General features: G+C 38.2%; 5 protein-coding genes and 1 long non-coding RNA gene across 8 annotated transcripts in view; 3 read left to right on the top strand and 3 right to left on the bottom strand.

Annotated features, from left to right (window-relative positions):
- col4a6 (collagen, type IV, alpha 6) overlaps positions 1-7,325 on the top strand; it is a 102,451-nt gene extending 95,126 nt beyond the window's left edge. For both annotated transcript variants that reach the window (XM_082162529.1, XM_082162530.1), the window contains exons 40-45: positions 842-940; positions 1,044-1,196; positions 1,317-1,433; positions 3,934-4,125; positions 4,349-4,635; positions 6,582-7,325. In XM_082162529.1, coding sequence (XP_082018655.1) covers positions 842-940; positions 1,044-1,196; positions 1,317-1,433; positions 3,934-4,125; positions 4,349-4,635; positions 6,582-6,842 — 1,109 coding nt within the window. In that variant the 3' untranslated portion in view covers positions 6,843-7,325. The remainder of the gene's footprint in view (positions 1-841; positions 941-1,043; positions 1,197-1,316; positions 1,434-3,933; positions 4,126-4,348; positions 4,636-6,581) is intronic.
- Positions 7,326-13,695: 6,370 nt separating this feature from the next.
- Positions 13,696-19,591, top strand: ankrd46b (ankyrin repeat domain 46b). 2 transcript variants are annotated; one of them, XR_014201659.1, is made up of 5 exons: positions 13,696-13,831; positions 16,365-16,707; positions 18,498-18,656; positions 18,748-19,040; positions 19,115-19,591. XR_014201659.1 is itself a non-coding variant. In XM_082154137.1 (4 exons), exons 2-4 carry the CDS (start codon positions 16,397-16,399, stop codon positions 18,962-18,964), a joined length of 687 nt encoding a protein of 228 aa, XP_082010263.1. In that variant the 5' UTR covers positions 13,696-13,831; positions 16,365-16,396; the 3' UTR covers positions 18,965-19,591. The 2 variants fall into 2 exon arrangements, 1 of the variants encoding a protein (XP_082010263.1); XM_082154137.1 differs by having other exon boundaries at positions 18,748-19,591.
- A 9,507-nt stretch (positions 19,592-29,098) lies between these two features.
- On the top strand, positions 29,099-34,434 carry paqr9 (progestin and adipoQ receptor family member 9). The gene has a single exon (XM_082154123.1). The coding sequence runs from the start codon at positions 30,424-30,426 to the stop codon at positions 31,546-31,548; it is 1,125 nt and encodes a 374-aa protein (XP_082010249.1). The 5' UTR covers positions 29,099-30,423; the 3' UTR covers positions 31,549-34,434.
- Positions 34,435-35,290: 856 nt separating this feature from the next.
- Positions 35,291-52,675, bottom strand: pcolceb (procollagen C-endopeptidase enhancer b). Its single transcript, XM_082152381.1, has 9 exons — positions 51,876-52,675; positions 44,556-44,664; positions 44,221-44,479; positions 43,534-43,658; positions 40,791-40,927; positions 37,103-37,632; positions 36,924-37,004; positions 36,340-36,510; positions 35,291-35,818 (listed from the first exon to the last, which is right to left on the bottom strand). Exons 1-9 carry the CDS (start codon positions 51,962-51,964, stop codon positions 35,688-35,690), a joined length of 1,632 nt encoding a protein of 543 aa, XP_082008507.1. The 5' UTR covers positions 51,965-52,675; the 3' UTR covers positions 35,291-35,687.
- Positions 50,562-51,868, bottom strand: LOC309486682. Its single transcript, XR_014201644.1, has 2 exons — positions 50,779-51,868; positions 50,562-50,743 (listed from the first exon to the last, which is right to left on the bottom strand). It is a non-coding gene; the product is annotated as an uncharacterized lncRNA (long non-coding RNA).
- A 145-nt stretch (positions 52,676-52,820) lies between the features above and the next one.
- Positions 52,821-71,430, bottom strand: per1b (period circadian clock 1b). The gene is made up of 19 exons (XM_082151518.1): positions 71,233-71,430; positions 65,175-66,008; positions 64,745-64,998; positions 64,311-64,432; positions 63,913-64,114; positions 63,420-63,614; positions 63,139-63,324; positions 62,895-63,048; positions 61,522-61,765; positions 61,240-61,348; positions 61,002-61,140; positions 60,688-60,806; positions 59,531-59,677; positions 57,098-57,397; positions 55,672-56,498; positions 55,353-55,551; positions 54,988-55,180; positions 54,526-54,676; positions 52,821-54,431 (listed from the first exon to the last, which is right to left on the bottom strand). Exons 2-19 carry the CDS (start codon positions 65,555-65,557, stop codon positions 54,126-54,128), a joined length of 4,230 nt encoding a protein of 1,409 aa, XP_082007644.1. The 5' UTR covers positions 65,558-66,008; positions 71,233-71,430; the 3' UTR covers positions 52,821-54,125.
- Positions 71,431-72,089: the final 659 nt, after the last annotated feature.

The following is a 72,089-nucleotide window of genomic DNA, read 5'->3' as shown; positions in this document are numbered from 1 at the left end:
TATATAAATAGGCCCACAGTTAGTGTTGCCAGTAAAGAAGTTCTAAAAAAGCTATTTCAGAATAGTACACAAACATCAATGTCATAAAGAGTTGGTAATTTGAGATTTCACTATTTTTTTCCAAAGCATAGATAAAGTGGAGAATGCTAATGGCAAAATGAAAACCTATGGTAGCTGTGCTAATTAACGCTTTATGATGATGTATTATAATCATGCCATGATGTAGGCAGTGTTTAAATTAATCCAACATAACATGTTGTCAACTATTCATTGATGTCAACTTTGTTATTGTAATCTAAATGCGTGCAGTGAGCGCTCCATTTAAAATCACTAAAAAGCTGTCACTCATCTCAGTTCATTTCAATCTCACAAAGTTTCGTTATAGTCAATGAAGCTGTCTACACTGCACAATGAAACTCTTACTTACATCATGTCTACACTTCGTTTGTTATAATGAGAGGATTCACAAGCGTGCAGAACTTGTGAGTCAGCACTGAAGAAAAACTCTGGTGTTTGAGCGGTAAGTGTATTCTGACTAAATTAAACAACTCTTGATTGGCCATTGCGCTCAAGAAATCAACAGGCATGTATGTGATTGGCTTCATTGCTCAACGCTGCAAAAACACGTAAATAGAAACCCTTTGAGCACAAACACAAATACATACATACTGGTTCAGTTTCGCCAATATGATATTATTACAGTATCAACTGATGGTGCTCTTGCTTTCGTTTAAGGGTACTTAGCACCCCCGTAGAACCAGGCCTGCCTCTTGTGCGGTGCCCTCCCTTGGCTTTGGGAATTCGTTTATTTTGTGCTCTCTTTTTCATCTGGATTTACAAGGGCAAAGAGGTGACCCTGGCTTTAGTGGTGTACGTGGACCACCAGGGTTCCCAGGAGAACCAGGAGATTATGGCAGGAATGGACCCAAAGGATTAAATGGTCAGTAGATTACAGTGCATTTTATATATCTTAAAAATCGTTTTTGCACACCAGTAATGTAAATCATAAGCATTCTTGAAACATTTGCTTATCGTCCTCTCAGGCGATCCTGGTCCTAAGGGAGCTCCAGGTTCTGTTTTTTTCCCACCTAATACAAACCAAATAATACCATTTGGGGATCCAGGCCCACCAGGTCGTGATGGGTTTTTTGGTCAGGCGGGAATACCAGGCCAGCCAGGCACTCCAGGGTTCCCAGGTGAGTGCTTTTTTCTTGTCTTCACATAAGATAAGAAAAAAGCAAAAAATATGAAACTGAAAGTCTGATAAATTATTTAACCTTTTAACTTCCATTTCAATTCCTCTGAAATTCATTTAGGTCCCAAGGGACTCAGAGGGCCAGTGGGTAGACCCGGTCCAGATGGTCCAGCTGGATCTCTGGGAACTATTGGTGACACTGGAACTCAAGGAACCCAAGGACCCACAGGAGTCCAAGGTACAAAGAATGTCCTTTTACCTTTTACAGTTTTTATATAAATTTTGGAACAGTGGTTCACAGGTATGTTTTATTTTTATCATGGACAAAAGGGAAAATAACAAAAACAGATCACAATTGAAATAATAAAAATATAACTAACCATATAGAAAAGGTTGTTTGTCCGTTCAAACTTTATTAAGATTATTCTTTTATGCTTTTTATTGCATTAAATTGATCAATATTGATCAATAAATTGACAATAAAGACATTAACAATGTTACAAAAGTTTTCCATTTAAAATAAAATTATAATTTTTTTAACATTATGTTCATCAAAAAATCCTGAAAATAATGCATGATGGTTTCCAGGAAAATATTAAGCAGCACAACTGTCTTCAACATTGATAATAATAGTAAATGTTTATTGAGCATCAAATCATCATATTAGAATGATTTCTGAAGAATCATGTGACACTGAAGACTGGAGAAATGATGCTGAAAATGCAGCTTTGCATCACAGGAATACATTACATTTTATAATATATAAAAAAATATAAAACATTTTAATTTGTAATAACATTTAATAATATTTCTTTTTACTGTATTTTTTATCAAATAAATGCAGCCTTGGTGAACATAAGAGACTTATTTCAAAAATATGAAAAAATCTTACAGACCCTAAACTTTTGAACGGTAGTGTACTGCATTTTTATTTCAATATTTCTTAGCAATAAACATTTTTGTGCAATAGACAATTTTGGCCTTGTGTTAGATGTTCACTTCATGCAAGTGTAAAATTTGGATTCTGGAGCAAAACCAGATGAGAACCACTGATCCAGTGTATTTAATATGACTCAATCATAGAACGAAAAAAATTAAGGGTGTACTCACACTAGCCAGTTTGAACCGTGCCCGAGTGCGTTTGACCACCAAAGCGCGGTTCGTTTGACTAGTGTGAGTGCTCCGAACCGTGCCCGGGCGCGGCTCGATTAGCCGGCCCTGGCCCGCTTGGAAGAGGTGGGCCAGAGCACGGTTCAGTTGGACTCGGGCGCGGTTCGCATGCAGTGTGAGCGCTAACCGTGCTGGACTCCATTGTGTTCAGTGAGAGCGCCGCTCTTCCTGTTTATCCCGAAACCGTCGCACCATAATGAAGTAAGCGTGCTCCGGCACGAATGCTGAAACCCTATGTGAGTGCAGGCCAGAGGGGGAGTGGGGAGGGGGGACAATCGTACTCGGGCCCGGTTCATGGCAACCGTGCCTAGTGTGAGTACACCCTAAAGCAGTTTTAGCGGTCAGATCAGGTAGACATTTCAGTAACTGCATATTTTTAAGGTATAAATTTCATTAACAACAGTATATTTTCAAGTGTGAAGGCAGGGGTTTACAAAGTCTAAGACAGTGGGCCTCCCTTTTGACACAACTTACCCAATGCCCTGCAGTGTAAACGAGGCCTTATTTTCAGAATAATAACAATTTAAAGGGGGGGTGAAACACTCAGTTTCAGTCAATCTCATGTTAATCTTGAGTACCTATAGAGTAGTATTGCATCCTTCATATCTCCAAAAAGTCTTTAGTTTTATTATATTTATAAAAGAAAGATAGGCTGTACCGAGTCTTTCCGGAAAAAAACGAGCGGCTGGAGGCGTGCCGTGTGGGCGGAGCTAAAGCTGTGCTTACGCGCCGATAGCTAACAACACAGACATTTGAAGCAGTTTTACTCACCGCCTGCGGTTCCAACGCACGACCGTGAACCCTTATCGTTGGGACTGCTCCATCCTTAAGCATTAGATGATCTGCAAATCCGGCGTCGAACTGGGCTTTGTTTATAAAACAATCATCGTTGAAATGCAGGGAACAAACAAGAACACTTGCACAACTCCGTTGATGCTCTGGAAAAACAAACTCCATCCACTGGTCCCTTAACGCTGGGTTCTTTGGGAATCTGTGCAGGGTTGTCTTGCCCTGGCAACCAAAAACCCACTTCTTTGGTGACATTTACTTCCCTAAAGCCGAGCAAAGCGCTTTGATGGGCTTTCGCTCTCTCGCTCTGGTCTACGGGTGCGCGCGCGCCCTTCCGGGAGAAGTGCCCTCACGACCCGTATAAGGAAATTCCGCCCCATCTGACGTCACACAGGCCCATACTCGAAAAAAACTTTACGAAACTTGTGACAAACCGGAAAGAGTATTTTTGGCACAGAACGTACAATTTAATTTTTGAAACTTTGTCCATGTTTAGCATGGGAATCCAACCCTTTAACAGTGTAAAAAACTCAGTATGCATGAAATAGCATTTCACCCCCCCTTTAACTTTTTAAATGTATTAAAAAACACACTAATTATTATGCTATAATTTTTACCACTCTCCTCGCCTCCCCTGGCATGCTCTGGCGCCCCCCTGGGGAGGCACGCCCCACACTTTGAAAACCCCTGGTGTAAGGCAACAGTATATTTCACTATAGCTTTCACCCATTTCTTCTCCTCCCTTCTGTAATTGTCTTTCAAATTCGCTCAATCCACAGGACCTCGTGGCAAGCCAGGGTTGCCAGGTCTTCCTGCTCCACCGGTGCGCAGTAGTGGTATTGGTTATACTTTGGTGAAACACAGTCAATCCAGCCAGATTCCCATGTGTCCTCAAGACATGACCAAGCTATGGGAGGGATACAGTTTGCTGTATGTGGAGGGGCAGGAGAAAGCACACAACCAGGACCTGGGTGAGACACTAGGGTTGCTTTTATAAGGGCTTTCAATTGTTTAAAAGGATTATACCATTTTTGAAAATTCTGTTTGGGAATAGATGGATTTGGAATTATATTGTTGTAGATAAGTTTATTGTGCACTGTGTAATATATAGACAATTTTAAATGTATGAACTGATGAGTTGATTTGCCTGACGCTCTGAAAGACAATTGAATTCAAATGTTCTCTTCCTCGCAGGATTGCCTGGCTCATGTCTGCCATATTTCAGCACCATCCCCTTCCTGTACTGCACAGTCGATGAAATCTGCCGCTATGCTAGCCGGAATGACAAATCCTATTGGCTGTCCACCTCTGCGCCCATTCCCATGATGCCTGTGGCAGGTCAGCAGATATCTCAGTACATTAGCCGCTGCACAGTGTGTGAGGCTCCATCTCAAGCAATCGCTGTCCACAGCCAAGATCTCAACATACCGACCTGCCCTCAGGGCTGGAGAAGTCTCTGGATTGGTTACTCCTTCCTTATGGTAAAATTCAGTTATACATCAGCCCACACGCACAATCACACATCACTGCAGATTCAAATAAACAGAACTTACAGTGTAGTACACATACACATATGTGTGTGTAAGATAGTGTTTAAACACTTTACAGTCAACAAAATAAGACATATTGACAGTTAATACATGTTACAGTTAATAATGTGTTCATATAAGGTGTTTACTGTAAATAAATTAATACTTTATTGTTTAAATGTTAATACATTTTAAATGATGAAATTTAGCTTAATGTTGTGATAAACAGTGATCGTCTTTCCAAAAATGTGACTTGTTGACTTTTGTACTTATATTATCCCAAATGTTTCCAACAATGTTGTTTAAGTCCAGAGAAATCAGCTATTTTAACCAGTGTAATGGCCCGTGTCATTGTGTGGCCTGCCAATGACGTCATATCCACATTACCCTCGATTTCCGGTTTACTTCCATTTGGATCCATTTATCGACAGAAAACGTATCAGTTACATACTAGCTCAACACAGTTTATCTTTTTGTTTGAATCTCTTGTTTTCTTGATTTACCGCAAGCAACATGTTTGTACTATCCCTCAGAAACAACACTATTTTGTCAAGTGGCTAACATTACATAACCAGAAAGAGCCCACAATTTTAATTCATCAAATAAAGTGACCTGTATGAGTAGTAATTCAGCACTTTTTCAGCTGTTTCATTACAATGAAATAAAATAATGTGAATTTAAGTGGTCAAACATAACGGTTACAAAGTTCAAGTTCAGAGAAGGAGGCGGACGTTAAGCGTAACTTTAATCGTTAATTTAATCATAAAATATGCATAAACAACCAAACGAAATGAGCGCCAGCGGCCGAGTGCGGCATGTAAGCATTATAAAAACAGCAACGCAAAATGTCCCTGGCTATTGGCCCTGCCCTGCTTCACACCAAAAAAACATTAATAAAACTTTAATACATTAGCTCATCCATGAACATGATTTCTGCCCCGTTGGATTGCTTTCCATCAGCTGTGGAGGTGAAAACGACAACTCCCATGATTCCACACTCATTCACGGCGTCATCAAGCTACGCCTTTATTATTGTTTTTAATAAGCAACCTCTAGCGGCGAAACTTACATACTGTGCCTTTAAATTGATCAGATTTGAGAGTAAAAACATTTAGGGCCCTATCTTGCACCCAGCGCAATTGACTTTGTACACCGACGCATGTATCATTCCTATTTTGCACCATTCCTTTTCCCTCCACAGACGCACGTCGGTAAACTAGGAAATGCATTTGCGCTCCCGGGGGAGGTTCAGCGCAAAGAGGAGGCGTGTTCTGGTGCAAACGTTCCCTGGTGCTATTTTGAGCATCAAATCAGCATTTTAGAATGATTTCTGAAGGATCACAGGAATAAATTACATTTTAAAATACATTCAAATATATTCATCAGTTATTTAAAATGTTATTAATATTTTATTATATTACTGTTTTTACTTTATATTTTATCAAATAAATGCAGCCTTGGTGAGCATAAAGGTCCTTGCACACTGAGTCCGAAATTTTCACACGTTAAAAAATAAATACGACCTCATGTTGTGCCAATCACGTTTACACACTGCCTCCGAAACTTTCGTTCATCATAAAAAAATTCAAATCAGGTTCAATTTTCTGCATTTTTCGCATCTGTAGCAAGCATTTTGAGAGGTGTTTTGACAATTCAGAGCCACCGAATGATGGATACGAAAAAACACATATGAAAATTTCGGACTCAGTGTGCAAGGACCTTAAGAGACAAAAAAAAAAAAAACTCCAAACTTTTGAACGGTAGTGAATATTTATCTCAATTATTTTTGATCAAGGTCTTACTCAAAGTCTCCTAAAAAATGCAATGAACAATGTTTTTTACAATGTTAAACTACCTACATATACTGTAACTTTATCATTTTTGTGTCTGTCCTTCAGCACACAGCTGCAGGTGCAGGAGGAGGCGGTCAGTCATTGGTGTCTCCCGGTTCTTGTCTTGAGGATTTTCGCGCCACTCCCTTCATCGAGTGCAATGGTGCCAGCGGAACCTGCCACTACTTTGTCAACAAGTACAGTTTCTGGTTGACCACGGTAGAGCAGGGCGAACAGTTCGTCCAGGGTCCTACCCAGGAGACACTGAAGGGAGATCTGTACCGGTCACGCATCAGTCGCTGTCAAGTCTGCATGAAGATCTTGTAGCTTGTGTAGATGCACAGCAGGAGACTTTAACTAAAAGAATGAAAGAAAAGATGAGTAGAAGAAGGAAACAAACGTCAACTGACTGATTTGATTTCATGCCCTTGACAGTGGTAGTATGAAGGGCTGAGGTGTGCCCTTGGTAAATTTGGAGAATATCAGGGTTGGAATGAAAAGAAGTGGAGAAAGAGATTTTTACTCTTTATCTGTTTATTATCAACAGTGGTGCTATGTTGAAAATATGATGTTGTATTTTTGTGTTAAAGCTTTTTCCTTGAGTTATTAGTCATATTCACGGCTACCTCAGAGAGTGCATCCCAGACTCCCAGTGGATGGCACGGAATAATACACCCTTTATTTTTCAGATGGAGCCATGCAACGATAAAAACGATGCAGTCTTTTCATTAACCGGTTCTACGGCATTGTATGGATAACATGTTTTGGCTTCAGAAGTCTATATTGGTGCTTTTATGACCTTCATGATCTTCTTGTTTACCATTCGGCAATAACAGACAAACCAGCACTTTGCAATCTACATGAACAAGTAAGATTGTGCCTCATGGTTGTCACTTGAAATGATTGGTCTAACCCCATAAATATCCTATGAATTGCACTGAAGTTAAAAAATATGTTCTTCTTTTACAAGATCGCATGCAGCTGATCTAAATTCATCTAGTTCACCTAGTGTGCTCAATGATTCTTCTATTATTTTATTGATGAGAACATTCAGACATTCCTCAAACATAAATGATGAGGATGATTGATGCCTTGCAGATCATCTCTTGGTCTTTTAAGGTATAGGTTTTCATCCTCAATAATTCACACCAAGAATGTGTATAATGTCATTTTTAATTTTAAAATGTCTAATTTACTGTGTGCATTGGAGGCGATAAATAGACTAATTTTGAGTTACCCAGTCTCTCAGAGAGATTGGTTGAAACATAACCACTATGACCACTTAGCCTTTCAGTCTCTCATTGGTAGCCCTGAGTATACATTTTCTTCTTATTCGTGTTACATTTCATTATGTGTCTGTAAGTGGTTAGATTATGGTTTATTCATTTCATCCTCTTGACATATTTAACATTATTTCCACTTTTATGTTGTGTTTTTTTCTGAAATAAAATTATGTACATTTGTGAAGATTGGCCATCACAAGTGGGCAATTTGCTTTATTATATTTTTACTGCTGTGAGACTAAAAAAGAGATGTATCATTTCAGAACCCGCAGTAAACATTTATTTTAATTAAGTCAGACGGTAGAGGATGACATTTTCCAGTATTTCATAGAGTGATGTAAATGTTTGATCTGAATGCTCACAGTGAGTAAAGTATACATATGAAACCTGTCAAATAAAAGTATTCAAACTTCTAAACGTTGTCTTATATGAAGTTCCTTTTATTGTGTACAAAACGTAATGTTTATTGTGACTTGACTGGTGAAATTTCCACAACTTTCTTGTGATGTTGCCTCAGAATGGTCCCATGGACATAATACAGGAAACTATGGGGTTCCATTTGTGCCAAAAATGTTCAGATAAATTAATATATGTTGATGTGTGTGTGTTCTCTGTTTATGTAATCTTGCTCTGTCGTCTGGTTCCGTCATCTATCTAACTGTCGTCTTGTTCTGTCATCTTAACTGTCGTCTCTTTCTGTCATTTGGTTCTGTCGTCTCTTTCTGTCATCTTAACGGTCGTCTCTTTCTATCATTTGGTTCTGTCATCTTAACTGTCGTCTTGTTCTGTCATCTTTACTGAACTGTCGTCTTGTTCTGTCGTCTTAACTGTCGTCTTGTTCTGTCGTCTTAACTGTCGTCTTGTTCTGTCGTCTTTACTTAACTGTCAAACTTTGTTAGATGAGTAAAGTTGGCCATAAATTCACAGATTCGAACTTCCCGGATTAATAACTCGTGAGCTTAACACCTCTTTTTAATCGTAGAAACAGACAAGCAGCTACAACCTAATTTTCGCAGTGGATAAAATACATTGATCTCTATGCGCAGGCTTGGAGACAGATCCGAAGGGACCGTCTGCAAAGTGCAAAACCCGAAAAGTGTTACTACAAAAACAGTCAATCACTTCACTGTCACACACTATAGTGTCACCAAATTCAGTTCACACACCACTGCTGTCCTGCTGCTTATTTTGGGAATGAAATATTTTTGTATAATTTTTATTTATGGAAAATATTCAATAACTTCACTGTAATACACTGCATTGTTGCCTAATTCAGTTCACATATCACTGCTGTCCTGATGGTTATACTACAACACTTATTTTGGAAAAAAAAATATTTTTATTTATGAAAATTATTCAATAACTTCACTGTAATACACTGTACTGTTGCCAAATTCAGTTCACACATCACTGCTGTCCTGATGGTTATACTACAACACTTATTTTGGAAAAAAAAATTTTTTTATTTGTATATACAATTTTAAATATATAATTTTTATGATTTTTATTATGAAAAATATTCAATAACTTCACTGTAATTCACTGTATTGTTGCCAAATTCAGTTCACACATCACTGCTCTCCTGTTGGTTAAATTACAACACTTATTTTGGATAAATATCTTTTTGCATAATTTTATGATTATTATTTATGAAAAATATTCAATAACTTCACTGTAATTCACTGTAGAGCTTAGATCGGGCCCAAAAAAAATCAAGTCGGCCAAAAAAGGCCCGGCCCGGCCCGACACATTAACTGTAATTATGAGCCCAAGCCTGATTTAAACCTGACTATTTTTTAATACGTGGGCCATTAGCAGGGGCGGCGCCAGATCATTTTTTAACGCAGGTGCTGAGGGGGTGCTAGATATATTATATATAAATACTATTAATAAATGAGCAACCTTGGCCACTTAATATTAAATTTTCAATTATTTTAATGATCACAATCAAAGTATTCATTTTATTAAATTGAACAAGCACAACATTCAGCATTCATTTAAATATTCTTAAAGATTTATTATTAATAATAATGTTATTTCAACATAATAACTCATTATTTCAACATAATATGTGTGCGTGCAACAAGCAAGATGTGCATTTGTAAATCCGATGACACGCGTGCATTGATTTTTATTAATAAACGAGTGTTTTCTGTGTCAGTGTCAGCTGCAAACATGAGGTTTACGATCGCCATCTTCGTAGTGAACGCGCCTATAGAGAGAAATGCACATCATGGATTACATAATCAGAGAGTAGCATATTTCTTTTCGTTTTGAATTGTTTCGTTTAAAGATATTTCAAGCTTTCTTTAGATAAAACACTGAGTTTCGGTTTATTTATGATGAGATGCGCTTCAGTTCACGTGCAATGCAAGTGACCGCGGAGCGCCGCCTCCATGTCATGATTACATTGTCTGCTATATTTGCTTCTTATTTATTAAATACAGGCAATTGGTTGATGAAAAATTGACAAAAATTGAGATAACATTTATACAAAACGAAATTCACTTTAAAGAAAGGTTTTCTACAAAACAAAACTTAATGAAGTGATCAAAATCATGTCTGACCCAATTCCATGTCTCCCGATATATTGTGCATCCTATCTTACTCGTGCTGTTCACTTTTCATAATCAACATAGATGGGAAAAAATAACATTATAATATTTTAACAAATATGAAACTAAATGCGCTTATTTAATGGCTATAGCACGTATGTAAGCCTACAGACTCTCTATTTGTACAAATTGCTGCACATTCAATTCTGAATTTTGCACACATAAGTTGAAAGGCATTTGTTTATGCATAGTAAAACATATCTGCAACATTTATCAAGTTATTAATATTAATTTAACATATATTAATTATGATCTTATTGAATAATGTAACAAGGACGAAATGTAAACACATGCGTTGTTTGTTTATTCAGAATGGAATGGATCGCAAATGGATCCGAATGAAGAAACGTGAATGACAATGATGTTCACAGAAAATGAACAAGACTGAACTTTGGATGGCCTTGGAGTAGGCCTACTAGGCTACTCTAATATAATTCAACAAGGTTTTAGAATATAGACAAAATAAATATTTTTAAAGCCTAGGCTACTATCCCGGGCCCCGGTGTATGCGTGCGAGTGGAGAGAGACGCTGCGCATGACACGTAATGTGTTGCATTTTGTAACACAAATGCTTGATCAAGGGCCCGGCCCGAGGATAGTGGAGGGAAATATCGGTCCGACCCGGCCCGCGGGGTTTAATAAAAATCATAAAAATTATGTAAAAATATATTTATCCAAAATAAGTGTTGTAGTATAACCATAAGGACAGCAGTGATGTATGAACTGAATTTGGCAACAATACAGTGAATTACAGTGAAGTTATTGAATATTTGTCATAAATAAAATGATTAAAAATAGTCAAAAATACATTTTCCCAAAAGAAGTGTTGTAGTATAACCAACAGGACAGCAGTGATGTGTGAACTGAATTTGGTAACAATACAGTGAATTACAGTGAAGTTATTGAATATTTTTCATAATAAAAATCATCAAAATTCTACATTTACAATTGTCTATACAATAAAATTAAATATATATATATATTATTATTATTTTTAAATAAGTGTTGTAGTATAACCAAAAGGACATCAGTGATGTGTGAACTGAATTTGGCGACAGTACAGTGTACAGTGTGTGGAGATAACTCACGAGTTAATAACTCACGAGTTATTAACTCACGAGTTATTAATCCGGGAAGTTCGAATCTGTGAATTTATGGCCAACTTTACTCAACTAACAAAGTTGAGACAGAACAAGACGACAGTTAAGACGACAGAACAAGACGACAGTTAAGATGACAGAACAAGACGACAGTTAAGACGACAGAACAAGACGACAGTTAAGATGACAGAACAAGACGACAGTTAAGATGACAGAACAAGACGACAGTTAAGACGACAGAACAAGACGACAGTTAAGATGACAGAACAAGACGACAGTTAAGACGACAGAACAAGACGACAGTTAAGATGACAGAACAAGACGACAGTTAAGATGACAGAACAAGACGACAGTTAAGACGACAGAACAAGACGAGTTAGATAGATGACCGAACCAGACGACAGAGCAAGATTACATTCACAGAGAACACACACATCAACATACTAATTTATCTGAACAACTAGGCAATGACTGTTGTCAAGGACAAATGTATAGTACAAAGCACAAAGCAGTCGACTCATTTTTGGCACAAATGGAACCCCATACATATTAGGAAAGCAGACTTGATTATTAAACTGTTAAAATAAAGAACAACTAAATAAAACCGTTCTGTCCAGTCCATTGGAACTCCGTTTTGAGTTTATATCAGTAGGCCTACATGTTTTTAGTAGGCCTAGTGATGATGAAATGGGAGGAACGAAGCTTTTTGAAATTTAACCAATTCCTGCGCAAAATGATTCACTATTTTTTGAAGGGCTCGAAACACCATAGGTAGCCTATATTGTAACCTACATATTTTTTAAATCAATATCGTATCCTTTGTAGGCTATTAACCATTAACTGATAATTGATAGAACCAAAACTAGCCAAAACACTGTAAATGCAGTGAAAATTCAGCCCAAACATATTCTTCAAGTATTAAATATCATTATACCATGGTCTGGGTGAATACTCGATTCTGATTGGCTGCAGGGTGTCCATTAAAAAGTGATAGAGGACACCTAGTAAAGGAGTTCTGGTGAACTGACTGTTTACCGTTCGAAATTAATAAATAAATGCGCTGGCTACATCAGCTGAGTAACCATAGCAACAGGCAGTAAACTGATTGAAGGGTTCTACGAGCTGAGCGGACTATAAATATCTCTGGTTGCTAAATAAACGTCAGACGTAACCAGGGAAACCAAGTTATTGTTTGTAAAAACTTTAGATTTCGATTGTAAAACTAATTAAAATATAAACTAATGTTTTAAAAATGTGTTATTTGGCAAGTGACCATGGTATAAGCGGGTTAATACCATGGTTAATACCCTTCGAGGTGTCCATTGTCAGGTATTAATGGACTTCGGCGGAGGCAACCGTCCGACGCGCCTCGCCGTCGTCCATTAATACCTGACAATGGACACCTCGTCGGGCATTAACCCTTACTTAAAATGGTTCTGTAAAATGTCTGTTTTATAAATAAAAAGGCTCTAGTACAGTGTCATGCAAGTGTCTTTTTTATGTATTTCTTTTGATGTTTATTTGTAGTAATACTGTGGCTGTACAAATGTTAACTTTATCAGTCCAACCAAAGAAAAATGGTTACTACACTTTTACTATAGTAAAAGCATGGTTCATTTTCATCGGTGTATTTTTAAGTATTATACATAAGTATAAGATTAAGTATAAAATACGTTAAACAATAGTTACACTATAAACTTTAAATATTTTAACTCAGAAAATAAGTAGCTTTCGTTACACACATTTGCACATGAACGTCAGAACCAGCAGCCTCACAAACGACCTGCGTTTGGTTGATCTACGACGACGCCCTGCTTCACTCCTACATTTGGTAAAACACATTGTAAATGTATTGTGAAAAAAAGATGGGAATAGTAAATAAAATTATATTGGATATATAAGAATGAATGAAATGTAAAATGTTTTGTTAACAGTCGCGGTGTTCGTAACTAGGCAACCACGTTCTCGTTTACGTTGCTTGCATGACGTCATCGAAGTATGTCCCAGAACGTGCATACTCTTTTGCTACACACTCAAAAGTATGTACTTTTTCATCACAAAAAAAGTACATACTTTTAGGTCGTAGTGTAAGTAGGCGAATTGGGACTCAGCCATAGATTCAAAAGAAAAGATTCATAAATGTTTCAAAGCGCGGGACTGGCCGCAGCGCCCCACAGCAGTAGAGGGCGCTGTGAGCGTCTCGACTCCCCACTGATTCAGCCGCTGTAGTAACTCATAAACAACACAGACCCTCTCATAAGGGACGGGACTTCAGCAAACGCAAGACATTTCTCCTTTGAGACTGCTGCACAAAACAGGTAACGTTAACATATAAACCCATAAGAGTGTGTATGGATAAGTTCGCTGCTGTCTCTTTGTTGAGGCTGTTCTTTAACTGTTACCGTCTCTCATGTGCTAGTAACGTTAGTGGTCTTATAAACGCTGGGAAACATAGTGTATTATACAACTGTTTACAGTGACTTGTTCACTAACAGTGACTTGTTCACTAACGTAAAACCACACTTGACACACTGAAGCTGGTTTGTACTAGCAGATTCCTCTCTGTTGTGACTTTAGAGGAATAAATCTCACTGTTGTGATTAGATGGATGTTTTTACATTAGTCAGCATCATCTAGCAGTGCGCTGTCTAATGCATCCTCCTCCTCCTCCTCCTCCAGCACTGCAGCTCATGATCAGGTGCTTTGTTAAAGAGTGTTGCAACAGTTAAAATGCCTTCATGTTGAATTATTACAGTGGAGTATAATCCTTTATGAGTGTGACCTAATTTTTTTTTTCCAGTCTATGGGTGTGACCTGCACCATCGTCACCCTCATCATTTAGGACTAGGTCATATTTCACCTCATAATCACCTCGTATTCAAACGGGAAAAGTAAGAAATTATATTTTGCTTTAAGAAACGTAAGCCTACTGTATGTTGAAGACCATTGATTCAATATGTGTCAGATGTTTTTAGACGTTAATTATTTTAGACTGGGTGGACTTAAAAGGGTCACTTTCCCTAATTACAAACACAGAACACTCCTAAATAAATACAGAAAAAATAAAACATACAAGGATGCATTTAATTTATTACTCAGCTATTTTCATCGCAGGTCTTTAGAAAAATGATATGGTACATGGTCTTATCAAGGTTACTTCCCCTATCAGACCTTAGTTTCAGTAGTCATGTCAAAGCAATAACTAAATCAGCATACTATCATCTGAAAAATATTGCAAGAATTAGATGCTTTGTTTCCAGACAAGACTTAGAGAAACTTGTTCATGCTTTCATCACCAGCAGGGTGGATTATTGTAATGGACTCCTCACTGGCCTTCCCAAAAAGACCATAAGACAGTTGCAGCTCATCCAGAACGCTGCCGCCAGGATTCTGAGCAGAACCAGATATGAACATATCACACCAGTCCTCAGGTCTTTACACTGGCTCCCAGTTAGATTTAGGATTGATTTTAAAGTATTATTACTGGTATATAAATCATTCAATGGCCTAGGACCTCAATACATTGCAGATATGCTCACTGAATATAAACCCAACAGATCACTCAGATCATTAGGATCATATCAGCTAGAAATACCAAGGGTTCACTCTAAACATGGCGAGTTGGCTTTTAGCTATTATGCCAGCCGCAACTGGAACCAGCTTCCAGAAGAGATCAGATGTGCTCCTACTGTAGTCACATTCAAATCCAGACTCAAAACACTTCTGTTTAGCTATGCATTTACTGAATGAGCACTGTGCCGCTGTTCGTCCGACTGTTTGTTTTGCTTTCAAAAGATCAAACTATAGGCAAGGTGACAGAGAGGGTTTTAATTATGGTCAGCAGGGCATTTAGCCCGTAACTGTAAATGCCCACTCAGAAGGTGATAATGTGAAAGTGACGTGTATTAATGTGGGTTTGAAAGTAGAACAGTATTTAAATGACGATATTAAAGTTTTCGTCTGAGAAAGAATGTGAACGCAGTGCTAAAGAAAGTGAAAAGAACGTGCGAGTAAATGAGGGAGAAAGGAAAGTTAAAGGAAAGTTGATAGATGGAAGTTGTAAGAAGATTGAAGGTTAAAAGAAGGTTGAAAGATTTAAGTGTAAAGGGAATCCTTTTGAAGGAAAGATCTATAATAATATTCTTTTTTTTATATAAGTACTGTATTTTATTTAATTTTTCTAAACTGTTTTAATTATTCTTATTTCTTTTTATTATTTAAATTTCTTCTATGTAAAGCACTTTGAATTGCCATTGTGTATGAAATGTGCTATATAAATAAACTTGCCTTGCCTATTTATATTAATCTCAGTGAGAATGTTTTTAAAAATTTTTTATATACAATTTGCTTTACTTTAATATAGCACTGGGACCCACTTGATACTAAGTGTATTTAACTACTATGTACTAATATTTAAAATAATCATTTGATTCAATTCACTTATACATGTTTTTACATTGTTCTTGTATTTCTAAAAAAAAAAAAAAAAATACCGGCATGTAATTACAGCTGTAATTAATTTCTATAGTTATATCTATAATTACAGTGTTGACCTTTCCCATACACATTAACAAACCCTTAAACTTAATCATACCACCAAACCTGAGCATAACCACCCGTATCCCACTTCAATAGCAGCAAAAGTGTTTTGCATGACAACATGAACACAATAACATAGTCCACAAGTACACCGTAAAGACCCCTATAAAGTGGGACATTAGTGTAATACAGAGGTGTGGTGTCATGTGATTAATGTCACAGTGCAAAAAATCTAAAATCCTAAAAACAGACTTAATCTTTTCAATGCAAAATATAGTTTAATGAGATCCACTCCGTTATTGTGTTTTTCAGTTACGCTGGAATTTTCGGAGACCGACTCGGACATGTCATATGTCTTCATCAGTGACTCGTCGCAGACCAGTGTACCGTTACTGCAGGCTTGTATCGATGGGGACTTGAGTTTCGCTAGGCGTCTGCTGGAGACCGGCTGCGACCCCAACATCCGTGATCACAGGGGTCGCACGGGTCTGCATCTGGCAGCGGCACGAGGTAATGTGGACATCTGCCGCTTCCTGCACAAGTTCGGCGCAGACCTGCTGGCCACCGACTATCAGGGCAACACTGCACTGCACCTGTGTGGACATGTGGACACCATTCAGTTCCTGGTGTCCAATGGTCTCAAAATTGACATTTGGTGAGATATTCCAATAGTTTTAATCATTTAGGTAACTAGACGAATTTTGGTAAGTGCTTGTGACTACTATTGTGTTTATTATGTAGGGTACTACAACGGGGCTAATACTGTAGCTAGTGCGGGTAGACTAGTTAGGGATTATATACTTGTAATTAGATTAGATTATGTTTTAAAATACTCATAAACAGACTACAGTAAGTTTTTTATTGATTACATGATTAATTAATATTCGCAAAATGGCAGTAAATTAATTAGAATGAATTGATTCTCCCTAATTATTCTTTTATATCTTTAAAATGCCCATATTTCCTATTGGATGTTCAGAAAGTCTTCCAGTTTTGTGGAATTTCACACACAGACACCAGTCAGGCGACTATAATTACATGGAAAATTGAGACCACACAGTATATAAACACATTTTTATTTATTTATATTTTTGTTAGTTTGTGTTTTATTTTAATTTTAATTTTAAAATGACTCATTGCATTTAAATTAATTATTTGCTTTTCATCAATTTACAAACCCACTGCAGTTCCTTTCCAAAACCTAGTTTGGGAAACCCTGACGTAAAGTAATTTTTTTTTATCCAATTAATGTTGTTGTTGATACATTTTTTTTTTCATTTTTTTTTCTTTCTCTTTGTATTTTTATCAAAATATGGTACAAGATTATATTATTCAAATCGATGTTATAACCAAGTTAGGTAAAAAAAAATATGTAAAAGTAATTAAAAAGTAGTATTATGTAACATAATAGATTACGTTACTGACTACAATTTTAATCATGTAATTTCGATTCAGTAATGGACTACAATTTGTAAGTAATCTGCCCAGCTCTGACATGCGTTTCACTACTCCCATAGTGTATGATTGCAGAGAAAATATAGCTTTATGTTGAACATTGATGTAACAGGGCATTTGTGAGAAGAGAAATCATAAAAGTAGTTTGTTATGCTTAAAAATCATATTAATGTATGAGGTGGTGAGAAGGGCTTTTTACCCCACACTCGGAGTAAACGGCACCCAGTATTGAAGTTTTGCGTAATAACTTGTACTTGCTCAAAACAATCACTTTAGCAAAGTTTGTTATATTTATTTTATATAATATATATATTTAAAATAAATGAATTTACATTTATTCAATAAGTACAGTCATTAAAATTTGTTAATTGTAAAAAAAATAAAAATAAAAAAGCCTCAATGTAGGCTAATATAAAAAATAGAGACTCTGAAAGCTTACACTGTTGAGGGAGATCCTGCAATAATTTAATGTGGCTTTACAGTAACAATAAATTACATTTACAGTAACAATAAATTACATTTTATGATTAATATAATATTTTTTAAATATGATGTTTCGTTATAAAAATGATTATTATCTCTAGGGTGGACACTCAACTTAATAAATATTGACCATTTGAAATCTAGCCACGTCACATAAAAAAAAGTCAGCTATTTATTATCGTCAATTATTGTGCCTTTAGGTACTATTTAGGATGGATAGTAAGTTAATTGGGACACAGCATAAGACTGAGGGAGGTATTCAAGATATGTAGTGGTAAATGCACCATTTGACCTGGTTCACTTTTAGCCCTGTTGTAACAACCATGGTAACTAACCAAGTTAGTCAGCACTTTCATAAAATAGAAATAAAATGTTTTACATAAAGACATTATTATTATTTTACAGTAGTAGTGGTGGTAATAACTTGGCAGAACACTAGTATAATAATGGTAAGTTTTCATCTGACTCTATGTAACGTTTCTCGATTATGCTCTTGCATTTGAACAGTAACCACAACGGGTCGACCCCCCTGGTGCTGGCTAAGCGGAGAGGGGTAAATAAAGATGCCATTCGGCTGCTGGAAGGCCTGGAAGAGCAAGAGGTCAAGGGCTTCAACAGAGGAGCCCACTCCAAACTAGAAGCCATGCAGATGGCTGAGAGCGAGAGGTTAGATTCGCCTCAGATGCCACCTTTTAGGAACATCTTTTAGTTATTTGACATGTTTCAATTGATACTGACTCAACACTCTTGTTCATAGTGCGATGGAGAGCCATTCGCTGCTCAATCCAAACCTACAGAACAGCGAGGGTGTGCTGTCCAGCTTCCGCTCCACCTGGCAGGAGTTTGTGGAGGATTTGGGCTTCTGGAGGGTCCTGCTGCTGCTGGTGGTCATCGCTCTTCTGTCTCTGGGCATTGCTTACTATGTTAGTGGCGTACTGCCCTTTTCTGCGAGTCAGCTGGAGTTGGTCCACTGAGGGCCAGATTGTGTTATATCCCGGGACATGACCAGTCAAGCTTTGAAGTAAAGGGAGGTTTGAGTGGACTCTGAAGGTACACTGAAGGTTCCTCATAGTACAAGATTAGGTCTAATGTGAAGTTTAGAAACAATCTTGTCATTCTCACAGGTGAGGTCGAGTGGAGGCGTCCACATGATGATGGCTGCGCTATGAAGGAAGACTGAAAGGTAAAGGTTCAGATGTTAATGGGGGAACATGTTTCTTAAATACACCCCAAGTGATGTAAACCCATTTCTCACAGATTTTCCCATGATCACTGAACACGGCCAGTTGACAGTTGATATATACACTTGTAATATCTCAATGGTGATGTAGACAACATTAGATTACAGTTGTAGGTTAGATCAGACATGATGTTTTCATCCGAGTATTTGCTTAGCTTTCTTTTCTATCACCTTTATTTTTTTCTGTATATGAAGTCTTTGTTGTGGAAGTATGGCAATAGACCAGACACTACATACATATTATGCTTATTTACATATCTATGATTCATTTGTTTGATTTACATTGTTATATAGAATATTGTTTTAAGGTAATTGTCTGTAAAATGTTACATAAACTAATAAATGGCCATCAATAATTTCCTTTCTGTGCACAGATGACAGTTTGTCAAAGGACAGTTAACACTGTTCTGTTAGTGTACAAATGATCTGGTAAGTTAAAAAGGATCTTTCTGTTTGTTCAAATAAACAGAAATACTGTTTCTCTCATCATAATATGCTTTCGCACTTTGATTGTGTTGTTCTGAGAAACATTTAGCCAGTGTTAAGATAATATGAAGCTAAATATGGCCTAAAATGATTAAGCGTTGTGATAAGCAGTGGTTTTCAGTGATTTAAGAACAGCTACAGGTAGTAGTTAGGCTTGGTCCTGTTCTAAAATCACTGTAAACCACACATAGCAACAGAAATGTAATCATTCTTCCACCAAACAGCAACATTTAGCTCAGTAATACTGATTTAATGAGGGCACAGGTGTGTGTTTATAGGACACGTCTCAGCCAATCATAATCAAGGACCAGAACAATCAGTTTTATAAACTGTTGTTGGGAGTTAAGCAAATTTGACCAAACAGCGTCTTTTAACATTACATTTTTTGCTATAGTACAAATAAATATGTGCAACCACATGAGTATGCACTTTATTTCAATAGTCCACTTTAGACATTCTACTAACTATAAGTAACTTTTCAACTACATGTCAACTAACTCTCATTAGAGTATTAGTAGACTCTTAGGTTAGGGTTAGTAGAATAAGTTGACATACTTGCAAAGTCACTTATAGTCAGAATGTCTGTTGGGAGATGATCAATATACAGTGTTAGCGAATATTAAGCAGACAAACTACTAATACTCTGACTGGTAGTCGACATGTAGCAAAGTTACTTAGTAGAATGTCTAAAACTATCGAAATAAAGTGACACCCAACATGAACATTTACTATGAATATTTGGCAAATGTTGATACATGAAGAATATATAATGTAATGATTCAGTTCATATCTAATTATAGAAGAAATGTCACTAAAGCAGATTATTACTATAAAAGTATTTTCTTGGAAATCCATTTGAAAGTCCTGTGGGAAGCCATCACTCTAATGTTAATGTTCTCTGGGCTTAACGGTCGCAAACTGAACAACAGCTCATTGCTCCACACCGCCCCCTGGTGCCTGAACAGGTGGAAAGATAAAACAGATTTATACATTCACATTCTTTTGTATATGTATTTAACTTTTCTGAATATTTCATTTTGGTAACACAACTACACTCATTGTAGCTATTATAAGTCTACTAACACATGGTCATACACTCTTTCTCCTTCCTCTCTCCCTTCAATGCTATTTTGATGGAAAGAGTGTATTGATGCTGAGTGACTCATCCGGATGTTTGTTGGGTTTTGATATTATATAGATTGGTCTTAGGAGGGGAAGATGGTGGGGGGCGGTTGTAACCATTTAAAAGGATGCTGGGATTTCGGCAGTGGTGGTACCACTCAGGGAGAGAAACCACAACAACCATTTAGCATGCGCTGACCCACAAAATCCAACACAAATATGTGGAAAGAGAAAAGGATGGTGAGAGAGATACACTGTAAGATTAAAAACTCATAAGAAGCTTACATAACAGTATAATCCAAAGCAATAGGTCTGTGTCACAGGCAGAATCCCAAACATCAATGTTTTCTGTGTAGGTTTTTTCAACTGTAACAAAAGTGATTCGTGAATTACTGGATAAGAATAAAAAATAATAAAAAAAACGTATTATTTCCTCCAATCAAAATATTTTGTGGCTTGGCATAGCAAGATTATTGTAGTTGCAAGATTTTATTACTTTACTTCTCCAGAGCACACTTTTATGATGACACTTCCTCATATATTCTGCTCTAATACTGCATGTGGGAATGCAGTTGTGTTGCTGTCACATGCCTCAACCACCTCAGCTTCAGTTCTCCTCAGTTCAATGTAAAACCAAATATAACACTAGTGTAACCTTCAACCAATGTAGCAACAACCAAAGACTGTACTACAACATTTAAAGTAATACTAGAGGACTATACGTTTCTTTCCATTACATTTAATATATTTCATAAATTAATCATGAAATGTAATGAGCAAGTTCCTTCTTTTGGGGACTTTCTTTCTGGGACCAGCCACAGGCTGAAAAACGTAATAAATAATGTCCCAAATGAAGTCAATGGATGGTCCTCACTATGAGAGAAATAAAAGGTGTGTGTGTGTGTGTGTGACGTGATGTGATGCGACTACTGCAGCGGTTTAGAGAGTAGCTGTGCGCTAATCTTTGCTGTTTGCTGACCTCTTTCTTTCAGCCTGCTGCTGCTGGCTAGCCTTTATGGTGAACAGTGAAGCAGCTTCTAAGTCTCCCCCTGCCAGTACATAGCCTGTCCATCACCGAGACCCCCACCAGGCTTCCTCATGTCCACACACTGAAACTGGATGCTTTGTTTGCGGCTCCAGGCTAACTTTGCTGTTGGATTTCGGAGTTGCAGTGGTCCCCAGAGGTTGTTTGTGGCCAGCCAGTGCCCTGCTGTCTTGCAGGTTAGTCTATTGAGACCAAGCCTATGGGAGCATGCCACTCTTAGAAAAAAAGGTACAAAAGCTGTCACGGGGGTGTGCAAAGAGTGCATATTAGTCTCTCAAAGGTACATGTTGGTACCAAAAGTGTACATATTATAACCTTTTTGAAGGGTACCGTCCAGTGACAGCTTTTGTACCTTTATTTGGCCCTCTGAGAAAAAAGGCATGTGTTGAAGGCACACATTAGGCGGTCCCCTGACAGTTAGGAGTTCCGGCAGCCTCCTGCAACCATATTGTGGGACTGGTCGTCTTTGGTCACCCTTGCCACCTGGATATCCCACACTATGGTGAAGAGAGGGCTACTGGGGGCTATGGCACTCTAAAACCTTTTCTTTGCACAGATCTCCACCCTTGACCACGGTGTACAATACTCTGATATTATATTCGGTTGAAGTCTGGCGGTGATGGGGTATTTGGTGACTGAAGCAGGGAAGAATGGCCTGGAAGCTAGACCCTTCACGGCAGTGGAACGCTGCTAGCGACCATATATCCCCATATATGGTCGCTAGCAGCTTGGATTGATTGGCTTCTGAATGATTTCGTCAGACCCCTATTTAGGGGCCGCACTGCTCACCCTACAGGGGAAGTGCCTAACAATTGCCCACTCTATTATCTCCTGGGTAGGTTACCACGACCTACTGGGAATTCCATCTTGTGGTGGAAGTAAAAAAATAAAATAATTTTCTTTCAAATTGGCAACATGGATTGTCAGGACTAGTGAGGGTAACAGACCTCATAAGAGGACTGCACTGATTTCTGAGGAACTGAAGCGCTATAATGTGGATATTGCTCCCCTTAGCGAGACAAGGCTCCTGGGTAAAAAGTAACAGTAACAGTAAATGATGCATAATTACATGCAACTAACCCACAACCAAATCCTAATCCTACCCTAACCCTATAGTAAGTGCACGTAGTTACTTAATATTACTCAGTACTTAAATATATAATTACATTGTAACAATGACACCTTAAAATAAAGTGTAACCCTACGGCAATATCCAAAATCCTTGTCCTTGTGGGGGCATTTTTTGGTCCTCATGAGGAAAACAGCTTATAAATCATAGTGTTTTTGTTTGTTTGTTTTTGTTTGTTTGAAAATGTAAAAATGCTGAAAGTTTTGTGTGATGGGTAGGGTTATTGTAAGGAGATAGAGTATTCAGTTTGTACTGTATAGAAACCATTATGTATAGAAACCACTGTATAGAAACCACTCTTGTCTACAGAAAGAGTGTGTGCGTGCGTGTTTGAGAAACATGGTGGAGATCCGCATTAAATGCATTTGAATGTTCTCTCTGATGGATGATTGCCATCTGGGAGCAGTGAAATGCTTTAATTTATGAGTACATCTCATTTGCAATATTTGCTCTGTAAAAGCTGAGTGCTTTACTATGATTGTTCTGTAAATCACTTGTTGATAGTAGTGGGAAAGGCTGTCTCGTGTTCTATTGCAGAATTCCTTGTTTCATTGATTTCGGATTAAGTGACAGATGGCATATGGAAAGCATGTTCACATCCATTCAATGACCTGCAGGATAACAACATTGTCAGCTAGACATGTCACCAGTCACTCTTTGTATTGATTGTAGTTGTCATTAGCCTATTTGCGACTTCGCAAACTGAAGGAACACACACGAGACCATAGATCACTGCAGATTCTTTGCTTTGCATGTACATGTACACTACTATTCAAACGGTTGGGATCAGTATGGATTTTTAAAAGTTTTTGAAAGAAGTCTAACCAAGCTTGCATTTATTTTACAAAGAAATGCAGTAAAAACAGGAATATTGTGAATTATTATTATTATTATGAATTAAAATAACCTTTTCATATTTTAATGTATTTTAAAATTGTATTTATTCCTGTGATGACCAAGCTGAGTTTTCAGCATCATTACTTCAGTCTTCAGTCACATAGTCCTTCAGAAATCATTCTGATACTGATTTGCTGCTCAAGAAACATTTCTTATTATTATCAATGTTGAAAACTTTTGAGCTGTTTGAGAAAGCTGATAAAAAAAAATCAGGATTCTTTGAAGACTATAAATTGAAAATCTTTTGGAACATAATAAATGGCTTTATCGTCATTATTGGTCAATTTCATGAATCCTTGCTGAATAAAAGTATTTATTTAAAAAAAAATAATAATAATTGCATTTGAACTTTATTAACCCTTAAACTGGAACCATGCACCACAGGATACATAAGTCTTTAGTCTCTTGTAGGAGGCATGAGAAAGATTTGTTCACCCAATACTGCTATTATTATGATAGTTGAGTCTGTTTTGAGTATGTGGGTCATATGACTTCAAATAAAAAAAAAAAGAATTGTGCTCCTTTTGTCAGCCTGACCTAAAACGGTTCACCAATGGTACTAGACATTCTGACATTGTAGAAAGTAGTTATAATTTATCTAACTTTTCTTTAGTGTAAAAAAACCCCTGCTAATGAACCTTAATGTTAATGCATTGTGAACTAACATGAATATATTTTTAACTTGCATTAACAAAGATGAATAAGTTCTGTGAAAATATATTTCTCATTGTTATATCATGTTAGTTAATGCATTAACTAATATTAACAAATGAGACCTTACTGTAAAGTGTTACCAATAAATCTACAGGTTTGTGTTGTAGAATAAAATGTGAAAGCGTATTATGCTAACCACAGACGTTATCAAAAACCATATTGCTGGTACACTTATAAAAGTCCTGAGGGAAAGAACCCTTCCCCCACTAGATATTTTGAAGAATATTGTATTTTGTTCTGTGGTGGTCAGTGAAAACGGATACAGTGAGGTCAGCCTTTATTTGACAAAAAAAATAAAAATAATAACCGGTGAAAGGGAAGTGTCCAGGAAAGATCTGAGAAAGTACACGGGCTGCTAACAAAATGGACATGATGTCCTCAGTAAACAGGAAGTGAAGGAACAAGCAGAAGTAGTGTGTAAGTCCAGAGGGGTTGTATTGTCTGATATCCCATCTCTGTTCTATTCATGGACATCATAAACACCTGAACTGTAGTGGAACGCTGTACTGAATTTATAGCAGCTGTAAGGAGGTGTAGAAAGTGCCAAGCGCTCCTCGTCTCATGCTGTTTTTGGGTGACTCCTCCTGTTGCGCATTGCTACTTGTTCAAAGCCTGATGAAAAAAGAAAGAAAGAAAAAAACAGTGATTAGCTCAGGAACAGCATGTGTGAAAGCTACTGATTACAATACACTTTGACCTCTCATTTCATAATTTCTTCATTTCTCTGCTTTGCCTATTGTGTTATCTGTAAGACAAGTTCCTTAGTTCATTATCTTTCCTGATAGATGTCCGTCGTTCTCCCTCATGTGACCTTTGAACTTTTGTTGACAGAACTGACACTTTTTGTTACGTGTGATGATCATGTACGTGTTTTTTGTCTTGCAAACATAAATATTACATTTTCTGTGGTAAACTGAATGTCACCAAGGTCAAGTTTACAAGCGGACTAAGATTGTTTTGTCGAAATTGCAAGAAGGACTTGTGATGGTCTTGGAAGCATCAGTTAGAAGGGGATGAAAATTATAAAATTATTTGCCTTTAATAGCCTGAAATTATAAATTAATTAATGTAAATGAATTATTTTATATAAAAATTATTTGCCTTGGCAAATAACTTTTCTTAAAAAAAATTTAAAAAAATAATTGTGGCTTAAAATATTTTATTTGTGCCAGGAAACATATTGGCAAGGCCAATGGAAATTTCAACTATAGTTCTCCGACTGGGCCACCAGGGGAAAAAAACACCTTATTGTTGAGCCCATTTTTTTACATGAACCGTGATCCAGAACCAGACCTGATGATTGATGAGTCCTAATGTTTGATATCAGTGTGTGTTTGCATTTCAGCAACTTTTAGTGTGTTGTTGTCTGATTATAAACTGGGAAAGAAAGAACTGTCTTGTTTGTGAATCAAGGCTGTCTGATCTTTTTCAATGGGCCTAAAATCCACAATGCATCACTCACAAAAGCTTGTTGAATAGACCATTCAGAACTTGCATGTGGTCATGTACCTCTGCAGGATTCAGACCTGCGTTCCCTTGCATGTCACATGGATCAGCGCCCTCCAGGCATCAGGTGACACAAACACACATCTGTTGTTATCGTATGCCTTAGCACTGCATTTATTTAACAATGCATTTGAGTGTATCATATGTTGTTGGTGTAGTAACTCAGAGCGGTGTAATTCTGTGAACTGCCACAGGGGGCACTATCCTTTTTGCAGATTAACCCTTTAATGTCCTTCAGGATCTGAGGGAACAATGCGCTTCCTGTTAAGCCATTTATCTGTTATTAGTGATGTCATTGCAGGATTTAATTTATTAAATCCTTACCATGGCGTAAGTTTGTGGAGGTATTTTTTTATAGAAGACATTTTCAGTTACAATCTGTGTTTGTTAAATATGTTGTGCACACTGTCACAGATAGCAAATTGGTGAATCTGTAATATTTAAAGGTGCAATTAAAGGTGTTTCTCTATAGAAACAATTTTTGTTATGCTGGTTGAAAGTCTCCTCATATCCTGATAGCATTATGTTAGGCGGTCTAAATGTATTTTTATAAATGTATATCGTCTGTGGAAGGTGGGACGATAAAATGGTTGTTCAATCATTGCATTTAGTCCGAATGAAATGAAAGCTTGTGTTTGCATACCACTGCGCAGCCTGTTCACACAGACATCATACAGTATGTCATCAGCGTGTTCACGTACGCTGTGCAGACAGAGCGAGAATGGCGGGCAAACAGTCGTTTACATTCGTTATTGTAGTACTGTTACTCACTAAGTAAACGTTTCTCGCCAGTGAATGATACACGATGTAATCCAATAACATTGTCTCTGGTCGTCTCGCTTCTGTGCGTGTTCATGTGTTTTGGTGGAGGCGTGGCTTTGGAAGGCGATTTGCTGTGAGGGTGCGAATGTATGCTTTCAATGCTAGCAGGCTAAAGTTAGCATTTCCCAGATCACCTATTGCACCTTTAAATGCTCATAATAATGTAGGTGTTTTGTGACTTGTATGTGAACATGCCTTAAAATCCCTGACAGCTTGAGTCTTGCAGATGAAATCCAGTCTCAACTTGTTTGAGGTTTTAGAACGCTGGGGGCTTCGAATTTGATCGTAGTTTTGGTTTGTTCTGTACTGTACTGAATGTGAAGCACATACTCTGCTGAAGGGTGAAGTCTATGGTTTTCATCTGATGGCTATGACGTCACAGCTGATCTTCTTCATTGCTAAACCCTATTCCCTTTTCACCTCCACAGGTGCTCTAATGAATTCATCTTTCATCTCATCTATAAACCAGGATACTTCAGTGCCCACAGCGGCCTTCACTGACTAATCCTCAGGCAGGTGGTCACCAAACACACAGCAGCAGCCAGTCAATCATCGAGCAAAACCAGCCAAAGATAAGCTGCAAAACGAGAAAACAGACACAATTGAAAACATACATGTGGGTTCACACATGCATATACACACACTGTAAAAAATGATGATCAATAAGCTATGACAATTTTTTTTACATTGCTTTAACTCATCAAAATAAGTGAAGCAAGTTATACAAGATTCAACTAATATTTTCAAGTCAGTGTAATGTCATTTAAGTTTAAATGACTTAAACATCCAAGTTGATTGTACTTAAGTGTCAGACAGCACCTTTTTTTTTTACAGTGCATAATAAATGGCATACAGTTATATAATTTCTATGATAATGCTCCCAAAATGGCAATAATCTGCATGTCATGTAGTACAGTATAGAAAACTTTGTGAATATGCCCACACAGATTATAAACCCAGCTAAACTATTCACATTTAAAGTCACAATGAAATCAAAATTTGGAAAATCTTTTTTTCATGGAATATTTCAGTATTTATTATGTAGTATGCATGCAATTTTTTTTATAATTCTTGTTTTCTCATAATATTTATTCACGATAACTTCTTCTCCCTCTTGCAATGACATCTCTTCTCTTCTCTGATGATTTGTTTACTGCACGGCATGAGGGTGGGACAGTTAGTCATGTCACTCACATGAGATCACAGAAATAGCAAACAAAGATTCAATCAATGATTGTAAGTGACTACTCTGTCAAATGACAAATACTGTCCCATCACAACATGCTTTACAAAGTCCAGTCCACCAGCTGGCCCAACAGCTGGCTGTTGTAAAAAATTAATATTCTCTAATGATGGCACTATTCTTACAACTCACTGCACATCATAGGGCCACCTGTCATGGTTACAGTGGGACACTATACTACTTTATACTGGATGTGTGCTGTGCATAATTTAGCAGAGCAGCTGAAATGAAAAATGGGGGGAATGAAATATTTTCTTTAAAAAACAAATAAGTGTCGCCTTCACAGTGCTGTATCATGTAAATCAGGTTGCATTTACACTGTAAAAAAAAAAAAAAAAAACTTTTTCTCAGGTCACATCTGACCGATCAGATTTGTTCCACATAGATTCGATTTTTTTTTTTTTTTGCATGTGATCTGAACAATTTTTAATACACAAACAGCAGCTAGAAATATGTGTTCTGTAGTAGCCTAGGCCTTCCGCCTATGTGTATTAGAAATTACGACTAGCCTATTATTTACAATTTATCATATTTATACAAAATTTGAAGTCGTTTAAGCAGAGCACTTCTCTGTAACTTAATTGTAGTTTTTCTTTACTGAACTTTGACTTTTCACTGTGGAGTGAAAATGTTTTATTTTTTTCACATTCTTTAGAGTAGCCTATACACCGTAGCTATAGCTATATGTTTTTAAACACAAAATGTGGAAAAGTGAATAACAGATGCTCTATCTTAAATAACTGACTTACTGTAGTAGACTACAGACCTATAATAACTATAGCCTACAATGAAAAGCTGCCTGTAAGACAGAGAAATCAGTCTTGTCAGAAGTTAAATGTCATAGCCTCCGGGAAGTGTTTTGCTTGGCGCATGAGGGAGAAAGATAAGTGTGTGTGTGTGTGTGTGTGTGTGTGTGTGTGTGTGTGTGTGTGTGTGTGTGTGTGTGTGTGTGTATGAGAGCGAGAGAGATAAAGAGTGAGACTGGCTGTGGACCGAGGATCCGTTGTACACTTCTAGAGAATGTACAGCTCGTATGACCACGGAGCACATCACGTTGGAGTGCAGCGCGGTGCATTTGCTTGAGCTGGCAGCATGGACGCTTTTATCCTGATTAAGTAACGGCCGGGCAAACGACAGACAGCCCTACGTAGCACCTCACAGGCGGCATTGAGCAAGAAGTCAAGGGCAATCTAACGATAAAGGGACAGGACGCCGGCTGACTGTTTATTTAGAAGCGCTGTCGAGCAGAAACGAAATATCTCCTTCCTGGAAAATAGCTCGTGCTGAATCACACAGCACCGCAATGCGAATGTCGAGCGAGGAGCCGCTTAAACCAGCACAACTGCACTTAACATGGGCGAAAATAGAGGAATTAACCGCCACACAGACAGCTGAATCGCGAGAAATGTTTTCTGTTCCCCTTCTGAAGTAAAGCACCGCCGTGAGACAGCGCGATATGGCTGTTTTCGAGACCATCTAGTAATATACAAGCGGTGCATCTTAACATGAGACAGCACGCGATAATCTAACCGATGAATTATGCACGGCGGAGCATGAATTATACCGAGTGGTGACGCTCGGTTTCAGAGACCGGCCGGTGCGCGACCGTGTCCCACATGACCTACTTTCAAAAAGCTTTAATGCAGGAGAGATGCAGCCGCAGTGAGAAACAAACGAGATCGTCAGCACTGAAAAACAAGCTCACTGTTTGCTCACATGTGTGACCGAAGTCGTGTGGACCTCAGGTGACATGAACGTCACGGCCGGATCGCTCACTTGGAAGACTTGATCGAGAGCCATCACCTCAGATATTGTTGTCTTTTTGTTGTTTTTAAATTATTCTACCACGCTGATAGCATTCAAGACTTGAACCAACGGAAAAAAGGGACCCTGGAGGAGCCATTGACCTTTGCACTTGCAACAGCATCGGATTATTTATTTCTGCTGAGACCACAGTCATTTCAATACATGCTGTTTGGATTGAGCCTTGGGATTTTTTCTTAGCCAAGCTAAGATCTGCACATGAACACGATAAATGCTTCTAAAGGAAGCATTGCAATGACAATTGTGTCTCTGTGATGTCATCATACAGTTTGATAACTAAGCGTTTTGTAAGCAATACTAGTTATTTAATGACTACCTGCAATAGTGTAGTGCTAGCTATAGGCTACATGTAAGCTCAGGATATATTTTTATTGTTAATTAGTGAATTTATTTTTCGGTCCAATCATGTGGTCATTGCCCTTAGTACGTCACACTGACGTTCCACAGAGAGTGACTGAGAACTTCATTTTGTCTGGTTATCGCTTCCCTAACTACAGCCTGCGGCAGTGCCTAGCCTCCGCTTTTTGTCCCACCAATGAGACTGGAAACTTCTGGACACACTTTCTCCCCATCTTTGTGTTCGCCTTCCACTTTTTGGAGGTGTTCACATGGGAAGGAGCGCCAGAACCTAGCAGTCCATTTTTCTACCCCTTCTGGAACTACTTCCTGGGGGTGTTGTACCTGCTGCTAGCCAGCAGTCTGGCTCATCTTCTCAACTCAATGTCGCTCATCATTCGTGAAATCTGTTTCTTTGTGGACTACGGAACTATCAGTGCGTATACGGTGGGTTCCTCGCTGGCATATTACTACTACATCCATCCTCAAGCAGGAATACCAGAGATTGGATTCGGGGGCCAGAACAATTCCCAAAGGGAGAGACTGATCACTGATGAAGAGGCTTGGAACTCTGCACCTTCTCCCACTCTGTTCCAGGTATTCTTTGAAAGCCTGTACATCCCATCCACTTGTCTGGTTGCTATCATATGCGTTGTCACCTGCTGCAACACCAGACAGCGCTGGCGGAAGTACCGCTATGCTGTCCGCACCCTCGTCTTCCTCCTTCCGTTTTTCATCTCCTCCGCTCCCGTCTTCTACCGTCTCCTGAGTCCCTCCGCAAACTCCGCGTCATCCTCCTCCCCTCATGTGATTTCTACCATGGCTGCCTTCTTCTACCGCCACTGCTTTTGGCTGGTGGTATCTGCCATCTTCAATATCAGTAAGATCCCAGAACGTTTGTCTCCGGGGAACTTTGATATCTGGGGTCACAGCCATCAGTGGTTCCATTGCTGCACTTTCCTCTCGATTTTGGATGAGCTGCAGATGATCAAAGTGGAGGTGCGGGCCCTGCTTCTCAACCCAGCGTTGGTACTATCATCTGTAATGCCACCTAGACTCCCTGGCCCAACAGTCTGGTCCACCTATGGGGTCATGGTGCTCCTGCAGGGGTGCATAGCAAGCGTCATAGCCTTGTTTGGCTGGCAGGCATATCAGATCTTCGCACCAGAGCAAAAAAAGCTTAAGGGACATTAGGAGCCACCATGACGTTCTGGTCAGGTTCAAAGCTCTCTGTAAGCATTTGGACTTTTTTTAAAACAATGTTATTACAATGTTGATTTCTGCTGTGTAAACTGCTGTCATTTCAATCATTTTAAAGGCTTAGTTCACCCAAAAATGGAAATTATGTCGTTAATTGCTCACCCTCATGTCATTTCTAACCCGTAAGACTTTCGTTCATCTTCAGAACACAAATGAAGATCTTTTTAATGAAATCTGTTATAATGAAATCTTAAAATAATGAGTGCTTTCTGTCCCTCCATTGACAGCTACGCAACTACCACTTTCAAGCACCGGAAAGGTAGCAAAGACATAGAAGTAATCCAGTGGTTTAACCTCTATTTTATGAAGCCACGCGAGTGCTTTTGTTGCGCAAAAGAAAACATAATTTACCACTTTATTTACAATATATTAATCTCCATCGCGCGTTCACGAGAGCACCATGCGTGTTGTGTTGACGCGAGAGCAGGCGTTGTTACTTTAATGATGTCTTTACTACCTTTCTGGGGCTTGAAATGTCAATGAAGTGACAGAAAGCTCTCAGATTTCATTAAAAAGATCTTAATTTGTGTTCCAAAGATGAACGAAGGTCTTATGGGTTTGGAACAACATGAGGGTGAGTAATTAATGACAGAATTTTCATTTTTGGGTGAACTAACCCTTTAAAAGGGATAGCTCACCCAAACATGAAAATTGTGTCATTAATTACCCTCATGTTGTTCCAAAACTCACATGGTTTTCTTTCCTTTGCAAAGCACAATAAATGTAACATTTTTATGAACTTTTAAACTGCAAATAGGCCATAAAGTTAGCATGAAATGTATGCATATGATTACTAGTATATTCCAAGTCATATTCTCTTTGTATGATGAACAGATCAAATTGTAAGCTTGTAAAATCAAAACACTGATCAATGATCAGAGTCATTGGCCAGTGTTCCAACATATTTTAAAACAGTCAAATCATTCTTTAAAACATCTGTGTTCAGTTAATGATGGCAGAATTTTCATTTTTGGGTGAACCCTATTTAAGTTTGGTATGGCCATAGAAAAAAAGTTCTCAACAGGCATTATTTAACAAAAACTGTGACACTTTCAGCAGGTTTCATTGTAAAGACTTTCGAGAGAGGCTGTTTTTTGTTGTCGGGTGGTCAAAGTCCTTGCCGCTCTGTAATCAGCTGACTCTGCCACATTTGCTCCCCAGGGACTGTATTGTTGAAACTATGTTTGGGTTCCAGAATGTTCTCATAAGTCTCACTCAAGAGGGATTTAAAATGACGCATTATTGAGTTTTTACTAGGACAACTTATATTATAACAGTCTCCATTGAAATTCTCTATGTCTGTGTCTGTCTATCTAGCTTTTTCTCTTATCCGCCCACTTACATTTCCTCCCTCTTTTTAACAAACCCTTTAAACAGGAAATGCAGACAAACACAAAGAGCTTCAGCCAAAGTGTTTGAGGCTAAGGGAAATGAGAGGGGTGGGGTTTAGTGCCGCTTTACACCACAAACGACACAACCTTTCACAGTTTTAAATGAACATTACATTTTGACTTTATATTGTCATTACTATCAGTTATAGACATTAATTAAGATGTGACAGCATAGGTGGTAACACAAGATTTCAGTTGAAATACTGTATACTGTAACTATGCATTGCTATTGATTGTATACACTTCTCAATGACTTGACATTTGGTTGAAGGCCTTGGCGGGAGGACAGAAAGGTGAAAAATTAAGCCATATCATTGTTGAAAAACATATCAGCAAGTACTGTTTTACTGGAGGCCAATTTTGTCTGTGGTAGATATTATCGTTACTAACTTCAGCTATACAGCCTTGAGTTGTCACTGGTTGAATTTTCCTTCAACCAATCAGACGCTTCGAGCAAGTGGTGCTCTTATGAGAGTGTGTGAAACGTACAGGTTATTTAGTCCGAGAGTATGGTGTGGTCTAACAAATTTGTGAATTTCCGTGTGAACATGTCTTTCTGTGTCTGTGAATGACAAATTGAGGTCATTGATGAATCAGATGTTGTGGCTGTCAAAAACGTTTTCATGTCTTTGTTGTTCTGTCCTCTTTATTTCAAAGTCAGGCAGGCCGAATAGTTGCAATAGGTGTGACGACATATTCATGTATTTTGTCATTCATTATTCATTAATAACTTTGTAAAGCCTCATACTTCATACTATTTGTATTCTATGATGAGATTGTTGCACAAGCGTAGAATTAAAATCTAGACAGATTATATGATTTGCACAAACGTTTCTGCGCTAATCTGTGATCTTGAAAGGGAACCAATGTACATTTTTATCATGTTTTAACATTGAGCAGGGCTGTCTACAAAATTGGACAACTTTTTAAAATCGGAAAGTTACAGCATTGTTGGACCGTCCCTATCATGCAGTTCTGACATATTGCTGTCCTTTTGCGAACACCTCACATCTGTAATAAAGTATATGTAGTTATACTCTACAGATCAAATGTACAGACTAGACCTTATCAAATATATGCGCTCTGGAGAAAACACCAAAATAGGAATATTTAATAAGTGTGTGTTTAAAACAGGTTGTGTAGAAATTCTAGTTCTAGAAGAGTTTGTCTAGAACAGTTGTAGTTCTCAGGGGAGAAGATAGAATATATTCTTAATGCACTGGAAACTTTGCTGTATGCCCACTGCTGGAGTGTGAATATAATCATGGTTTACTTCTGTAGATCATGCTAATATAGGCTTGAACACGAAACTTGAGAATATAATATATGATATAATGTATATTAATATATATGGGTTTTTGTTCTGTTTCAACTTCAAACTGTATCAAGAGATGAAAACTAGAGATCAATAAATTTAAATGGTAAATCACCTCTGGTAAATGTTTTTTCCCACAAAACTAGTCACATGGGCCATCATCTGAAAGCTGAATAAATTAGCTTTCCATTTCTGTATGGTTTGTTATGATAGGGCAATATTTGGCCGAGATACAACAACTATTGAACATCTGGAATCTGAGCGTGCACAAAAATTTAAACATTGAGAAAATCACCTTTAAAGTTGTCCATTTATGTTCACGATTGTGTTGCATTCACTCACAAAAATAAATGTTTCATATATTTACGGTAGGAAATTTACAAAATATCTTCATGATGGAACATGATCTTTACTTAATATCCTGATGATTTTTGGCATAAAAGAAAAATCTATAATTTTGACCAATAGAATGTATTGTTGGCTATTGCCACAAATATACCCGTGCGACTTGTGACTTGTTTTGTGATCCAAGGTCACATATAATATATGTTTAAATGACTGAACTTGCAGAGAAGTGGTTTGAGTTCAACATAAATCCTTTGAGAGCAGGATGTCATGCCAACATTTCCAGGTTTGCAGGTGTATTTGCCTGTATTTGCATATCCGTGTGTGTGTGTGTGTGTGTGTGTGTGAGTGATTGACGAATGCTAAGTAACAGGAGCGGCTGGGACTCTGATGTCACAAAAGTGCACTCTGATGTTTCTGTATTTTAATCAAATAATTCTGAGAATAAGAGACTAACCACAAACTTTTGAAATATAGTGTAGTTATGAATAACATTTATTGTTTAGTATTATTCTGCAAATAATACACTTATCAAAGACTATTACAAGAAGAAAAAAAGTTATTTATAATTAGTTTAGTTATTTATGATTAAAACTCAAAATTTTGATTCAAAACATAATTCAGATATGTTTTACCATCTTTAATTAAAGGAGCATTATAATTTATAGTGAATACATTGTCATATCAAAATGTTTGCATAGTACATTTAACAGACTTAATAACCTAATAAAACAAACACAATAATCATAAACTGGCAAATTTTAAAAACCCTGGCCTGTACTTTATACCCTGAATATGACTGAAAGATTCTGTTATGACACATAAAATACCACATATTTCTGAATCTTCTTTTCTCTTGGCATTAGAATATTGACTCTAACTCATATATTGCGCCTCCAGTTATATAAAAAGATGCTAAATCCATATAAGGATTTTGTTTATTCAATTTGGCTTTTCCGTGTCTGACTTTGATGTTTTGATTAAAATAAACCAGAGTGGGATTGTAGTCAGTGTTTGTGAGGTCAGCATGTTTTCTTTGCGAGGTTGGCCAGTGCTTTGTCATGCACTGTCTTATGCTGAAGGGCAAAGCTGGATGGGGTCAGAACGCCAAGACCTTCGTCATTCACCTGGCCCATCAGCACATAGTTCACTCCTATGAAGTAAATTCACAATGATTATTAAACTATTAAGGTCAGTAAAATGTTCAAAAATACAAACCAGTGACACATTCTTAAATGTCGTACATGTAATAGAAAATGAGTCATGCAAGACTGCTTGTAGTTGTTTGTGTGTGTGTGTCTGTGTGTGTGTGTGTGTGTCTGTGTGTGTCTGTGTGTGTCTGTGTCTGTTTTCATGTTTTTCTATCCCGTTAGGGACTTCAAGCTGAATGCTCACAGACTCATGGAGACTTGTGTCACTGTGGGGACCTAAACTGAGGTCCCCATGACGAAACAAGCTTATAAATCATACAGAATGAGTTTTTCTGGAAATGTAAAAATGCAGAAAGTTTAGTGTGATGGGTAGGTTTAGAAGCAGGGTTAGTATAAGGGGACAGAATATACAGTTTGTACAGTGTAAAAACCATTACGTCTATGGAGAGTCCCCACAAAAATAGCGAACCAGACGTCTGTGTGTGTGTGTGTGTGTGTGTGTGTGTGTGTGTGTTTCTTTCACCTTTATGCAGTGCTGGACACTTCATGCACGTAGCTGTCAGTGTGGCAGACGTGGTGGGTCCTCTTTTTCTCAATTGAAGTCTACCTGCCTTATAGACCTTTATGACTGACACCTCAACTTTAGCACTGCCTTGAGATCCTGGGGTCACTGATGTCACTTTACCAGTGAACACTGTAGGAGAGACAAAGAGAGAAGTTGCTTCTTTTTCCAATTGCATGCTTCTGATTCCAATGCAACAACAAAAAATAAACCAAAATTATTTCTTAGTAATAATTAATTAAAAATATTTAACATTAAAGGAATGGAACATTAAACGTAATTATTAAAGTAATTAATAATAAAAAGATTAATATTGTTATTATTATAGTTTTGCATCTTGACAGTTACAGTAGCTATTTGCTGTAAGCACGGCTCTAAGATTTACTCCATCATTACGATGGGAACAGCTGGCTGCACTAGAAGCCTCGCATCTTCCTGTGAGTCTGCAGAAAAGCCCCAGGGGTCCGTGTCAGTGACAGGCAATTAGGGGAGAATGAAGTAGACAGAAATAGCAGGATAAATGAGACATAAATGAAGCAACTCACCAAAATGACTGGGGCAGAAGCGGGTCAGGAGAGTGCCTATTCTCTTGCATGGTAGGGAACACAGTGGGTTACCCACTGGGGCTTGAAAGAAACCGATAAAATCATAAACATAAACATGTAGTCTAGCACACGCAAGGGAAAACTAAATTTTGCTCTGTCACACATATAAGCATTTGTACCTGCTTTTGTTGTTTTGTTCCCAGGTTTTGCAATGGGATTGATCTTTGGCTTTGCTGTTGGTTTGACGCCAGGCTTCACTTTTGGCTTTGTCGTGGTACTTGTTGGTTTTGGTTGAGGTCTAGTTGCGGGCTTAGGTGTGGGCTTCGTCGCAGGTTTTGCTGTCACTTTTACGGCAGGTTTTGGTGAGACTCTAGAACCAGATCTTGTTGCTGGTCTGACTGGTTTGGGCTTGGGTGCAGGCTTTGATCTTGGCTTAGGAGTTGGTCTGGGTGGTACAGGTTTAGGTGGTCTTGAGGGAGCTTTTGGTGTCGGCCTACTAGGCTTAGTTTTAGGTTTAGGTCTGGCTGGTTGAGTGGTGGGTTTAGTAGGTATAATGTCGACTCTTGGCCCATGTACTCTTTCCAGGCCAGCTGTGAGTGTGCGGGAGCTTTTGGGAATACTCCTGTAGTGAGCCATGAAGCCTGCAGCCGTCACACTCAGATCTGATACAAAGTGCACCAGCAACTCATTTCCATTGGTCACAACCACACTGACAGAGATATAAAGAGCATTATTACAATTATTTCAAATAACAATTACAGAGTGCTGCAGGAATGATTCCTAAAACCCGGAAACAAGTTTGCATTTTTTAACTTCCGGATCCATCGCCCCAGATTCAATGGGTTTTATTGAATGTGTTTTTGGTTAAATGCCTGAAAAAAGTTCTGTGGTTAACACAAGCTCAAGATATATTCATGTTTTATTTAATGACATAACATTTTAAGCGTTTACGTATCCTAAAAAAACGTGCTAAATGGGACTACAAAGGTTGTAGGAACATTAAACATCATCATACCGAACAGGGGTGCGTTTCCCAAAAGCATTGTTAGCCAACTATGGTCGCAAGTTCCATGGAACTCTATTGGTAATGTCGGAACTTGCGACCATAGTTGGCTTTGGGAAACGCACCCCAGGTAAACTTATCTACGCACTCGTCCACTTTTATACTCTCGTTGTGATTATACTTGTGCGTTTGCAAACTTTCGTAACTCAAATGTTCCAACTTGTAGATTTTAAATAAAGATGGAAAGAGTTGTTGGAAGCTTAGTGGTGGTGACGTTGAAGTCGTGTGACTGTGGCATAGCCACTTTAGCTTTTTACTTCTGCCAATTGTATTTAGGCTTAAACTACAAGTTGTGTTTATTAGAACGTATAAGAATCATAAACCTTTGTTGGCTTAGGAGCTTACTTTGTGCAATAATCCAAAAGCCAATGGAAAAATCATTCTGGCTTTTTGTTAGCCAGGGAACCATGGTGATGCTTCCGGGCTGGCCTACAAAAATATGCCATCACTGCAGAACTAAATTAAATTATTTCTATTATAGCAGCAGTCTTAGAGGTGCAGTCAGACATTTTTGTTTTTGTTGTTTATATCTTTAGTCGTTGCATCCTAACTCGTGTTTAAAAAAAAACCATATTACACCATTAGTGTTGTGTTTTTAGGGTAGCGTGTCCTAACAAAATCTCAAGACATCTTGCTCCATTCCGCTGCACTCGATCCATATGCTTTTGAACACAAGTACATGTTTTATAATAATAATAATAATAATAATAATAATAATAATTCATTGCATTTATATAGCGCTTTTCTCAGCACTCAAAGCGCTTTACATAGAAGGGGGAATCTCCTCAACCACCACCAATGTGCAGCATCCACTTGGATGATGCGACGGCAGCCATATTGCGCCAGAACGCCCACCACACACCAGCTTACTGGTGGAGAGGAGACAGTGATGAAGCCAATCAGTATATGAGGATGATTAGGAGGCCATGATGGACAGAGGCCACTGGGCAAATTTGTCCAGGATGCCGGGGTTACACCCCTTTATGTGAGCCCTCCCTATAAGAAACACATCTAAATGGGATCTGATGAATCTGAAAAAAAGCACAATTACACACGGATTCCTTAATAATGATTAGCTGACTATTGAGGCAACCAACCAGCCAATTTTAAAGATATGTTGCTTTGCACACACATTTATGTTATGTTGCATAACGCAGTTGTCTTGGATTTATGCTGCCACCTAGTGGCGTGGATGCAGCATCATGCAAAGCAATAGTTTTTGGGTATTGTGCTATTAGCAGTCAACCAAAATGTATTTAATGATTGAAAATGTCCATAAACAGAAGTGATCTCATCATGTTGGTAGCCAACCCCTTGTAAAATAAAGCACTAATAGGACTGGATCATTTAGGTGAACATAATTTTAAACATATTTATAAGAACTACCCAAGTGAAAAAAACCTATACCAAAATGTATTTAAAATACATTTATTTCATACTAAGCATACCACAAATCCATCAACATATTTACTGACATATCACTTGAGACTTACTGATATAAATATAATTAAACTTTATTTGGAGTTCTTCTTTTTTTGCACAATGCACACTTCCTAATATTAAGCCTTAAATGTGTTTAACATCACTATTAGTAAAGGATAGCATGATCTCTGTATAATATCAGTTTTTAAATGCAAGATATTTAAAGTGAACCTAACAGTACAATTGCAGGATATTTATATTAAGTACATAAATATGTAAATGTATTTGTAGTATACTTAGCATAAAATAAATGTATTTCAAATACATGTTAGTAAATTTATTTTTCACTAGGGTATGTTTATAAGAACCTATTAAGCCTTATTTTGTGTGTTTATTGACATCTTATTAACAAAGGCTATTTATACATTAACTCTGCCCAGAATTACAATGGAAACCAGGATGATAATGGTGTGGAGAAAAAGGACAGTTAGCATCAAATCCGCCTATTCCAATTTCCATTTTTTTTTCCTTTTCCTATTGCATAGGAAATTGCATAGCTCAGCGTGGTGTTTATTTTAGTGCGCATAAAGGCTCGGTTTTACAGACAGAGTTTAGATTAAGCCAGGATTAGCCCTTAGTTCAATTAGGACATTGAAGTAGCTTTTATAAACGTGCCTTAAAAAAAACATTACTGGTGTACATCTTGAGACAAACAATGACACTGACATATTTTAAGATATGCAAGTTGCTTTCAGTTAAATCAGCTCAAACATGCATTTTAGTCTGGGACTAGCCTTAAACCTTGTCTGTGAAACCAGGGGAAATAGTTTAACAGGTTTTAAATAGGCCTATACTTGAAGTTGAAACCGTGACAAGTGCAGCTCATACTGTTACCACGTTCAAAACCGTAGCTCCTTCCCTTGACCTTTGAGGACACCTTTACTGATCAGCAGGTTCAATATGATTAGTGGTAGATGTAGGACTTTAGGGATAGGGATCAGTAAGGTCCCAATAAGGCAGCTTCCAATTATGATTTAATATGTTATTATTACATACTGTTTTAAAATGTACTACAATATTCTGAGGTGCAAATAGTATTTGCCACTTTTTGAACTAAGTATAAATAGCACTATTTAGACTTTACAGTGCAATGAAAATACTTAATATCCAACATTATCAGCACTTGAATAAAGGGCTTCATGGACCTTCCCTATGTCCTAATTGGGAAGCACATTCTTCCACTATAGCTTCCCTTAGGATGACTGACCTTGCAGAAAACAACAACATCCTTTTCCTGTGTAGATAAATTACAAAATACTCTGTCCTTAGAATGAAGTTTGAAGGACTCAGTGTTGTAGTGGATGAATAGAGTTTGTACTCACTCTGGAACCGTATCTCCACAGAATTTGCCAATACGACGAGAGTCATCAGTCTCTCCCCCGTTGAACAGGGCCACGTAGTCATAACGACAGTATGTGTCTAATTCCAAGTCCAGCTTCTCAAACTTAACCTCAATCACCTGGGCACACACACACACACACACACACACACACACACACACACACACACACACACACACACACACACATTTTTCATGTTTTATGGTGACCTTCCATAGACGTAATGGTTTTTAAACTGTACAAACTGTATATTCTCTCCTTTTATACTAACCCGACCCATAAATCTACCCATCACAGAAAACTTTCTGCATTTTTACATTTTCAAAAAACATCACTTAGTATGTTTTAAAAGCTGTTTTCCTCATGGGGACCAACAAATGTCCCCACAAGGACAATGATTTTGGATATTGCCATTTGGGAATATTTTGTCCTCATAATAATGTAGGGTTTACAAGGACAAAATGATTTTAATACTGTACAAACGGTACATTCTATCCCCTAAACCTACCCATCAAAACTTAAGGGCACTTTTACATTTAAAAAAACCACACACATCACATGCTATGATTTATAAGATCCCTTACAAAAAATTATTATACTTCAGGTTCGTTTTATTAAGTAATCATAAAGTCCCCCTGTGGTCAATAATTGTATCCCTTAAAACTAATCTTTGATCACCAAAATGACATATTTAAACGTTTTTTTTTTTTTTTTTATGCCTTAAAATAGCTTGAATGCAACTCTACACCCTTGCTTCATTTAGTATATGTGGTTCTATGAATATGCAAATTAGCCCCGCCTCCATTCACTCACACCAGCTCAGAGTTTCACTAGTTGAAGATCACACGTTGACGTGATTGGTTACAATGTAGTTTGTGACGTCAGATACACCAGCAACATTTAACAACAATAAAAGCTTGATTTTCACCACAGGGGGACTTTAAGTGAAGTTCAAGGCTGTGTTTAACTCCACATTTAGACATACACTCACAAACTTGCCCAAGTACTTTCCCTTTGGGGGAATCCCCGCCATTTGACATTTTGAATCCCCACCATTTTGAAGTGTGTTCAACTTCTCAAGTGAGAGAGGAAAGTTCATTTGGACAGAACCTCGACCCCTGAGGGAGCGAGTCAACCCAAAGTCAATGGAGTTTTGACATTTAACCGCATAATACTTGTAGCTACCTTAAGCGGACTGTTTTTTTTTTTTACACATTTATAGTTTATTGTATGATTATCATTTTCGTTTGTGTAATTTTTTTTATTTTCTCCAACTGCCCAAGCATACATGCAGGCCTATAGAATGGTAAGTAAAGCAAATTCATAAGGGAACAAAAAAAACAAAACAAAAAATCAGCTCCATTGCGGATTCCACTGATAAAAAGGACTCATTTCAAGTGTCCCGGGAGTAGTGGGCACTAGTGCAACGTAAGCAATGATGTACATTTGAGTGAACCAAAAGTGAGGGAAGTTAGCGAGAGAAGGGCATCCATTTTTTTTACCTAAAGCTTAAGTTTTTTGTTTGTACTGCAACTATTACAAGTGAACTTATAGGTATACTGATAGTTAAATACTTGTAGCACATTTATTAGTTTATGAAAGTAGACTTTGAAGTATCCACATCTTAATAAACACATTGGTTTGTAGCGCAAAATTTTTTACAGTTTACTGCACTTTGATATATTCTTCTCGTTATTTCACTATAGCGGCTAATACATCAGAATTCACAGAAAACACCTTACTTCCGTGTTGAAAAATATAGTGGATGCTCTCAGTAAAGTAATAGTTTGGTATTAAGTATAGTTTGGTATTTTCATTAAGTGAACTTAATATCATACTTATAATTTACTGTTAAAGTAAACTACTATGTTCCTATTATTTAGGTATTCATTTTTATACGTTCTGCACTTTAACTCTTTCCCTGCCAGTGTTTTTTTTTTTTTTTTTTTTTTGCCAGCCGGCACCAGCAAATTGTATTATTTTATCACAAAATTTTCATGGCCCCCAGAAAATGTTGTTGTATTAATATCTGAACATGCAAAATATATCAAAAGAAATAACAGAGGCTCTGCTAAAATAAATAAATAAACAAACATTTTATTCTAGCTTCAAGCTAACTTTTTTTATCAACACTTGAATGAAAAAAAACATACAAAACCCCACACTGAACAAAAAGCCGAGAAAATTGTGTTTTTGTCAAAGACTACGGGTGCGTCTTCAGCTCCCTAGATTCCCAGGTCATGAATTAGTATATCTTGTACACAAATTCAGGCACTGGTAAGGACAGTAAGAACCCTGGCTCACTACACATTGGGACACTGATGGTGCATTGTGGGGCTTCTAAGCGAACGTTTCAGTGCACTGGTAGGATTTTGCGATTGAGAGTCTTTAAAATGGCTAATTTTCTTATAAAGGTATAAAGGGCCTTTCATGCACTTTTCCTGCCCCTCTCTCTCTTTCCAGGTCCCACCTTATGCACTTTCTCTGAATGAGGTCTTTCACATACTCTGCCATATACTGTTTGCTGTCATCATGAACACACACTAGAGTTCACATTCATCCAAATACACACACATACTCAAAATCTCATAGCAGCACGTCTCTAGTAAACCTAAATATGATTCCTTCTCTGGTGACTTAATGGTTGCTAATAACTTAACAGATTGAGAGTAGTTGAGACAAATGCAAGAGAAAAGGAGCTGTGAAATGATCTTTGCAGGCTGACCATGTTGGGCTCCACAGATATGTGCCAAGAGCAGCTGATGCCTGCTGGGTAATCAGATTCCGGCCAGTTCGGTGTCTTCACTGAACCCTGAGGCTTCGTCAGTCTGCCACCACAAAACTGATTCTCTGTAGGGAATAGGGAGTGGAACGAGAATTAGAATGACAAAATTAATTTAGAATTAAATAGAATGAAATATAATTAAATTCTAATTCTATTTCATTTCTAGTATGTATTAGATTGATTTTTGTTGTTGTTGTTGATAGAAGTATACTTATTCAGCATGGATGCATACATTGATCAAAAGTGACAGTTAACACATTTGTAATGTTACAATAGCTTTCTATTCCAAATTCCAAATGTTCTTTGGAACTTTCTGTTTATCAGAGAATTCAGAAAAACATTGCCTATTAACATTGATAATATGAAATGTTTCTAGAGCAGCAAATCAGCATATTAGAATGATTTCTGAAGGATCATGTGACACTACATCAAAAAAATTAACTGTTCCACTTATGAATGGTTCCAAATAATGATACAAATAGGAATCACACACACCATTTGGAGATTTTTAGGGACAAAACCGTTTAGGGATAAAACATATTTGCAAAATGAAACTGTGACCAACATTAAGTCAGTACTATCAAATTTGTACTAGCAAAGATAAAACTGGACCTAGAGTCATCCTACCATCAACATGTGGTTTCCCCCCACTGAAATAAGCCAGGAATCCTCTTCCTCCTGTGCTGGCATCAGACACCATCTCCAACATCATGGTGTTGGAGGTGGAGATGAGGGCTCCGGGTCGGAACGTCCCACAGAACCGGCCCAGTTTCTGCACCGTGTATGAGTGTCCATTATAGACATCCACATAGTCAAAGCGACAGGTGGGATCCGCCTCTAGATCAAATATCCTGAACTGGACCATCACAACATGACCTTCTGGGACCTGATGGGAGAGGAGACGTGATCAAAATATAATGTCTGGAATATACTGTTACAGAGACTGAAGGTAATGGACTTACTGTGATGTACCAGGTGCATTTGGAGTTTGGTTTGTAATGAGAGGGGAAACCCTCACTAGCCACAAACCCAGAGTCTGTCACCAAATGGCCACCACACAGGAATATGGGCCTGGAGAGCATGATGGAGGAATAGGAAGGGATACATGATTTATGTTTAATGCAGTAATGTCTTTAATAAACAAAGTGAATTAATGACTTTACCGTTCAAAAGTTTGGGGTCGGTTTGAAGTTTTTAATGTTTTTGAAAGAAATCCTCACCAATGCTGCATTTATTTGATCCGAAATACAGGAAAAATTGTAACTTTGTGAAATATTATTACAGTTTAAAATGATTGTTTTCTATTTTAATAGATTTTAAATGAATTCCTGTGATGGCAAATCCGAATTTTCAAAAACAGCTAAATGTTGAAAACAGTTTCATATTTTTGTGGAAATGTGACACTTTGATGAATAGAAAGTTGTCACATTTTGAGTTTGTTTTCGACCTGTTTTTCTGTTAATGTCTGAGGGGCTGTTTACACGATACCGCTTTCAACTAAAAACATACAACTTTTTATGCGTTTTGGCCGTTCATTTACACAACAACGGCGTTCTTGGGTGGCTGAAAACACAAACTTTTGAAAACGGGTTTCAAAGTGCACGTTTTTGAAAATGGTCTCAGTGTAAACAACAAAAAACGTGAATCTCTGAAAACGATGACGTCATGCACATGCATATTATGTGTTCAGTCTAAGTGTTGGCAGCAGAATACAGCGTTTTTAGTAGTTTTTGCGGATCCGTCTGCATGGGGATCGTTTTACAGAGGTGTTGTCTGTATGCGGGGAAACTCAAAGGAAAAAGTTCTCAGTTTTAAGCATATCGTTCACGTGTGTTTCTTTATTTGCCCATGTATTTAATCCCTCAGTGTCTGTCAGTTCCTGGTCTTGCATTGTTTGATGTCAGTGTGTTTGTGGTTATGTTTTCTGAGTTATTAGGGGCCAAGCCTTAAATCTGTTAGTTTTCTTCTTATTATTATTCCGTAAATGGAAGTCTATGGCAGCCCTATGAACCGTAAGTAGGAAAATGATGAAATTTGGCACACTTGTACAGATGGTCATGAAAAGTAATTGGACCAATTTTGGAGTCTCTAGGAGCAACTCCATAGCGCCATTCAAAATTCAACATTGAAATGGATATAACTTTTGAACCCTTAGATCTAGAAAAATGAAACTTAGTACACTTGATTCCTCTCATCATGGTGATCAAGACCAATATAGTCCATTAAGACTCCGCCCATTAGTGTCCATTTTGAAAAGTACAGTATTACGTTTTTTCGCTACTCCTCCTTCAAAATGTAACCAATTTTGACAAAAATTTACTCAAATGATCTTTGGACTGAGACGCACAGAAATGACTGAACAGATTTTTTTAATTCAAGTTTGTTCAAAAGTTATGATGTCGCAAACTTAACGAGGTCGACCCAAAATTGCTTCAGAGGCTGTATCTCGGCCAAAGTTTGATCAATCGAAACGAAAATGTATACACTTAATCGGAAGTATGCTCTGAGGTTCCATGCCAAAGTTTGGAACAGCGCCACCTACGGGTCATGAGATATGGAAAATGGCTATTTTGGCCAATAACTTTTGAACAGTTTGTCAGAAAATCATACATTTTGGTATCTATGGATTCCTTGGGTCATGCCGAATCCGTGGATACTGATTTTGCCAGGATTGAATGAACCACTTTTCCGCCATTTAGATTTTTGTCATAAATTGCAATATCTTATAACGTATTTGACATATCGGCACAAAAATTGGTAAGGATCATCATTAGCATGGCCTGAAGGTACCTGAGAACTTTGAACACAGCGCCACCTAGTGTTCCAGAGGTATAAGGTGTTTTGCAAATACGCTTATAACTTTTGAAAACATAGGTTAAAATTTGATTTCTTTATGTCATTACGTTCCTTGGATTATGCCGATTCCGACGATATCTCATTTGTCATTTTCTAACAATGTGACTGTCCACCATATTGAAGCAAATGGTAAACAGTTTTTTCGCTACTCCTGCTTCAAATCTTGCTCAATTTTGCCCAAAGTTTGCTCAGATGATCTTTGGACCAAGCCGCACAGAAATGACTGAATAGATTTTTGATATTCGCTACCGTTCCCGAGATATTCATCTCCAAAGTTGACCTAGCCTGTGTTTTTTGCCTTATGCTAGTTAGCTTAGCATAATAATTGGTTAGCATGCTAACCAGATGCCATTCTTTCTAATGTGGCTCTTCAGCTATCAGGATAACCATAAGCTACATTAGCATTAAGCTAGCTTAGCATGCTTATCTCGTTAACATGATTTTGTGTGCTCATTCATACACTGAAGCCTGTCCTCAGCAGTTTTGTAATTCACGTCCTCTGAGTGGCGTTCGTGGGTTCGAATCCTGTGTGGAACATGCCCAGACTGAAGAGGTACTGTGGCCTTAAGTGGTGGAAAAGTTGTTTTAGTTCCACAAATGATGTGTATCTGAGAAACTCATTTGTTCTGTTAGGTAAGAAGTTAAGAAGTAAGAATACTTTGGTTATTAAAGTTTCTTATAAAGTTTTGAAAGCAAAGTATTTTTAGCTACTTTTTGAACCCAGGGAACCATTGGAGGGCTTGGCCCCTGTGAGGCTGCTTGCAGCTTTAATTCTCCTGGTTATTATTTTGATACTTGGATTAAAGATTTATTTTGAGTATCTCCTTCATCGTGCGCTTCATTACAGCCACTGACTGAGACAGAATACAAAGACCTGCCAATACAAATGGTCACAGTGTCTCGAGGTCGGAGGATTACAGCATTGCCAAGACAAATGGTCACAATGCTTACAGTGAGTCATCTTCCCGAGTCCGTTCCAGTGAGAAATTCCTGGGTCCGTTCCAGTGAGTAATGTTCCTGAGTCCGTTCTGTCATCCTCGTCCCCTGCCTATACTGGTTTCCATGGTTACAGATTGATTTGAGTCCTCAGTTCAGGGGTGTTTCGTTAATTATTTTGTTAGCTCCTTTGTTTGCCCATGTATTTAATCCCTCAGTGTCTGTCAGTTCCTGGGGCCTCACTTATAACCGTTGCGTATGCACAAAACAGGCCCTGAAAGAGGCGTAGCCTACGCCACTTCCGACGCATAAGTTTTAATTTATAAAAACAAACTTGACGGGAAAATTTGCGCACCTGCACGACCATGCGTACAATTTTGGAGATGGAGCAGTTTGGCGACACCGATGACGATGGTGAGCTGGAGTCTTTTTGGTCACTTTTAGAGAAAATTATACATATACAGAAAGATAAATACAAATATAATTTCCCTCACCAAGCCTATCACTTCAAGCAAACATCCATCCATTCTTGAATGTCCGCGCCAACGAAGCACGTTAATTGGGCCGTTTAGTGAAACTGACGCATATTTATCTAATGGCAGATTGGATAAAGGAAAACCGTAAATCTTAATTATGAGTCCTAATCATTAATACAGTGCATGCTCACAATAACAGTTTAAATAAATAAAGAATGATTTAAAACTATGTTTTACTTCTGATATAAACATTTAGATTAAATATGCCATTCTAATTAATGGAGTTAAACACTTAAATTACATGAAATCATTACTGAGAAGTTACAAAAAAACATTTATATTCAATAAATATAAATATTTGTAGTGGATGCGATACTTTTGAACACTTTTCCTGTGTCATGTTGTGTTTTAATGTTTTAACTACATTGAGAATTGCTTATCATGATAATAGCAGATTGTCTGAGAAAATATTTTCGTGCAAATAATGCACAACAAGGCCTATCTGTTTCCATTAAAAATATAAATCCATTAAAAATACTATTTGGCCAGTGGAAAATATTGAGAAAAACTTTCTCTGAAATGTATTTTACACTATTTGATTTATTTATTCGAAAACAAGGCAAGGATAGGCTACTAAATTATTTTTATCAATGTAATGTGACGGCACATCTCATATTTTCCTAATAAATGTGGTATCACGTGGATGAATATGCAAATGCAAATGATATGCAGATGAGGATATAAACTCGGCATTGTAAGCTCCATTTAGGGTTATTTCGGGGTGGAGACGCATGTGCGAACAATCTTCCGCTGACTGGGATTTATAATGGGAATTTTGTGCAGGTTCTGGCGTACGCACGGTTTTATAAGTCTGAATATTTTTTGGCGTAGGCCTATGCCATTTTTGACTTTCGGGCGCACGTAGGCCTACACTTTTAATAAGGATCCTACGCACAGTTTTATAAATTAGGCCCCTGGGGTCTCATTTATAAACGTGGCGTAGGCCTACGCACAAAACGGGGCTGAAAATGTGCGTACGCCACTTCCGACGCATAAGTTGTGATTTATAAAAACAAACTTGACGGGAAAATTTGCGCACCTGCACGCAAACTCTGACCCATGCGTACGAACGTTTTGGAGATGGAGCAGTTTGGCGACACCGATGGTGAGCTGGAGTTAAGTGTCTTTTTGGTCACTTTTAGACAGAAAATCTAAAGAAAATTAAACATATACAGAAAGATCATACAAATATAATTTCACTCACCAAGCCTGTCACTTGAAGCAAATATTAAATGTCCTCTCTCAAATGTTCTTAAATGTCCGCGCCAGCGAGCGCGTTGGGCCGTTTAGTGAAACTGACGCAAATAACAGTTTAAATAAATAAAATAATGATTTAAACTATGTTTTACTTCTGATATAAAAATTTTGATTAAATATGGCATTCAAATGAATGGAGTTAAACACTTAAACATGAAATCATTACTGAGAAGTTACAAAAAAAATTATATTCAAATTCAGTCAATATAAATATTTGTTGTGGATGCGATGTTTTTAAACACTTTTCCTGTGGCGTGCTGTGTTTTAATGTTTTAACCACAGAGATAATTGCTTATCATGATAATACAGATTGTCTGAGAAAATAGTTTCGTGCAAATAATGCCCAAGGCCTATCTGTTTCCATTAAAAATATAAATCAATTACAAATACAATTCGGCCAGTGGAAAAGATTGAGAAAAACTTTCTCTGAAATGTATTTTACACTATTTTATTTATGTATTCAAAAACAAGGCAAAGATAGGCAACTACTTGATTTTTATTAATGTAATATGTGTCTTTTACCGTTAAAAATTATCACGTGGATGAATAATCATATGCAAATGATATGCAGATGAGGATCTGCATAGTAAAACTAGGCGTTAAGCTCCATATATGGTTATTTCGGGGGTGGAGACGCATGTGCGCACAATCTTCCGCTGACTGGGATTTAGAAAGTGAATTCTGCGCAGGTTCTGGCGTACAAACGGTTTTATAATTCTGAATAATTTTTTTGCGTACGCCAATTTTGGCTTTCGGGCGCACGTACACTTTTAGTAAGGTTCCTACGCACAGTTTTATAAATGAGACCCCAGGTCTTGCATTGTTTGATGTCAGTGTGTTCATGGTTATTTTATGGTTATTTTGATTCTTGGATTAAAGATTTGAGTATTTCCTTCGTAATGCGCTTCATTACAGCCACCGATGATGACAAAGGTTCAAGAGAACAGCATTGGTTTCAAATATTGAATTTGAATTTCTTTAAAAAAAAATTAAAACATCTAATTGACCACAACATTTTGAACAGTATGCCCATATGTAAATAAACTTACCGTCAATTACATATCAGCTTTGTTACATGTTATCTCGCTGATTTTAAACACTTAAACAAATAAGCCATTAAGCACCATGTAGTCACAAACATCACCGATTATTAAAATCCTGTATTTGGTTTGTGGATACTTATTCAGTGGGTTATTTTTGGATCCTGGCCCTATTTATAGTGTGTGTGTGCCTCTTTATGCAATATCTTAATACTGCTGGTTCCAACCTGGTTCTGTCATATTAGAAATAAATGCACACAAACCACAGCCAAATAAACAGCCATGCTCAGATGAAGTTACAGATAGGGCCACAGATCTTTTTGGACATCTTTTTTAATAATAAAAAAAAATTCAGACAGTCTATCAGCACATCTTTCAGGTCACATACATAACACACACACATACATGTCTTGTTTTCTTGTTTTATGTGGACTTTCCATAGACATAATGATTTTTATACTGTTCAAACTGTATATTTTATCCCCTTACACTAACCATACCCCTAAAGCTACCCATCATAGAAAACTACCCATCACAGAAAATTTTTTTTTACATAAAACATTTTTTACATAAAAAAATAAAAACATTACTTAGTATGATTTATAAGATGTTTTCCTCGTGGTGACCAACACATGTCCCCACAAGGACAAGGATTTTGGATATTGCCATCTTTGTAGGGACATTTTGTCCTCAAAATGTAGGGTTTACCAGGACCACACACACAAATAAAAACACATCATAACCTGAGTGACTACATAACCAGGACTGCCATGGATGCCGAACTTTTACTCGATATGCGAAACCATGCATTTATAAATATTTTGACTCAAATGCAGGCAGCATTCAGACGTGTGTCGTGTGCCTGCTCTTTCAACACTGATCAAAGCTATCGCTTAATTAAACTGCGGTTGCTTTTATTGGCTGGCTACAGAATAATGCATGAATTTGACAATTATTAAGAAACAAATGTGGCTGTTTTTGTGGCATAAACGTTGTGTTGTTCAGCTAATAACTGAATAATTATACTGAATATTCAACAATAACTATGTTGTACATAGTAATAAAGAGATTTTTTTTCTTGTATTATAAATAAGATCATTTGATAGCTGTGTGAGGAACTGTGTGATGGTGCAATTAAAAATCATTTTACCAGTTCATGCATTCCCTGAGAAAGTAAAATATAATTAGTTATTTAGATGTGATGGTTACCAAGCAATTACACACTCTCACTAAACTAATATTTAAACAATAATATTAATAATAAACAAACCTGCATCTTGATGCAAATTCATGTTTCTTATAATTGCAAAATTGTGTATAACTGTATAACAAAGATTGACAATGGCATACTCTGAAGAATCTAATGTTCCGTATACTGTATTTATCTAAGAATAAACATTAAAAAAACAGCTACGACATTATCCTGAACTGAACTTATCTTGACTTGAAAAATACAATAATTAAAACTGACCAACACTTTTCAGGACTTTTCCTGTCTAATTGAGGGTTGCAGAGAAACATTGCAATCAATGTTTCCTGGAAACTGCGCTTATGTGTTTTATATCCAGATCCAGTCCTGCTGCTTTGTTAGGCTTAGATGTTAACATCTCCCACATAATGTACACGTACAGAAACACACAAACCTTCACCCACTTACCTTGTGAAGTTGGTCTGGCTTTGTCCATGCACCCATCCTAACCCCAAAAACAGAAGCCCCAAATGCCACACGCACACATCACCCCACATCCTTCTTCTCAAAGAGGCACAGAGAACGAGTCAGTGAGGGAACGGAGGAGAGGGGCGAATTTAAGGGCGTGGAGAACGACAGGAGGAGGACTGAAAGAGGGATTCAAACGAGAGCAAAAGTGAGTGAAGGGGAAGAGTTATGTGTCCCAGATGCCACTGCTGTGAAATCAAAGTGAGATAGACATTTCAAATTGAATGAAATACTATAAACAACCAAACAAACACACTAACCACTATTCGTCGCCACATCCACTGCTCTTTGTCTGATTTTGTTGAGATATGCCTATTCAGTAAGTTGTATTTTTAGGGTTAATTATGTTTGTTTTCCTTGCTTGTTAAATGCTAAGGGACAAAAGTGATACAAGAGCAAATGCGTGCAGCTAAACAGCACAATTAGGGCTAGAAATGTTCAGTTTTCTTGGTGTTTATATAGTTCTCTGTCTTTCTCTGGCCTGTCGTTACACTGCGGTGCAGGGAAAGAATGCAAGTCAAGCCAAACTTTCTTACCAGGGCACTGGCAAACGCAAACATGTTATTAAATCCTTTTCATTTAAAATTCCTTTTATAACTCTCATATAGCTCTGTTCAATAATCAGCTTATTTGTGTGCATCACACTTATTTGAGTGTTTATTTGTTTGTGTGTGTGTGGGGGGGGGGGGGGGGGGGTCTGTTTATGCCTGGAAAAACCTCCATGTGTGTTTTTGTTTGCTCCGTGGACATTCTTGTCTGCTAAAAGCCTGTGGTTTGGTATAAAAACGGCTTATTTTAATTCCCTCTTCCTTGTCCAAAGCATACAGTGTGCTTTTCAATCATTGTATATTCTTGGAATTCATGGAATTCTGCAGACCACAAAAGTGAGAACCATATTCTTTTTTATTCGTTTTCATATATAAAGAAATACACAAAATACTTACAAACTGTTCCAAAACAACTGGAAGTCAAATAGCACATGACTGAAACGGACTGGTAAAGGTAAAACAGAATTCATCCGACTGATTGCCAACACAATTTCATTCATACCTTACAGGGACAGTTTATCCAAAAACATAAAATTCGGTCATCAATTAATCACCCTCATGTTGTTTTAAACCTTTATGACTTACTTTCTTCTGTGGAAAACTATCCCTCTATAACTCATTCCTCTTTGATGGTACAGTTGAAATATATTTCCATTAAAAGCCTCCGCTCTTCCGACCCAGCAACGTGTGGCAGCTTTTTCTGGCCGTGACCTCTGAAGCTTCCCTTTGCTAAGTGCTACTTTACAAGATGATGCCATGAGCTACAAATGCTCCTTGAAAGTACACAGTTGCCATGATTACTGTAGTGACATCTAAATCTGAAGTAGTGCTGAAGATGAACTGTAACAGACCAAGTCGCAATACATTTCACACAATTCCTCCGAGCTTTAACATTGACAACTTTGCACCAATAATGTATAAAAAAATATACAATGATCAAAATAAAAACTGTAAATTTGGTCGAAAAATCCTACTCTGTATATACCTGTAAAAAAATTGCAATAACATTTCCATAACTTTTAGGAAACGTAAAAATTCACGAGGTGAGAAACAGTTAGACCGTCCTCAAAGGCAGTGAATCTGTTCTCCTGTCTAAAAACACACCTAAATCAACTTAACACCAGAGTTTAAAGACCCGTTCACACCAAGGCTGATAACTATAAAAATATTAAGGTCCACATCAATGGACTGTAACATATTGTTTATAATAAGTCAATGTTTTTATCGTTATTAAAACTTCATAGTTACAGAATCATTACAGTTATCATCCTTTGTCTGAACGTCTGTAAACCCATTTGACAACATTTGAAATAGTTGTTTAACATGCCACAAAATGGGTTTTAGCAGGTCACTAGAACTGGAATTAAACAGGTAGTGTCTTGAGGTCAAATCCAGAGTGGTCTAAAGCCAAGTATCCCTTACTTCCTGCCAAATCGTGACTGCTAACAGATCATAACCTCTTTGCATAACCAAAATATCCTTAATTTGAGATATCACAGTCTTTCAACAAAGCAATTCTGCTTTACATTCATCATCTGCCAGCCTTCCTGGCTAATTAGCATTTCTTTATAGAAATAAATAAAACTGTATAATTTAATGAGTACACAAACGATGTCATCAGTATTGCACTGGCTCAGTGTCTTTAGTGTGTCATCTGTGAAAGTGAGGCACCCGTTTCCTCCTCGATCTGTGAGGTTACTCCTTGTTCTTCTATCATCATTTCTTGGTCGTTGATTTGTGACGTCATAATAGTCCCATCACTCTCAGCCTCCTGGTCTTTGCATGACTCTTCTTCTCCCTCAGCCTCGCTCTTCTCCATGGCCGTGTCCGCTTGGGTGTGTTTCTCAGCACTGCACTCTAAAACACTGCAGAACTCCATTTCGTGGATCTCCACATCGAAGGGGGTCGCGGAGGGGACCGAAGGAGAGGACTTGCAGCCCACACATGCCTGAGAAACACATAGCATAATAAATAAAACAATCAAGACTCAGTGTTTAGTGGTGTATTGGGTGGCCGTTATTGTCTGAGAGATTTAAACTCACGGAAATGTTGAGAGCACGAGGCAGGCGCCCAGTGCGGATCCAAGGGTGAACTTGACTCAATTCGCTCTTCTGCTCTTCAGTGAAGCGAGGCTGCTGTTTCTGCATGGCTCTCAGAGACGCACGGTCCGCTTTCAACACCGAATCTCTGTCTCTGTTGCAAAACATATTTACTGGGTCATTTACTGGTTGTATCAGCCTTTTACAGTGGGTGTTGTAGTAATATGTATTATCTGGATATGATTTAACTACAGTTAATGATTCTGGATCTTTAATTATTATTTTTTGTCATTTTTGCAAAACAATGAATGCAGAATTTGCAAGGCATGCTATGTGCATCATATGTAACAAAAATAAAAAATAAAAAAAAATTTTTTTTTTTTTTTTTTTTAAATGTAACTAATCTGGCTCTCAATTCCCAACCCTAGTGATGTACTGAAAACTACTAAGTATTTTATAGTTTACCGGATGGGCAGCTGGTAGGTCATCATAGTCTTTTCATCCGTGTTGGCCATGAGGAGCCAGATGGGATCTTGTAGGACACATTTGATGAACTCTGCCTCTCCATCCCCCTCTGCTGTCTGCTTGCGGGAATGGCTGTTTTCGGATGAGTCCACACTACCAAAGTATTTGCTTGTATTGCTGCTCTGACTGCTTCCTGTTAAGTCATCACAAAAGAGAAGTTATTTAACTCAACTGACACTTCTCAACAAGTAAAAACTGCTGTGCTGAATGACATTCAGTTCCTTCATACCAAGTAACACTAATCCATAATGCCTAAAATGATTTATCCATTTACATCGATATTGAAGATATTATCAAGCACTCACTAGTTCCACTTCCAGAAGAGCTGCAGCCATTGGACCCTGATCCAGAGGACCCTGAGCCGGACCCAGAGGAGCCTGTGCCTGATGACCCAGAGCCTGAGGCGGCTGAGCCAGTGCCTGAGCGAGAGTCCTCCTGTAACAGCAGGTCCAGCAGATCACTGGAGGTGGACATGGCGTCTTGATTGGAATCATTTTGTTCACCCTGCAAAGGACAATAATTTACAATTCAATTCAAGAAATAAAAAGTAAAAGCGGTATTGACCACTGAAAAGCATGCTATCTGTAAAACCTTTGTATAAGGCACATTATTGCATTTTCTTACATTTTCATTTTCTTTTGAATCCAATGCTGAACCTCTCTGATTAGAGGAGTTCTGTCCTCCTGCTCCCCCTCCCTGTCCCACCATAGGAGATGTGGTCTGTTGCACTGACGCCAAAGCTGATGCTACCTCAAACCGGTTGCTTGGCGACTCCTCCAGCTGCAGCAGATTTAAGGGTGAGGAGCATCTGGACTGAAAGAGCGGAGACTCTGCTCCTTCTCTCTCAGCGCCGGCCTCTCTTTGGCTGATGGAATGAGGGGTGCTGGAGCGAGAGAGGGCGCGTGGGACTGGAGTCGGAATCTGACAGGGAGCGGGGGAGGTCATGTTGGCAGCGGGGAAAGGGAAAGCCGGGTTTGGGCTGTAGAAGGGCTGAGGAATGCCCATGCTGGGCTGAGGAAACATGTAGTTGGGTAATACCAACGCCATCATCGGGGGCACCATAGGAGCCCCCGCCATCTGCATCTGCATCTGCGAGTTCTGAAGGGGGAAGCGTAGCCCCGCCTGTATGCTGGGGTCTGAGACGGGATGGGAGAAGGGGGGATATACAGGAAATAACGGAAGGACGCCGGGTGGGTACGGGACAGAGTGAACGCTAGCTTGTGACCCTGAGGTGGGCCAGGAAGAGGAACTGGCTACAGGTCCCATGGGTATGGAGGAATTAGAGGGCCTGTCCAAAGCTGGAAACCCAGGACGGGGGCCTCTTGTTTGGCCGGCTGGGCTACGAGACCTCGTGTGCTCTGAAGATTCCTGGTGCTTCAGTCTTTTGCCTCCTCGACCGCGTCTACGCCCAGTGCTACCCGCTGCTGGGTAATCCCGAGAGCTGCGCACTCCTAAAAATCAAGAAAATAAGATAAGGGGTAATGTATATCCAGCCAGTTGAACATTAGATGTACGTATGAACATTATCCCAACCGTTGCATGGCTACTTGCCACAGAAGTAAATAAGACATGAAATTTTTATTTGAGCCGAAATATTTTATTAGCGCAAGCAGCTTTGAGCGCTAAACGAACGAAAATCACGATGGATATTTAAGGGATAATGTACAGTCATAAGACTTATTAAATAACTACGTATAATAAATAATGAAATAGTAAGATTTTAAAATGGTTTCTTCTAAAATCAATGTTTATTATTTTGTAATCCATTAAGGTGTACGAAACAATCGTTCTAGCAACAAGACGAACACATCAACAATATTACCATAGGCCTACCATTAACACTGAAGTCCCCTGATTTTATTTTACAGTAAATACAGTTGATAATCGAAGCACAAGATGGCACCAGATTATTACATCATAGCTACTGACGGTCATTATCATGGAATAACTGACTTCAGAGTGTCACGCCGCAAAAAAGCATTTCAGAGAGCCATGTAATAAATGAAGAATAATTCTGTGCTTTTGTGTTATATATTATGCATGTCCTCACCTCTTGCTAAGGGTGCGGTCGCTCGCTGGCGCAAAGCTGAGGCTGGGTCAAACACTCTGAGTTCGCTCAAGTCTCTGAAGCGGTACATGAAGTTATGCTCCTCTTGCTGTGTGTGAGCCGACAGGACTTCTTTCGTGAGACCCAACCTTTCTCCTCCTCCTGCTCCTCCTAGACCTCCTCTTCTTCCTGCATCCCTATCAGGGGCAGGGCTAGGGGTCAGAGAGGGCGTGGCTGTGGGAGGGGCTTGTGGTTGAGTGGCAGCAGCATTTGGAGTGGGAGGGGCTTCCTCCATTACGATATCTGTGGTAATGAGGAAAAAACAGAAAAACTTGAAGTGTGGATACTATAAAGAAACTCGGTTTCAAGGAACAACCACAAGAACAAAAAAAGAGACGTGTTTGACAAAATAAGATACAACAATTGAAAACTGAATTTCTTTCATGTATTCTGACATTTGACACCATGATTACTTTTTGTTACAGACACACTATAAACTTATAAACACTTATAAAGCCCTAAATAGTTTAGCTCCTCACTGCTTGAGCTAGCTCCTATCGCTTTATAGTCCTTCACATCCACTGCTGTCTCAAAATTCTGGCCAGTTCTGGCCTAGAATATCAAAATAGACTGCGGGTGGTAGATCCTTTTACTATTTAGCATCCAAACTCTGCAACTGTCTTCCTAGCGTTGTTTGGGAGGCAGACACACTCTTGTCAGTTTAAATCTAGATAAAAGACCCAACCCTTTTAACCTGACATACACATTACACACTATCACATTTCTATAATTCAAATCTGTTACAGGATTGTTAGGCTGCATAAATTAGGCCAACCAAAACCAGGAACACTTCCTATAACATCCAATGTACTAGTTACATTGTAAGAGGAATGGCATCTATGCTAATATTGGTCTGTTTGTCTCATTCTTATCCCATAGTCAGCCGGATCCGGTCCGTATCCAGACCACATGGTAGACCTGCACCTAGAGATGACCACAACTCAGCCCTGAATGTCAACGGAGAAAATGACAACTAGACGGGCCCTAGAGACCGATCCCGTGAATACCTCGTCGGCTCTACAGCCAACGGCACAGACCCTAGTAAAGACCACAAGAAGTCCTTTGCACAGACCCTAAGGCCAGCTTCAACTCCAATCCAATTGCCCCCCAACTGAGCATGTTTTTTTCTTCTTCTTCATTCTGTCACCTTTGGTTTGCTTAGTTAGGGACACTTAATATTCAGCAATATTATTGATTTGACTTGGGGGTGGGCGATATGGCAAAATATCATATCACGATTTTTTTCAGACAGGATCACGATCCACGATCTTATGATTTGTTGTGTTCATTTTGGTTTTTAAGACTGTTTTACAAGTTAATTAGCAGTACAGCCAAACTAATTTCCCTATTTTAAAAATGTAGCCTTACTAAGTAACGGCAGAAAAAAGAATGACAGACCATTTAGGCCAAAGTAGCAGCGGGCGATACGACCAAAATTGTATTAGTATTTTTTACTTTGTTATGAAAAAAAAAGAACAAAGATGCAAATTACAAATGATAGGACAAATACAACATAAGATACAAATGAAAAAGAAAGAGCGCTTTAATATTTTCAGCTACAGTAGGTGTATTTAACAGTAGCATTAAAGTAAGAAAAAAAAAAGAAAAAAAATTAGGCTTTAGGACTGAATGCACAGATCTAATATACTGTCACGCATTCAAACTGTTTTTCACTTTAGATATAAATTATGTAAACTTTGTTTGTATTTGATAGTTTAAGCACAATAATACATGAAAGAGAACTTAGTTTGGTACTTACGCGCTGTGTGACTGGCTTTAAAACGCATGAAAATAAACTTTTGTGATGGCAAAGAACTGCAATGTCACGTGAGCAAAACCGTATCTACCGGTATATACTGTAAACCCAGCATTACCGCTGTGGTGCTAAACATGTGAATATACGTATGCGTTGAACATTATGTTGGGACGGCGGCACCAGAACTGCGACTGACAGAATGCACTGTAGCACGATAATAAGATCTCTCTCCAAAGGCAGATCATGAAACATTTGAATCGTTCGATATCGCACACCCCTATTTTGACTGCACTGACCCTATTGGATGAAAACTGAACTGAGCTAGATGTTGACATCACTCTTTCCTGCAGAGCTGCTTTGAGCTAAATTGAACTCATTTCATATTTGATGATCTTTACACAGTTATTGAGCTGAACTGAATCAACACTGTACTGTCCTCAGCTGAACAATGACACTATTTTCTTTTTAGACCTGCTTTACAGCAATATTGAATTCTGTTTGCATCAATGATCATTATTTTCCCGTTTATCACTGTAAAGCTGCTTTGAAACAATCTGTATTGTATTAAGTGCTAAATAAATAGAGATCACTTGACTTGACTTGACTTGACATTTGCCCACCTGACTCGGGAGGTTTTTTGTCTCCCACATGGACGATGGTGCTGCTGAAACTACACTGGGAGGTGACAGACGCAACACTTTCCGCTTTATTGTGCATGGCCAGTGGGGGTAACAATGCACTCTCCTTTACCAGAGACACAGATGGACCTGCAGGTTAAAGTATCTGTTAATACACAGCATATCTTAAGCTATATACACCACTGTTCAAAAGTTTCTGAAAGAAGTCTCTTATACTCAAAATTCAGTAAAACAGTAATATTGTGAAATGTTATTACAATTTAAAAAATCTTATTTTAATATATTTTAAAATGTAATTTATTTCTATGATGGCAAAGCTGGATATTCAGCATCATATATACTCCAGTCTTCAGTGTCACATGATCCTTCAGAAATTATTCTAATTTGCTGATTTTCTGCTCAAGAAACATTTCTTATTATTATCAATGTTGAAAACAGTTGTGCTGATTAAAATTAATTATATTAAAAAAATTCAGGATTCTTTAATGAATAGAAAGTTCAAAGAAAAAATGTATAAAGAAAAAAGAAAATCTTCCTAACCAAACTTTTGACCAGTAGTGTATAATTAAAAATGTAACGCAAATTTAGTGGTATGCTAATGCAAACACTACCATTTGCATAATCATCTCTGATGTACAGTATATTAACTGCACGTAAAGTTTTTTATTGAATCAGAATTAGCAAATAAATTTGTTTGGATTATAGTGGATTTATGAATCCAGTCAAGCTATGGAGAAAGCCTAGCTCATGAATATTATTTTGTAAAATGTTCCATTCAATATAATAAATGAGGCCTACTGGCCAAATGATACATTACATAATAAACATTCATGAGTCAAACCATCACCATAGTAGTATTCATTAGTTTGCCGAATGCTTACAAGCTCAACAAAAAAACATGGCAAACACTCAGTGTGTATATACATGCCATTGTTCCCATTTAACCTGTTAATATTTATGCAAACCTTTAAATAAAATAAGTTTGCTCAAAACTGGCATTTCAGTTTTGCTATGATAACAGTCAAATTGGAATGGTAGAGGTGTTGCACAATATACTGCATACAACTAAGACATGTAACTACCACTGAAACACATATAATTAGTACTGTTCTGAATTAGTTTATCATTGTGGTACCCACCTTTAGCATTGCGTGGAGCGTCCTGCTGTTTGTCATCATCAGATGTGGAGGAGGCAGTGCAGGAAGAGGAGCCACACTTCCTCTTCACCGTGTTCGGGATGTTACAGCTGTCCAGATACCTGATGAACCAAACAAAACGCTGAGTCCAGGACCTGCCACTGGATTACTATCACAATGCCTATATTTACATGCAGATATGTCACAAGAGATGCTCTCTCTATACAATAATATGATTGATTAGTCTGCAATTAACAACACATATTCAGTGATAATGTGTGATAAAGTCAGTGCTTTTAAAGATCTGAAAAACAAACCTTATGATGCTGTCCAAGCAGTTGATTTGCTGATAAGAGTAGGTGGAGGGTGGCTCTTTCGGGACGATCAGGGAGGGTGGAGCAGCACTAGGACAGAGACTGCTGCCCGGCTGTGCCGCTTCAACTGCTTTCAGAGCACCTGTTTGCCAGACACAGAGAACATCTTTAGACAAACAATCTTAAAAAAAGAAAAGAAATGAAACTATGACTTCAAAATAAACTTTATATGTTTGTGTACCTGCGGTGGCGAGTTTTTTAGGAGGAGGTCGGTTGCGGGATTCGATGAAGACTTGTTGTCCGCTGGTCTTCACCATGTGAACATCTTTGCAAATTTGCTGGAAGGTCATCTGTTTAAAAATGCAGTTCATTTCATTTAAACCTTTGCTATCTTCCTTTAATTTATAAGAACAGTTCCATTAAGAAGTAAAGCTATATGACTGTCTGTTACTGCTTCTAATTCATGTGCAGTCTTCGTTTTAGGCCACATACGGTTTTAAGGCTTGTCTCTCTAAACACTTACTGGTTTGTGGAACTGCGAGGGGTCCTCCAGACCCGGCCCACTGCTTTCTGATGAGGAGGTGGCACTGGGCTGGTGCTCGTGGGATCCGTTGCTGGCCAGGCTGCCGTAGCCCTGAGAGCTGCCGTTGTGGACGGGCTGCACCAGGAGCCTGTGGATCTGCTCACTGAGCCGAGGGATGTCTGGGGACAGGGTCCGCTCCTCCTGACCCCTCGGCGGCGTAAAGACATCCTCATTCAGTGGAGAGCTGGACAGAAAGAACCAAGAGGTAAGTGTGTGGATGTACATAGTACAGTAAAGAAATACAATTTGTTTGTTAGTTTGAATCATTTCTCCAAAAGGCTACAGTTGTACATGTGTACATGTATGTGTGTGTAGCAGCTTGAAGCACTGTGAGTCTCTGCATACTGGGAGAAAATAAATGGTCCTTGGGACATATTGAGCTCATGAAAAATCTGTCCGTGTCCACATGACAGAGCATGTGCTGATGAGTGTGATTGACTGTGCACATATTACACACTGGTGTGTGTGGGAGGTATGGGACGTGTGTATGTCTGTGTGTTTGGGCTGTGCACATGTCTAGAAGTGTGCACAGATGAAAAAAAAAAATGGAAAAAAAATAAATAATAATAATAAATATATATATATATATATATATATATTTTATATATATATATATATATATATAGATATATATTATATAGATATATAAAACAAGTTTTGCATAATCTGTTATAGTCCTAGGGACAATGGATTATTTAGCTGTTACATACACTATTAAATGCATCTTAAAAGCTTAAAAGTGTTAATTTCTCAATTGATCAAATGTATAGACTTTGACATTGTTACAAAATATTTCCATTTCAAATGTTCTTTTGAACTTTCTCTTAATCCTGAGTATCAAGGTATCAAAAAAATTAAGCAGTGCACAGGTTTTCAACTGTGATAAAAATAAAATTGATAAATAATTTTTAACACCAATTATTAGAGCATATTAGAATGATTTCTGAAGGATCATGTGACACTGATGACTGGAGTAATGGCTGCTGAAAATTCTGATTTGCAATCAGGATAATTTTTTTTTTTTATATATTAAAATTGTAAAATATTATTACAGTTTAAATACATTTTCTAAGTACTGTTTTTGAATCACATAAATGCAGCCTTGGTGAGCTTAAGAGACTTCTTTCAGAAGCATACAATTTTTTTTACCGACCCAAAACTTTTGAATGGTAGTGTTCATAAATATTAGATAAAAAGATCACTTATCACAAAGTCTGATTTGATTCACTGACGTCACGATGAAAAATTAAACAGCAAGGGTTTCTAACTGTTAATTTGGGGCCTTGTCTGAACTCATATCCATGAATACTTACGTTCTGACTTTGTGGCGTCCAACAATGAAGGCCACTTTCCTGCTCCAGGGGTTAATAAAGGAGGACCAAGAGGTGTCTATGGTCAGATACTCTCCGTTACGTGCACACATCCGCAAGGGTGAGTGTTCAAACGGCTGCCCTGCAAACTGGAGAACTGAGAGAGAAAGTGAAAGTTGTGCCTTACCGCTCTCATTAAAGAAAATAAATGGACAGAGGTTAGAGAGAGGAAGGGAGAGTGACTCACTCTTCTTATGGATGGCCACCATAATGGGTCTGTCCTCTGGATGGAGGTACAGCAGGACTGGGGTTCCCACCAGGTCCTGAGGCAGGTACCCTAACAGAGGAACTGCCCGCTCATCCACCTCCTGAAAGAGACAGCTGGGGGTGTGACTGGTAGTGAATATCCTCTTATCCGGAGGAATGCGCGGGGCTGAGAGAGGGAATGAGAGAAAGAGAGTTTATTTTTCCATCAAGTTCTTTCAAAACGTGGTGAAAAACTGATGCGTTTTAAACAAAAGCCCGTACCCTCATATCCTGAGTGCACTCTCTCTGCGATGAGCAGACAGCAGGGTTGAGGGTAAGCCATGTCAGAGTCTCGGAGCGTGAGCAGGTAGGGGGTCAGTCTGAACGGGTAGTACTTTACATCACCACTGGATGAGACGTCTCCACTGATGCGACAAAACATGGACTTCTCTTGAGTGCAGTCAGCTGGTGGAGAGACTACAGTCAAAGAAAGGGAAAGAGAGAACTGTTTAGGCTATTGCCTTAAACTTCATTTGTATAGCGTGACCATAACTGATCTTGGTAGTCCTTTTCCAATAGATACAACACTACACTACAATGGCACAGATTATATCGGCATATATCGGAATGAAAGTCTTGGGTTTGAAACGTCGTGAGGGTGAGAAAATGATGATAGAATGTTCATTTTTGGGTGAACTATCCCTTTAAGATCAAAAGCATTGTGACACTTTCTGGTTGTCAAATGTTAGTGTAACCTGCCCTAACACAAACATACCAGAGCCGATGCAGGAGGCCCATGATGGCAGCCTGCAGGGTGCGGTGTTGCTGTAGAAGGTGCTCACGTCTTGGGGGGCGAGCAGCTCTGAAAACAAAACCCCGTGCAGCTTCTCTGGCTTACTGCGCAGAAGAGATGAGCCCTGCGGTGAGATGTACACAACCTTCCCTGACAGGAAAGACACCGCCATGGAAAATGTGTCCTGCACAACAGAAAAATAAGGGTAAAAATTACTTGCATCTTTTCTTCATAGTTGTTGGTGGAACTAAAAAGCCATACATCAACAAGCATTTGTCAGCTAATTTGGTGAAGAGATTAACACTACTTTTCATACAACAATATTCAAATACGGTGTTACTACAGGAGAAAGAAATGGTTTTGTGTGCAAGTCAACGTACTGTATTTTTGAGCGTGTATTCAGAGGTAATATTGTCCAGTTCATCAACGGTGAAGGTGGAGAGGTCGAGACTACAGCCATGACACTCCTCAACATTCCACTGGTGATAATACTCCTGGTTGGCTGCAAGATTCAAAGCAAAAAAAGAAAATCTTTAAATGAATACATATATCACTGGATGTGCAAATGATATTACCAATGAAGTTGAAGTGTGTAAATCCTGTGCTTCTAGTGGCACCAAACAGAACTGCAAAATATAGTGATCATTTTTAAACGCTTTGCCTAAACATGTCCCTCATCTTTCATCGTTTAGACAAAGAGAGTCCCAAACAAAACTCGTGCCATTGGTTGAGCCAATGTTACTATATTGGGCGCATTTCAGCCGGTTGCCTTTCCTGCAAGACATAGAAACCTACATGTGAAATTCCCGCTCACCTCTGACTTGTCTGACACAGCTGAGGGCGTATTTGAGGGCATTAAGGGTGCTGGAGCGTCCCTTCATCTTCCTCTCTGGTGGCAGACGGATCTTCAGCTCATTCAGGGCTCTCATCAGCTCTTTCTGTGTCTGGACACGAGCGGATTGATCACTGCTGCAGCCGCTGGTGGACGGCGGGTCCTGTTCGGAGCTGGCGCTCAGCAGGCTGTAAGCCAGAGAGCTGCTGGGTGGAGAAGGGCTGTGAGAGTTTGAGCTGAGGGAGCAGAGATCAAAAACAAGAGTCGCATTTAGAATTTGATTTGAGAATTGCAGCACAGGAGAGATTATTAGTCAATAAATAACTTAAATTTCAGGCATTTCATCACACAAAGCTATCGTATGTCATTAGAAGACTTTGAAAATCAATGGAAAATATTTCCTCTCTCTCACCTCTTGTTGCTCTCCGTAGTCTCCAGACACATGGCCGAGTCTTTTCCGTTCTGACTGGAGGAACTCTGATAACTTCGGTTTGACTGTCTCCCTCTGGATCCGCTCCCTCTCTCCATCCCTCCTTCACTTTCCCTCTCCCCAGAGTCATTTCCACTTGATAGTCCATCCGTATCATCGGAATTTGTCCCATGGTTGCCACCTGGGGATCTCTTGGCATCAGATACCCCTCCCGAAGATGATCCTGTCTCGCTATTCACTGGATTCGATGAGGGAGAGCTCTCACTCATGCTGCAGGATCTGTTTACAAGACCTGCCTTTTTCTCGACCCTTGCTCCTCTAGCTGAATCATTGCTGGGCGCGGAGTCGGAGTTATCATCGCTCATAATAATACTGTACGAATAGGCAATTGCCAAGGTGATGAAATTCACCTGATAAAAGATTAAAGAGTTTTTAAAAAGTTCACTATGTTGGACTGCTTGAACTACAGTGGGAAATCATTTTGATGCAAATATTCTTCACAGATTTGTCCCGCAAACAAGAATCATGGTATAACCAGGTGTCTCTGCACCCCGTCCGTTGTTCCTTTGCTCCTCTGTAAGCGGTTTAACCTCGAATGCAAAATAGCTTGTTAACGGCAGAAAATGTTGCTCATCTCAGAAAAACAGACAGGACTGGTTGTTACGAAACAGACTTGGCTGCTACCACAGAGCCAGATGGAGTGTGACAATGCGAGAGAAGGTGCAAAAAAGAAGCCGCTGGGAAATGGGTTTTGTCCATTCGGTCAGTCTTCTTCTCTTTGCCCTCTGTGTCACTTTATCTCTTCTTGGAAGACAACTGCCAGGAAAAAGGAGCAAAAGAAAAGGTAAGTGTGCGTAAGTCTGAAACATTTGGACAAAGAGATATACTGAGCTGGTTAGTCATCTACAATTAGGCAGCCCCATTATAGCTAATAAATAATATTATTGGTGAACAGCCTGGTCTTTTAACAGGAAGTGCTACTCAGGGGTGTTTTTGTTTTTCAACCAGGTAAATTAGCCATCAGCTATTTTGCTGCACATGAGAACCCAGATCTTTCATCTTCCCTGTTGGCCACTTCAGAAACCTTTTCTGGTCTCCTTGGTAACCAAAACTACTTTCTAGATCCACACATCCACTCTCCACCTTCAACTACGCAAGCTTGTTTTGTCTTTTGCATTTACCAACTACGTTGTCTGTACTCGGCCAGAGTCTTTTGTGCTTCCTCTCTGGGATTGTTACCGTGACCATCCCTCTAATGTTCTGATTCCATTTCGGGAGCTACTGAGTTTAGAAGTACACATTCTAAATTTACTGCAAATAGCAAGCAAGGGAAGTGACACTAAAAATGTAGCATGTAGCTAGAAACTAATTCTAAGCCAATCAGTTATTCTAAGGCACATTAACTGTGTGGTAAAGTATAAATAGACAATGAAAAGTAGCCGGTGGCACTAAAAGTAGTAATGTTAAGAAATACTGTACTTTGTATGACTATGAAGCTCAAATATATCCCAGTTTGAAGATTTTATTTATACAGTAAACTATCTACCCATTTTATTTTATGTGGCTGACTTCAAAACTACCAATGCCCTGTTTATTAATATCTAATATTATGAGATCTCTAATCAGTTGTTTCCAGAGGGGAATCAAATATCAGAATTCTTTGTTAGAATTTATGGACATACTTTTCTTAAGAGATTCTTTGACGCATAAGAAACTGTTACTGAACTATTTATAATTCACTTAATTTAAATGGTTTACCAGGCATGGATTAAGAGCAGTTGAACAGCTTTGATCAGCATGAACCTTTTAGCCCACGTCATTACAAAGACAACAACAAGTCTAAAGGTGTTTAAATGCAAATGCCTTGCATTTAATCCAAGCATTAAGAGAATGTCAAATGTTCAAATCACGAGGCAGCTGAATGGAGAAAGTGAAACAGCCGTTTCTGAAAGTACTAAGCGCACAATCTGTTTTTAAAACTGATCTATATTTTAAGAGAAATGTGTCCTGTTAAAATTGTATTTAAAAAAAAAAAATGTAAGTAACTTATACATACTAAGAGGTAAGTGTCTTAATGTTAAGGAATGTCACTCACACACAGTGAACAATGGACGCAACAATTATATCAAGATGCCATATCCACATAGACCAAGAAAACAAACTTATCTTCACAGATGTGAAATGGCCACAGATGCTGCTTTTCTTAAGACAGACCATGTGTTTCTTTTTTTCTGGGCCAGATCAGGGCTGTTTGTTTGGAATTAATTTGCTTGTGTGGGTGTTCTCCTGCACATGCATACGCACTTATGACACCTATTCTGCACCTGTTTATACTTGTTGCCCATGTTCTGCAAAGAAACAAAAAGCAGCATCACGAATATAAACTATAAAATGAACCACCAAGTGGATGTCCAACTAGATCTTAAACCACAAAGCATCATCAAATTCTCTCTTCTGCGTCTTACAATTATGTGTAATGGAGGTTGGAGATGTTAGAAAATAGTCCTACATAAAGAGCATTTATAAAACAAACAGTTAAGAATGTTTTCTTTGATTTACAGTAAATGTCTAACGGAAAATAACGGGAGAGCAAGAGTTTGTCAAAAAAAAAACATATATATATTTAAAAATATAGCCAAGTATTACATAATGAGAGCTGTTGGCTCACATGGACCAGGTTCCTGATCATACAACGTACAACTTAATCGAAAAACAGACCGAAAAAAAAAAAAAAAAAAAAAAAAAAAAACAGACCGATAAACATCGCATTACAAACGTAATGCGCCCAATCTTCAAAACACGATGCGTCATAATTTTTGTTCTGCGCATGAACAAAATTCGGCTGGGCTGAATGCAGACATGCACAAATGAAAGTGTGGAGAGACTGGCTACATTTTAATCACACGCTCTCAATTTCACCCTCTATTCCTTCAGTACTTTCTACTGACACTGAGACAAACACTGCAGCATCTCGCTTCCATTACAGTCGTGAGTGATCCACTGTGTATCTGCGCGCGCACTGCCTGCCTGTCGTGCACGCTCCACTCGACACAGTCGACAGCTCCAGCGGGGAGGAGCGACATCAGAATGTAATCTGGGCCTAATGGGTGGAGCTAGAATGTCCAAACCCGACCATACCCACAACTCTGTCTCTCCACCCCTTTAGAGCTCCAGAAAGAAGGAGCTTGACTAATCCCACCCCATTGGAGCTCCAGAGAGGAGGAGCTGGACTAATCCCACCCCATTGGAGCTCCAGAGAGGAGGAGCTGGACTAATCCCACCCCATTGGAGCTCCAGAGAGGAGGGGCTGGACGTCATTTGACTCTGCAGAGAGTACCACTTGCTCGACAGTGCTCTCGGGAAAAACTGCTTCCGGAATAATAACGATTTTATAGTTCAATAAGTCAACTTGCACTTTGACTATTTTTGCGGCTTTTTATTCAACTATTTATGTTTGACTGATAATGAAAAAAACAACAACAAAGATTATATTCAATAAAGATTACATATTCAAATTTAGTTGAATATGTGCGCTTTGGCACACAGATGTCATTTTACAGTAACGCATGTACTAAAGGCAAACATGATTTAAAAAATGGGACACAGTTCACAGAGCGAGCAGCTCTGGAAAAATGTGCGACCCGAGTTATCCAAAGCCTGGGAACAAGGTCACAAGCATATCATGTGGGATGTCGGGGTGCTTTGACAGACCACTCGAGCAGGTAATGCTGAGGTGCTCAAAACTATACTGATACACTCAAATTACAATATAACTTTTGGGGAAAACGACATAGTTGTCACTGCACAATAAACTGGAATAGAAGGAAATTATTCTACATCACAGAAAAACGATCCAGTAACAGACTCAAATATGACTAAAATGTGAGCCAAAACTACTCTTAGAAAAAACAAAACCACTTTTGCTCTGATATGCAAAGAATGTCATCATGTTACGTCATGTTAAGTATATCATCATGCGATGTATATCACATATTTCCCCGAACTGTCATCTAGTCTCACATTACACGACTTTTAACTAACAACATGAAGTCTGGAACCAAACGCCATAGATTGACCTCTTCGTCCAATACAAAGAATACAACCTGAGAAAGTGGAGTACTGCATATTTTGAATGTAATATTACCATTTGTTATTTATTCAATACAGAATCCCTAGATTACATCATATCCTGTCACTCTCATTAAAGAATTTTGCATGTTTAAAATCTAGTGTGACTGATGCCCCCCTGGAGCTAAAACTAAGATTTATAATGAACTTTGAGGGCTATTTTGGCTATGAACAAAAGGGTCATTTAGTCTTTGGTATTACTCTAAAGCAAGACACCTTTTTTTCTGCTGAACCCCCCTGAACATATTTATCTAATCTTTTCATAAATAATGAATATTAATATGTTGTATTTTTGTTTTAATTTTAAAACAATCAAAATATGTATACAATTTATCTCATTTATTTTGCGATTGACATTCCTATCACAATTTCCCCAGCAGTTCCTTCATGAACCCCTAGGAGTTTGCGAACAAGTATTACATTACAAGACATGTAAAAACCAGAAGGACAGACTTTCAGTTGCCTGTGAAACAACAATCTAATTGGCATAGAGGCAGTATCTATTAGCCTGAACAGACTGAACTCCTCTGGCAATAACAGTGATAAAAAGCAGTCATCATTACTAACATACACAGCAGATTATTCATTTTTTAGACAATAGTATTGAGCTTCCCTGCTTTGTTAGTATTAAGAGTCCAATTGTAAACGTTTAACCTACTTATCCACAACTACATTCTTTGCATATGATGATGGATTATAGAGTGGGGCTAGTTGTCACACGTGCTACTCAAGTGAATATTTATCTAGGTTTATTTTCAAAAATTATAGTTTCTGTTTAGGCATAAACCTTAAAGTCTGTTCTTGCTCAGGAAAAAAATAGTGGTAAAACCTTTACAATAAGGTTTGATTAGTTAACTTGAACTAAGAATTAACAATAATTCTACAGCAGCATTTATTCATTTTAGTTCATGTTTATTTGAACATTTATTAACATATAATTAAAATCAAATGTTTAATTTGCTAACATTAGTTAATGAACTGTAAACTAACATGAACAGCTAGATTTTTTTTTTTTTTTTTCTTATTGTAAAGTGCTACCAAAATAGTTTATTGACCACAAGTTGGACTTTGTGACAACATGCCCCAACAGCAACATCACACAGCCTATTATCTGCTTTTCAACGAAATTTAAACAATAAAACAATTATTAAGCATAAAAAAGTCCCTGAAACAACAACAATTTTGACAATAAAGTGCAAAATGACCAAACCGCTGGTTTGTCCAAAAACAATTGTAATCAATAAATTAATGACATACAAAACTGGCACAACTTGCCCTGACCTAAGATTTATGAAAAATACATTGTCCTGAAAACAGTTCAACATTTCAGACACAATCCAACTGTTTTATATAGTTGACTAACTACTGCACCTTAATGCCATTGGAATTTTAAGTGGCATAATAAACCAACATGACAAATAGTCCATATTGATACTTTAATCAAGATTACATGACTACAGGATGTTTGCATCACTTTTTTCACTTTTATATCATTTTACTTAGTAAGGCAACTCGCATTTTTATTTTACAGAGATTTTTTGGGGGAGTCTGATCCACAGAAGACAGTGGACCGTGAAGAAGGTCAATGCGTAATGCGTCACAGTTTTACTTTACTCGCATACAAAAATGTGAATAACCTTAAAGCAAAGCATGGACAGATTGAACAGACTGTAAAACACAGTATGATGGCATGATTATAATGTATGATGTTTGCATTTCAACCAGTTTCATTATTTTGGCTTATTGTGCAACGGTCAATAGCTATTTACACATTATTCCACCCAAATCAGCACCTTCTGTTGGACAAATCTAAAGTTGTAAACAGAATCGGTAACGAAGTATAAAAGGTTCAAACGAAAAAGAAGAACCATGCCATATTTAATGTTAAGCTCCTGGTTAAAGTTGGACTTACCTTCTGAGTCTTACTGCTCCAACGAACGAGAGGACGAATATCCCTATGTCGAAAAGTATTACAATGTTTTTCTGGTGTTATTAAATCGGTGAAACATGAAAACGACGTTTTTACATCTGCAGTCCACTGGCATTCGCTGCAATTGTGTGCTAGAGATTTGTTTCCCCACGACTCCAGACACACACGAGTACACGTGCTTTCCAATCGGTCTAAAACACCGAGGAATTCAATTGGCTGTGCTCGCAACAATCCACGAATCCCATTGGTTGACTCCACCCATTCACGGCGAAGCTTTCGTTGATTGGCCGATGCCAAAGGCGCTCGGCTCACGTTCATCAGCTGTCACGTTGCAGCGCGCCTGTTGTTGTTGCAATACATGAGAATGAGAGTGTGTTGTGGGGAGGACTACATATTCCTAGTAGACTGCTATAGATTTAGATTCAAACAAGAAATAAATTAAATATAGTATGTAGGTCCTTATGACCATTTTTTTTAGCTTAGTCGTGGATGCAGCAAACTGAACTAGACCACATGAAATTGCATTCATGTGATAATTTACACCCTTGTTATTAATAATACAAATAAAAAACAACACAGAATGAAACCTACAGCAATTTGCGCCTACATATATGTTTTAGAGCGTGAATTTCATGGACCATGCGAAAGCTAAAATAATTGCTGAATCGCTTCTTAGAAATGTACTGTACAATGAGTGGGATTTCCCAACACTATTGTTTTAAAATGTTTTGCACAACTAGACTGAAACCTGGTGCTGGTGAATGAGCCATGCACAGTTCCACGTGCCTCAAGAGGCAGGCTGCTGGTGACGTCAAGCATCTCCCGCAACGCCCTTCAGA

This window comes from Leuciscus leuciscus, assembly GCF_965113295.1.
Source record: "Leuciscus leuciscus genome assembly, chromosome: 2".
In the NCBI taxonomy this organism is placed as follows: Eukaryota; Metazoa; Chordata; class Actinopteri; order Cypriniformes; family Leuciscidae; genus Leuciscus; species Leuciscus leuciscus.
The sequence above is the reverse complement of the archived record's forward strand: the minus strand, read 5'-3'. Positions and strand labels throughout refer to the sequence as shown.

Excerpts from the sequence above, each read along its gene's own strand:
- pcolceb (XM_082152381.1), bottom strand. The coding sequence starts at position 51,964 with ATGTGGGGTGATGTGTGCGTGTGGCATTTGGGGCTTCTGTTTTTGGGG. Across the intron at positions 40,928-43,533 it reads TATCTGTGGAGCCCAACATG|GTGATTGAGGTTAAGTTTGA; the intron begins GTCAGCCTGCAA and ends GTGTGTGCCCAG. Across the intron at positions 37,005-37,102 it reads GAACAAAACAACAAAAGCAG|CCCCAGTGGGTAACCCACTG; the intron begins GTACAAATGCTT and ends GTTTCTTTCAAG.
- ankrd46b (XM_082154137.1), top strand. The coding sequence starts at position 16,397 with ATGTCATATGTCTTCATCAGTGACTCGTCGCAGACCAGTGTACCGTTA. Across the intron at positions 16,708-18,497 it reads GGTCTCAAAATTGACATTTG|TAACCACAACGGGTCGACCC; the intron begins GTGAGATATTCC and ends GCATTTGAACAG. Across the intron at positions 18,657-18,747 it reads CAGATGGCTGAGAGCGAGAG|TGCGATGGAGAGCCATTCGC; the intron begins GTTAGATTCGCC and ends TCTTGTTCATAG.
- paqr9 (XM_082154123.1), top strand. The coding sequence starts at position 30,424 with ATGTGGTCATTGCCCTTAGTACGTCACACTGACGTTCCACAGAGAGTG.
- per1b (XM_082151518.1), bottom strand. The coding sequence starts at position 65,557 with ATGAGCGATGATAACTCCGACTCCGCGCCCAGCAATGATTCAGCTAGA. Across the intron at positions 56,499-57,097 it reads GACCGCACCCTTAGCAAGAG|GAGTGCGCAGCTCTCGGGAT; the intron begins GTGAGGACATGC and ends CTTGATTTTTAG. Across the intron at positions 54,432-54,525 it reads CTCGTGCTCTCAACATTTCC|GCATGTGTGGGCTGCAAGTC; the intron begins GTGAGTTTAAAT and ends TGTGTTTCTCAG.